Genomic DNA, 72,089 nt, shown 5'->3' on the forward strand with positions numbered 1-72,089 from the left:
TCCAATTTTAAACCCTGTACCCTCTACCCGGTGTTCCTGCTTCCCGTACCTATCCAACCAATGTTTCCTAACCCTCTTTCCCCGCTGGGTTTGCGGATGCCTGTGTAAGCCCCAAGATTGCAGGCGCCGAAACCCTAGAGGGGGTGGTTGGTTCATGCCACTCCTAAGCCTGGACTCCGGAAGGCCCTGACAATGATATACAAGTTTGTTAGGATTGTGTATGTGTTCATGCAGATAGTGCATTTTCGTGCATTCCCTACTTTCACGTGTCATTCCTCCTCCCCTCTCCTGCCACTCATTCCAGTTATCCAGTGTGCCAACGCCTGTCCCGACTGCATATCCCTGACCCTCCTTCCCCACCAGGGTCTCAGAGGCCTGTGTGAGTTTGACCTTGCAGGCACCCGGGCCACAGTGGGGTGGTTGGTTCATGCCACTCATGCGCCTGTACACGGGAGCTGTGACAGTACACATCCGTTCGTGGTGCATCATTCTATGTTATGTACCACAAATGGTTCACATCCTGTTGTGACATTGTTTTACTGTGCTACCTTGGTTGTTACATCATTGTGGTAGTACTTGGCCTTTGTGAGATACTGCTACTTCAAGTCATCTACTGGAGGCTGTTCTGGTTCTTTTTTCTGCCTTGGGTTTTGTGTTTTTGCAAATCAAGGTGGACTCTGAGGGTGCAGGCAACTTTTTACACACAAGGTGGGAGATGGTGACGAAGGGGAAGGGTGATCCTGTGGCCAGGTGAAATTGAGGGTTGAAGGCTCCATGACCCAGGTGCAGTTGTTCAGTGGGTCATGATGGTGATTTGTGAGGGAGGGAGGGTGTTTTGTTGTTGATAGTTGCCTTGCCCTGCAGTGTGATGGGAACCCTGACATTGTAATTGTGGTATCCTATGTACATGATGTGTTCTGCTGATCAATGCCTGTTCATGTCTTGTGTTTACCTTTCAGGTGTGAGGGGATAGTTGTGGTTTGACATGCTAGGGTGTACACATGGTGAATGTTCACATGTGATGTGTAGAGGACACTGATGGTCACTTGATTGCACATGCATATGTTGAGTGCATGTCCTTACTGACCCACACACTCGCACTATGATGCACTACATGTACAACCACCCTTGGATATCCACGTGTACACTCCGTTTGCCTTCTGATGCCCACTGTGTCCCTGCATCACATGTTCTGTGACCAATTATGGATCCTGTACATACCTAATTTGCTTTTTGATGTGGTTTGTCGCTTAGATGTGATGCTCAGGGTGTGCATCACACACAATAGCTGTTCACTGTGCTGTGCGCTGAGCAGTGTGTTGCAGGAGTTGGACACAGGACACAGAAGCTGCAGTGTTGATTTTGCAATGCACAATGTGCATGTAGACAGGCATTCATTGTTATGTTACGGCTACAACTTTTGTAATGCATTTGGGAATGACTTATTTTGGGAGGGAGGTTGTTGGTCAGTCATTTCATCTGATTCCGTGTACATTTTTAACATGGCAATGTGTACCTTATTGGTACTGTGTTGGTGTATGGCTATTGCTTGCCATGTCATGTTGTGCTTTGGGAGGGTTTGAGTGACATAACAGTGATGGTCATGGCCTGTTTCGCAGGTGTGTGTGATTCACACCTTGGATGTCAGGGTCAGCCGCTTCTCGAAGCAACGAGCTGGGGGTAGATCTCTCTCCGCCGCAGGGGCCTCCCTCTGGAACAACCTTCCTGCCTCCCTGGAACTTGAGGAGAACCATCTCCGGTTCCGGAAGCACCTCAAAACCTTCCTCTTTGCTTCTGCTTTCTCTCTCCCTCTCCCTTGCTAAATTCTTCACTGAAACTGCACTGAATCTGCAACTGGGCCACTCTCACCAACCTCGGTCCCTGGCCCAGCCACTCTCCACTTGCACTGCCTCCCTGGCAACCCCTGCACTGCGGGACTGTCTCTCTATCCCTACAGCCCCCCCTTCCCAGCACTTGTCTGCACTTACCTTTGCACTTGCCACCAGCTGGCCTATTTATTTGTTTTTTATTCTACTTACCCTGTACTGCACTCCCCCCTCCCCTTCCCCTTGCACTTTTCCCTTCCCCCTACCCCTGCACTTGCGCAATCTAAATGACACCTGGCCTAGTAGGATCGTTGTCTGTCTTCCCTTGTTCCCCCCTCCCAGCCTTGTTGCACCTTGAAACACTTGTGTATAGGCACGTTACAAATGCCATATCATTTCATATCATATGTCATATGTGTGCCTTTTGGTCACACAGGATAGCTTCTGTTTAAGTAGATAGGGATGCAGACGATGTGGCACTTCCATGGCAACAATCTCAGGGTGGTAAGGTTGTGACAGTTGACTGTCTCTTTGTCATCATCGATTGTCACCTGGTATGTGCCAGGCCTGTGTGCACTCCGCAGGGGTGGGAGTTTAGGTGAAAAATGTGGCCACAAGCTGGGTCCGGGCTTCCTCGCCACGTGCCCTGTCCCCTCCCATGGGCAGCGCCTGTTTCTGTGGTTGGGGATGTGGGGGCACCACCATGTCCACCGGTACGCCCTGCCGTGTTGCAACATTGTGCAGGACACATGCTGCCACAATGATCCTGCACACTACTGGGGGTGCATAGAGTAGCTGCCCGCCAGAGCGGTCAAGGGAGCGGAAACGTGACTTGAGCACTTCGAATGTGCGCTCCACTATGGCCCTGGTTGCAATATGGGCGGCGTTGAATCTTACCTGGGGTGGTGTGGTGGGGTTCTGGATTGGCGTCATCATGTGGTTGCTCAGAGGGTAGGCACTGTCCCCTGGGGAGGTGTAAATGGTTGTGATTATTGGGGTTTGTGTATTTGTGTGTGTGTGTGCGTGTGTGACATGCATGCATGTGTAAGGGCATTTGTACTCACCTAGGAGCCATGTGTCGCCATGCTGCCCAGCTTCCAGATCCCGGCTCAGGGCAGACATTCTGTATATGGAACTGTCATGGGTGGAGCCAGGGTAGTTTGCATAGACAGAGGTGATGATTCCCTTTGCATCGCATACCACCTGTACATTGATGGAATGCCAGTGATTGCGGTTGATGTGCTCAGTGGCCCTAGGTGGACGTAGGGCCACATGGGTGCAATCTATGGCACCGAGCACTTTGGGGAAGTGTGCCACCCTGTAAAAATCCAGGACAACGGCCTGCCTTTCTGCGGGTGTTCTGGGCATGTATATGTGCCTGCGGACTGAGGGGCGCGCTGTCATGATTGCCAAGACCTGGTGTAGGCAGCGTGACTGCGTGGCCTGTGAGACCCCCCCCACTATGGCAGTAGTCCGCTGAAATGACCCAGTGGCCAAGAAATGCAGGAGCAAAGGGTGGGGATGTAAGGTCATCTTCCCACTCCCTGACCAGGTCTAGGATGATTTGGGGTGGAAACCTATACCTGCCGTAGACCTGGTCATCAGGCATCCCAAAAAGGCTTGTCCCTGGTGCGAAAATGCGTGCCCTGGCTATTCTCCTCCTCCTGCGGTGTCCCACGATCAGTGCTGCGACAAATGGGGCATTCATCGTAGCTGTATATACGTGTTTGTTGTTTGCGTGCACTTTTATACTGTGCACGGGGACGCTTCCGCCTGCCTTCATGTGGCAGACGCGTTGACGCCTGTGTGCGTCTTTTGCCGTGCACGGGTTTCCCGTATTCGAATCCATGAATACGGGTTGTTCGTGTGCGTGTGGGCGTTCCGTGTAGTTCCCTGCAGTACTTCCCCAGTTACGCCTTCTTTTTCACGCGTTATTCCCCATTCAGCTTGTTACGCCCACTGTTCCGCCCACTTTGGTTGTGTGCACCGCGCTATGTGCGCTTTTGCTGTGCGCGTAGCGCACGCCATTTGGTGGAGTGTGCGGCCGCGTGCACCATGCAAGGATTTGGCGCACGGACAGTGGGAAACACGCGCAGCGTCATCCTTGAATCGCACGCGTGCGCGTGCGCTGGGTTTCTCACGCTTGCGTCACCTTGCGCCTGCTTGCGCTGGGATTTTCGGTGCACGTTTGTTCCATGAATCGACCCCTGAATCTCTATTGGAAATCAGTCACCATGTCTGACGAAGCCTTTATAGATTCAGTCTTCTCAGCAATAGACCAAGCTGCTGTGAAATACACCCTCATAGATTTCATAGTGTGGTGATTTAAATCTCTGTCTGTTTGACGCAAACTGACTCAATCTTGAAGAAAATATGCTATCACCACGCGCTAGGCGATGGATTGAAGAAACAGCACACAGAAATGTGTTCCGCTCAGATAGCCTTGATATGAGAACAGGCCGACCGGCCCCTAATTGGGCCTGGGGTTCCACAACCACAGTACGTCATTACATATGGTAATCGAAGAGGCTACATGACAAAATCAATAAGAGCAACAACTTCAAATCTATAAACAGTGACCATCACACCATAACAAGCTCTTGGGCATCATGTAATCCAAACAATGAAAAAACATTTTACCACATTTGGAAATCAACACAGGAATGAGTAGGCTCAGAATAAATCAAAGGGCACTAGAAAAAACTACTAGACACCTTTCTAGCCTCCAAACCTGAAGGTTTCCAGAAAATGAATTATGAATGGCTACTCTCTCCATTTAGATAAACTATACAACTCTAAAAAACGAACTCTCAAAAGCATAGCCATGCCTATAACCCACAGGTGGTGGAGAAAAAGAAAGAACTACAGAGGAATGTAAAACAAATACATTTACAGAATCACTCTGACAAATACAAAATAATTGGACTGGCCAAACAACGGCACAGAAATTGGATGTAAAATACCAAGATGATGCTCCAAAAATATGATGCCGAAAAGATGCTGCAATCGTTAAAAAGTCCAAACACGAGACAGCTATGGTCCCTCTTACACCCACAATTTTCGACACAAGATCTAATGGTCTCGGGTGTACCAGAGGCAAGTTGGACAGCTTTTTTCACAGACCTTTATAAACCTAGGCTCCCACAATTTGAAAAAACAAGATCCAGATCCTGAACAAAAATGGGTGCTATCATGGGACACTGCAGATATTCATAATGCAATACAGAGGTTAAACCCGTCAAGGGTCCCTGGACCCGACGGAATTTCCAACGAGGTTATCAAACGAATCCCTGAGATATCAGCCGACATATATGGTAAAATCTTCGAACTAATCGTCCAGACAAACAACATCCCGAGATCTTGGCAACTAGCAATCTTGATCCCTATATTCAAACAAGGACCAATCAAAGATCCACGGAACTACTGGCCAAAAGCGCTACTGGATCCCCTTGGGAACATTTTTGCCAACACGCTTCTCGACAATCTAAACACCTGGGCAGCGAATGAAAAAAAATATGCAGTAAGACAAACTGGATTCATCAAACAGATTGGAACAAATATCAAACTTTTCATGCTCAATATATTAAAACAGGAAGCTATCAAGAACAAAATATGGATACATACTGCTTTTGTGGACCTACAACTCGCGTTCAACATGGTAAATAGAAACATCTTATGGAACAAGCTGGCTTTGTGGGGGTGACATCATGAAATATTGGAACCTATTAAGCTGTTATATTCAAACACCACCATTTGAATTAGAATGTCCAAGAAGGTGCATTAACGGATGACATAAAAACATGGAATGGTCTCAAACAGAGCTGCCCCTTGGCGGCCACCCTATTTAACTTGTTTAAGGCAGATGTCGAAGAAAACATCTACACTCCCTCGATCAATCCACCAAAACTGAACACTATATCCCTACCATGCATCATGTATGCCGACGTCATTGTCTTATTAGCAAAGATGCCAAGAGGGCTCCAAATTGCGCTTGCTAAAATGGAAGAATATATGACAACAAATCAGCTGAAAATAAATGCCCAAAAATCTAAAGTCAGGTCCTTGTCGCAAACAACCAAGTGAAAGGCGATTAATCTATCATTTCTCCTCGGAAAACAAAAAGTAAAAAGTAAGAAAGATTGGAACCAGCATTTAAAATCAAAGGCACTATCGCTTGTTCATCAAGGCCGAATACTCCATCATAAATTTGCAAAATTCTCATTGATTCCGCTAATACATGTCTATACACAGAAAGTCTCAGCAATCCTAACCCATGGTGGCAAAACAATGATCAATATTGAAAACAAGATATTGAAACAATTGGAGGGAATATTTTGGAGGAAAGCCTTATCTCTACAATCATCCTTTCCGATGCCTCACATTCGTATTGAGCTTGCACTCCAATCCTTAGACTCTCTCATACCATGGAAACAACTTGAACTATACCGGAAAATAAACAGCGACCTAAATGTTCCAGTGCTTGACATCCTCTGCTCTAAAAATACTGCTAAGAATGAACAGACACTAGTCATATGGAAAAAATGTTTTGATGCTAAAAGAGAAGCAGCTGACATCTCGATGGATATGCTTCTGCATCGTCCACTAAAAGCGAAAAAGAAAATAGCTCTCAACGACTGGATTGCCACGATTGAATTAAAATCTCAATATCAACTTGATCTACCATGCCAATTTGAGAGGAGACCACAATACAACCTTCCGATCTATCTAATGATATTCCCAGTACAGCGTATACATGCTACTTTCATGCGATTTCGACTAAACATCCTTCCGACACGTGAAATCCTGGCTACAAGAAAATTTAACCCGCTCGACCAACGATACTGACGTTTTTATAACCACAAAGACAAGATAGAAAGTCTACAACATATTATAATGAGCTGTCCAGCATTGACTGAAAAGAGAAATCGATATAGAGACATGTTTGTCAAATCCCAACCTCAGTTACCTCCAGCAGACCAATAGGCACACATTTTACTGGGAGAAAACAAAAGATTTTCACAGTCATCCAATTCTGGAACAACATCATGAAAGATTCAGAAAACTGTGGGAGGCGAAATTAAAAACTATCTCGTCTCAATGGAGATCCATCATAATCCTCTCTGATTTATTCTGCTGCCTTAGAAGGAAAATACTGGCAGAAAAAAGAATACTAAGTGACACAACTAAAGGACAATTTTTTTTAAAGATTATGCTATAGCAATGCAGAGATGAGAAGTTTATGAAATAAAAAAAAATATATATATATATATTCAGTAAAAAACTTTGTTAAAGGGACGTTATGGTTAAGTTGCGCTACTAAAAACCTATGAAATTCAGTAAAAAAAACTTTGTTAAAGGGACGTTATGGTTCCAAGTAAAACCGAAAAACCCCTGAAATTCGCCAGTTATGGTAAGCTATGCATCTGTAACTCATGCCACCACTGTGTATTCCTAAGACTAATACCCAGGACATCAACGATGACATCACAAATGTCATTGATGAGATTACTGATGACATCAATATCTAACTCGCTGTTTTTTCTTTTAGTGATATATCTTAGACAGTAATAGTTAGGAACAAATAAATCAAAAAGTACTATATGTATAGACTTATATTTCAAATGGCCCTTACAATAATTCACTTAGGGTCCACTCACAGCATATAAAATATATACATAAGAAAAATACACATTTAAAAGATATGCTTATAGACATATAAGAATGCTTTCTGTGTATGAAGAGAATACGTAAGGTTATCAACACTTTCTTATTGTCCTGTTGTTTTTTTATTACTGTATTTTTTCTGGATATGTTCATATTTTTCTTTGTCCTACTTTTTTAGGGTGCAGTCACATCATGTGATATTTGTACATAGGGAAGTACTAGGTTTGAAGCAGAGCAATCTTTTCTGTGCATAAAGATAATCAGTTAGATTGTGAACACTTTCTGCTTCTACTGCTGTTTTTTTGCATACTTTACTTTCTCTATACATATTTATATTTGTATGTGTTGTTGTGTCATTCTGTTTTGGATGTAGTAATGAAATTATGTAGTTAGGGGTTCTATTAGCTACTTATTACATGTTGCACAGTACAAGAAACTCTAATAAGAAAGCATTTATTATTTCACTATTCAACACGGGAAAATTATGAATATTGCACTTCCATCATGTACGCTGCACACAATCCTTATATTACATGAGGAGCTTAGTATATTCTTAAGAACTTCATAATAGAATGCTATTTATATCAATGCATTGTCTAATGCACTACATAGCTCAAGATATCTATTGCAATGATCGTTAACACTTTTTCTGTCAACATTATAATAAAAATCCCTTGTACAGAGTTTTTATAAAAAGTAAATACACATGTGATGTCATCAGTGATGTCATCAATGACATTTGTGATGTCATCTTTGATGACCTGGGTGTTAGTCTTAGCAATACACGGTGGTGGCACGAGTTATGGTTGCTTAGCTTACCATAACTGGCGAATTTCAGGTTTTTTTTTTGGTTTTACTTGAAACCATAATGTCCCTTTAACAAAGTTTTTTTACTGAATTTCTGTCATGACCCTTGCCCCTGGCCCTCACTGGCAAGTCAGCCTTCCATTTAGGGCCTGGTCAAAGGCCTTAAAACCTCATCCAAGACTCTCTTGGAGTCAGTCCTGGCACGGCGCCAGGCTCATAACCATCATGAAGACCAACATTAGAATGGGACTATTTACTTGGGACTATTTAACTTGCGGGGGTTCAGCCATCATGGAGGCACACCCATAGCTCAGTTACAAGGAACTGAGCTATGCGGTCTATTGTTTTGGGTGTGGCAGGCCCGGGACTACCTTACCTGGACTACTTTGGGAGTGGCAGGCCTGAGACTATTTTACCTGGACTACTTTACCTGAGACTATTTAAACCGCAACGAAACAGCAGAACATGCTTTGCGTTATTCTGCTGTGGGCAGGGTAACGCTCACCGTGTCCAGTTCTTTGATGCCAGCTTACCTGAAACCAAGGACTTGCAGAGAAAGAAAGAACACAACAAAACTTACCTGGCACAGTATCCTGTCTTCAATCCATCGCTGACTTCAGTTCCACTCACCTGAAGGTACGAACTCCATCATCCGGCACCACATGCATCCTAGAATACAATAACCTGGAAAGAGGAGAAAGAAAGACAGCATTAGTAAGCGTTTACTCATGTTTCCTCCTGAATGAAGAAAGCCACACAATTCTTACCTGGGTAGTCATCTCCTGGTCAGTATCATTGCTGGAACATTACGGCTCTAGGCAAGGAACATTGCAACCTGCAAGGAGAGAAAAGACATAGGTTAGCAGTATAAAAGGCGAAACAGCACCGCGCATAGTGCATTACTCACCAGACAGCATCGCGCACACCGCGCTTTCGCGTACCGGCCCATGCTCATCTTCAAACTGCATGACAACACCAAAATACCTTACCTAAAGGAAAGAAACAAGACATTATTATTCGAACTAAGAGGAACATAAGAACTGCATATAAAGATTTTAAAGCAGCAAACCTACGAGTCACAGCTGTCCTGGATTCCCTTGGGGGGCTTGTACCAGTGAAGTAACTTGGTCGCTGCTCACCCCCACATCTACGTGCCCCTGCCACAAGGAGCAGGACGGAGAATCCAACTTTTACAATATTAAGGTGAGGAGAAGGCCCAGGGGGGAGGAAGGAGTTGAGGCCAAGGGAGGTGGGAAAACATAAAGACAATCTGGTATTGAATCCAGCTATCCTATATTACAGACCCATAATGAACCAGAGGCCTTACCAAGGGACCGGGAGAGGGTTTGAGAGTCCAAATCATCCAACCAGGGCTGAGTGGCGTCCCAGTGGATACCAGGTTAGCGTAACAATTTGATAGGATTTTAGTAGTGCAACTTAACCATAACGTCCCTTTAACAAAGTTTTTTTACTGAATTTCATAGGTTTTTAGTAACGCAACTTAACCATAACGTCCCTTTATCAAAGTTTTTTTTTCGTGAATACACATATACATAGTGTGAATTTGATAGATGTTTACTAGGATTCCCTTACTTTATATACATATAACATGCTGAATCCCCTGCTAGTGATTTTGATGTCCGCTGACCGTACGAATGACCGCAGACGGACGCGGACAACATCAACACTATCCAAAAACTCAGGGGGTATCTTAGATTGTTCTATCATGCTCTATAAACACTAAAAACGTTAAAAAAAGCAGCACATAAACACATTTTAAGTAATAATAAATAAAAAATGGAACCTATATATTTAACACATCAACCATCTATTTAAATACCATATTTACTAAAATGGAATATACCACAAAAAAAAAGATATGCCTCCAACGTAATTACCTGACAGAAACTGCAAAGATAAGAGCAACAGCAGACCAACATAACTGTAAGAACACAATTTACCAGAAACTAGTAAGTAAACTTCATTTTTCTTATATATTTCTAAACTTTCTGTATTTGGTACAGTAAAAGTAATATATATATTTTTTTACACAGAAATGTGCAGTACTTTGGAATGGCTTGAGGAAAATGTCCCACGTGAGTAAATGTCTGAAGACAGTGATTCTAATGGTAGACACTTCTCTATGTAAGCAAATTAATAATGATTATTTTATGTGTACTTAACATATATATATTTCTTTTAACAGACCATGCAAACATTGAAAATAATACACCAAAAGAGACATTAGAAAATACTCTGCAGTGCATGGAACAAAAAATGGACATGCTTATGGAAAATTTCAATGTTTTGAAATATTTTGTGGAGACCTCAATAAAAGAACAAATTCACCTGATCCCCCTCTCCATGTCCCAGTCAACTATCCCCAAACCCTCAACACCAAGAAAAACGTTTTGATGAGACATCCATTCCTTCATCCCCTCCCATCCATCCTCTATAAACTCCTAATTCCCCTGTGTTTGTGTCAGTTTCTGCTTCCCCGTATCTTTCATAAATGTTATATCTGTATACAATAAAAAATAATATGTGTGTTTTAATTTAGTACTTTGTGTCTTATTCTTTTTTAAAGGGAGTTGGAGTGTCCGCGGACAGCGCGGGTGTCCAGAATGTCTGTAATTAGTCAAAATGGAGGTGTCCTCAGGACACTATACCTGTCCGTACTGTCCGCAGGCAAATTAGAGCTGTTCTTAGAACACATGAGGTGTTCGGAATGTCCACAATTAACCAAAATGTAGGTGCCCTAAGGACACTATACCTGTCTGCACTATCCGCTAGCCAGATAGAAATGTTCTTAGAACACATTTGGTATCCATAATGTCCACAAATAACCAAAATGGAGGTGTCCTAAGGGCACTATACCTGTCCGTACTGTCCACAAGCAAGATAGAACTGTTCTTGGAACACTTTCGGTGTCCGGAATGTCCGCAAGTAACCAAAATGGAAGTGTCCTAAGGACACTATACCTGTCTGTGCTGTCCGCAAGCAACATGGAACTGTTCTTAGGACACAATCAGTGTTCGAAATGTCCGTAAGTAACCAAAATTGAGGTGTCCTAAGGACACTATACCTGTCCGCAGTGTCTGCAAGCAACATGGAACTGTTCTTAGAACACAATTGGTGTCCGGAGTATCCGTAATAAACCAAAATGGAGGTGTCCTAAGGACACTATATCTGTCTGTACAGTTCGCAAGCAACATGGAACTGTTCTTAGAAAACATTGGGTGTCTGAAATGTTTGCAATTAAGCCAAAATGGAGGTGTCCTAAGGACACTATACCTGTCCGCAACTGTCCGCATTGCTTGTGTCACACTTTTAATTAGTTTGAGGACCCGGACACTGTCCGTAAAACATTCACACGCATGCGCACGACCATTCATGTGCATTTGGTGTCCTGCAGACACCGGTTCCCTTTGCGGACTTGTTTGCGATGTCATCATGTGACTGCACCCACGCAGAGCGTGTGTTCTAAATTGCGGACACTCTTCTGAACTGCGAACATTTTAAAAGTACTTTTTTGGGCAATCCAAAGTATTGTACAGTAAATATTCACCATTGCACATGTCCCAGACAATGAACCTGACTTTCTACATACTTTTTAGAACTTTTTAACCCTTTTTGGGGTGTTCAATCTGTCCGCGGACAGCGCGGCTGTCCACGGAGCGCGCACCAATACCCCTATAAAAGGCCATACCCCAGAGCTGATCTTTATTCTGTCTTCCTACTATTTAAGATGACCTGCTTTTGCTGTGCTGCCTTTGCTGAAACCTGATGGCATCCATGGCTGCTGTTGTTCCAGCTGGTGCTACATCGGCTCAGCACCACCCCGCCCCCTCCACCACCACCACCACCTTCCCAAGGGCCTGAAGAGGGGAACAGGCGTGAGGATGTAGAGGAGGATGAAGAGGATGAAGAGGATGAGGTAGTGGAAGTCCCTACTACAAGCACCCGCCATGAGTCTTGGGTGTGGCGGTTGTTACCTTTCATGGCAGAGTGCCAAAAGCACATGCGAACAAGGTCACCTGCAATCAGTGTCACATGGTGCTGAGTCGTGGGAGGCCTGGTTCGTACAGCTCTGGTACGACATCCATGAAGCGACACCTAAGGTCGTTCCACGGTGGGGCCGTTCACAAGGTTGTACCTTGTGATCAATGTAGTAGGTTGAATTCCTCTACCGCTTCCCCCGTTTATGCTCCTGTCACCACAAGAGACACTCCTGTGGGACAGCGCATCCCTCCAACTGCCTCACAGGCCGTTCGCGATGCTGTTGACCCTTACCTTTCAAGGGTCACAATATTGTGTATGTACTGCGACGCAGTACTCTGTAGGGGGTAGAGTCTTCAGAGTGCTTTCGAGACTACGGCCAAGGAGCATGAGAATGTCTGCCCACTACCTAAATAAGGCTGACCCTACATCTTCCTCTCTCCACCTCCGTGGTTGGTGTCCCTTCCTTACCCCCCTTACCCCTCCTCTCCGAGTGTGTTGTGCATAAAAAATAAAACATAAATATAAAACAACAAAAAAAAAAAAAAAATAAGGCTCTTTTCAGAGCTGCCTTTCACAGTCCAAAAATAGAAGTGACAAATAAATAGTGCAGGGCCCTGTGCATTTTTTAGAAGTCTGCAGACATTTCGCGGACATCTAAAATGTTGGGGTGCTGCCCTATCATAACCATTGCACCTTTCTCTGGGAGGAAGTGGTGGCTCTGAAAAGAGCCATTTGGTGGTGTTTGTGTTTGAAAAACTTCAAATGGTTAACACCTACTGCAAAATGGATGGCTGTTATTACAAAAAAGGTTGTAATGCATTTTGCACATTTCTCAGAAAAATCTGATTGCCAGCATATGTAATATGAAATCCATTTCTGCGAAAAATGTATGTGCTACGAAACATAATATTTTCATTGTGAAAAGAGGACATGCCAACATCTCTTAGAAAGGCAGAAACAGCCTTATTTACATTCCGCCTCGCTTTCTCCATTTGTGGACCAAATGAAGAAGAACACAGCCACATTTGTCTCTGCGCAACAGGAGAGAAAATTACTTGGGAATTCGGAAACATGTCCATGACCTTCCCAAGTCCTTCTTTCATTGCAAATTGCAAAGAAATTCTAGACACATATCCTAAACTGTTCCCTCCACAATGAATTATAATTATGTCTGGATGATGATCTGTCTCCAAATTAGCACAGAGAGGTACCAAGTCCAGCTACTTCATTCCACGCACACCATGTCAGTGCACTTCTGTATGAGGGAATCCAAGATTTGATGCTACTCCACAGCGTTCTGCACGCATCTCCAACCAATGTATCCATGAAACTCCCAAAATCCATATAATCAGTTTTCTGAAACACACAGCAATAGCTAACTGTTCTTCTCTCAGAAGAAAGACTTTCTGACAAACTCTCTCCTTACACAACACCCCCAGTAAACTTTACTGACCAATCCCTTGCTTTTATCATTCTCATTTGCATGCCTTTCCACCCCAAAATCCCTGTATGTAATATGCGATGTCCGCAGACTACCGTCATGCCCACAGGCATATCGAAAATCTGAGTGTGGTGAGTGTTCATTCAAATAGTGTGTCCCATTACCCCTTTGAGGTTGGCTCAGAATTGAGCCGTTTTGTGGGGGGGGGGTTTGTAGGTGCTTGACAGACACCTGTTATTTTGTTTTTTTTTTCATTTTTCTTTTCTTAGTTTACACCTAACCTGTCTTCACATAACCTTCTCCAAAGCAACCCTTACATTCCAGAACAGCATGGCATTTCCCATAAAAGATAAAGAAATGCCATTGTCTTTAAAATAAACAGAATTACTGGAATCAATATTCTCATTATTACAGAAGAACATACCAACACTAAGCATGAAAGCACACATGCCTAGGTTGATTGCACACCTAGTAATGTTTTGCTGAGAACAAAAAACAGAACTATTGTTCCATATTGCCCTAGGTACTAATCCAGAAAAAATAATTTTGCCATTTGGAAGGATGTTCATTACTGCTTGAACCAAGTGTTCCAAATCTGCCAACAAAGTAGGGGCACCGACATAGCCCAAATGGAAAGCACCACAGTGCAAAACTACCACATGGGGAATGTTCATCCTGCCGATATCTTCACAAACATGTACATTTCCCTGTACATTGTAATCAGGCACAGTGCTCCACACCACCTCCACTCCTTTAACATCAAAATTGTTTGCCACATGCCTACATTGAGCATACTGCTGTAAACCATGCACAAACATATCTCCAAGCAACACCAACCTGACTTTCTCCACCTCTGCCATCTTCACTATACACAGTCTCTTTCTACACAAATCCTCGACACCTGATTGGCTAATCCCTACAGTCCCCTTTCCAAGCTGGATTTGCTGGAAAACCCCTGATGTGGCACGCCCTGTCTGTGGACAGCCGCAGTGTCTGCGGACCACATAACTCTTGGACAGCCCTTCTACCCTTTCCACTTCACTCTCTGTGCCATTCCCTCATTGGATACAGCTAAGCAGTCACACAACCATCCACCAATCACATCCAAGACCTCTACATCTAACTCCATCATCAGAGTTCAGCACTTCAAATGTACTGTTGATCACTCTGAGTACAAGTTTCATATCATTGGAAAGTAGCTACTACAAAAAACTACTGTACAAGTCTCCAAGATTTCTACTTGCAGCTACAGGCATATCCACATGCAAGAATACAAACTACAGTTACACATATTTTCTGCACAGTACATGAACAACTCTTATGAATGCATATAAACAGAGTAACTGCCACTTAACCTGTATAACTGATAAAAAACATACTGTCAATTTTCCCATCTGCTATAAAAAACTTTCACTTCCAAACCTGTCTGCTATCTAATTTTTCTTTTACACACACAGCTATCTAAAAAATTATAATATTAAACGATGGGCGAAATAACAGTATAATTATAGAAAAAACATGTAGTAGTGTATTATAAAATTACACACAGTCAGGATAAGATTATGTATCTTCATACACTCACACAGATAGACAGTATCATTGAAAAGCTCCCAGGTGAAATAACACCACTGCCTATAAATCAAATTCTTCTACTTTATTACCCATACCTTCACAAATGCATACATTCCATGCTTCTCTATACAATTTCTACCACTTACCTTATAAAAACTGGAAAATAAGTAAATCATTAGTTCTTCTATAACCTAACATCCAATAATACAGCCCTAAAAAACCAAGTGAGTTTCACACACTTAGTATTCTACTCATTTGCAAAGCATATTGAAGTAACATATTGTAAGTAAAATATAAAGCCTGCACATAGTCAAAGGAAACTGCATTCACACACTATGTTCTCTTATCAAACAAGAATACTACTACAAAAACATACAAATACACGTCTAAATTAACGTCAATGCTATAAACACACAACATTACTAACTTCTTTCTTTTACAATTACAGTGAAGACCACTCTCCTGAAAAGCAGCAACATCTGAAGTACAAACAACAACTCAGAAGAAACCTGCTCATACCAAACAATAAAAGTAAGTACAATACTACCATAATAGTCTTACTGTTACTCAAACTCACTGTGCAGTTGATTCATTGAATTTGTATGCCAAAAAAACAGAGATTTGTACATAATTCTGCCTACAAGTCCCCATTTGTTAAACAGGGATTAACAGGCAGAATAGCACACAAATCCCAGTTTTTCAATACACAAATAACATAACTCAGCCCCTAGAATGTTAGTATTACAGAACAAAGAACTGTTTTAATTATATACCATTAGATTTCGTATTAGTACTTATGATCACCACTAGCTTACTTGGTACTGTCATCTGAACCCAAGTATAGTAACACACAAGTACAAGAATAGACTTCCCAACTAGTTTTAGCTTCCCAATGCACAATCACACACCACCACATACCTCTTTACCATCATACTCACACACTCATGCACACAGCACACATACATTGCACAACAGCCCAACCCATACCTTCTTTTTTTTCAACAGACCACAAAGAATGCCTACCAAGAACCAAGTCCGTAGAAAGCAACACAGAAGTAGAGCAAATGAAAATAAAAGTGTCCAAAATAAGCATCCATCTCTAGCAGAGTGTGTACAAAAAGTTAAAACAAAAGATCTAATAGAGTCATTATGCGAAACAAAACAAGCTTCCAGTACAAAACTTTCCCTCCTCTTTCAAAATGTAAAACAAAACAAAAAGTGATTTACAAAAATTCAGCTACCACCACTGCTAACACTGCTCCTATGAATCTTGATGTAGTGGCAAGTAACAATACCAAAAAAAGTATATTAGAAAATATGTTCTGCCACAGAGTTCTTCAAAATCTTATAAAAACAGGACAGAAATCATGCACAACCCTTAAAACCTACCGTAGAAAATTAATTTTTAGAAGCTTTGATAAACAGTGCAATCCTTCTCAAAAGAAAGTTATGTATTTTAGTGTTAAACAGAATGAAACCACTAACAAAACTAACAACTAAATTACAAAAAAGACTTCTAAATAAACGGAATGTCAACAAAAATAACTTCTTAAATATCTGTGTAGGTGAATGGAGTCACACCACCAGCACAGAACCATATTTCAATGAAGAAGCATACAAGCAAAAGCAAACAAACATAATTGCCATACATAGTGGTGGAAGAGGCTATGAAAAACTTAATAATACAAGTATGGAACAAGAAATACTGCTTACAAAAATTTCCCCAGAAAATTCAGTATCACCTCTCCATTCAACTGAACCAGAACGTCCAGTGTACAAATGGCCGTGCACATCAATGTGTAACATTGCCAAAAAATCTTTCAAATGTTTACACCAGTTCCTCAATCAGTATGTGAAAGGCAAAGACAAAATCAAAATGAAACTACTACAAAATATGGATACCTGTCCAGTGCACAAACACACAGGACTACAAGGACATTCATTAGCCTGCATTTCAGGACCTATTTGCAAAAGCACCTTCCATCATATCAAAATGATATCAACACATCATTCAACTATAAGAAATCTAGTCTATAAACTGTAATATGCTAAAAGTCCTGCTTTAGCACTAGCCAATTTAAATAACAATCTTCTACATAGTACAGCTAAATATCTACTTGAAGAAAGAGAGCATATCCAGAGATAATATTTTGGAAGTGAAAGGCACTTACACAATGCAATACCTTTACAACAAACTAGCAACAATTGTACAGATTGCAACCTTCTATTGCACACAAACAAAAAAGAAATACTAAAATTTAAAAGTACATCCTCTCAAATACCAAACCATGTGGGTGTGTGTTGCCGCATATCTATTCATAAAAGTAACACAAAAACTGTAGACGTAACATACAAAATAGAAGACAATGAAGCGCCCAAATGGATTGAATTAGCTCTGTACCTTATAGCAGAAAACAAATATGAGATAAATGACCCCTTAATACTTTGAACTTACTGCACTACAAAACTTGACAACAACCAAACTCCTTCACGTGCTATCACAAATAAATTGGAATTATTCCCACTACCAAAACCCCTGCAACAACTCAATATATATGAGAGCATTATAATTCAAACAGTGCACCCATTTCAAGCAATAATACGCCTTCAACCAAAACAGCGAAATTACCTCCCTCTGAATTAGTGAAATGCATTCGTGGCAACGTTGTCTATCTACCATAGATCTGAAAGAAAATGTGAACACTCTGGGACTACAACATCCAATAGAGCAATCTTTAATTGTCTTAGTAAATGGTGTACCTACAAAAGACAAATAAAATTGGCAAGAACTCGTAGACTTACATAAAGTTAGACAAGCCTTGCAATATCTAAAAGACAATAATGAATACTACAAAGAAATGAATATTGAAGAAAACCTGAAAGAAACCACTAAAATAAGAAAGTCACCAGAAAGTGCTCAAATTTAACTTCTAGATCCTGCTACAGTATCCAATATTTTAGATCATTGTACAATTCATCCATTACACTCTAGTGACACCATAGATGATGCACTAGAATTGTACCAAATGCGACAAACCAAAGGATCACCAATCAGCATATGGAAAAAGTATAGAAGCACATGCTTTTCCTCTAATCTTTCCTACTGGAAAAGGAGGAAGGTACAATGATAGACTACAGCATCAGAATACCGCTCATTACGATTGTATTCTGAAGATCCCAGATTTAGACAAAATGTGGAATACATATTCCATCTACTCTTTGAAAGTGAACTTAAAACTCTATGCTACGGAGTTGCACACACATTAAAATCAGGTACCCAATTTCATAATGTGTCAGCTACGCAATTACTACAAAAAGTACAAGAAAAAGATTAGGTTCTACAATCAAGCATAACAAATCTGTTAGCAAACATGCGTGGTACTAAAGAGTACTGGTTCAGATGTAACAGAGATGTACGTTGTATGATAAGAAACTTTGGCCCACCCACTTGGTTTGTTACATTAAGTTGTGCAGAATATGCAGTGGAAGTTTACATGATTTCCTACGCATAGCGAACAAAAACAAAACAAACATAGATATACTAACGCCTGGAGATCTTTGCTCTCTAGATCCTGTTAATGTTTTAAGATATTTCCATCATCGCTTCATTGTAATGCTACACTTTATATGTAATAAAACTGTTCCACCCCTCGGAGAAGTGCAACACTTCTTTTGGAGAAAAGAATACCAAGCCAGAGGAGCACCACATATCCATATGCTTTTATAGATTAAAGATGCTCCTAAACTTTGTCAAGAGAGTGATGCACTGTTTTACAGTTTATCAAAAAATATGTCACTTGTGAAATTCCATCAGAAGCAACAAATAGTGATCTACATGTACAAAATGTACAATTTCAAAGACACAAATGTGTGAAATATTGTTGTCGAAAATACAAAAACAAAGGAAAATACTACACCAAATGCCGCTTTGGTTTCCCTAGACCAGTTACAGAAATAGGGGAAGTGAACAACTTCATGTCTTCAGATAGACATAGTGTTAAAGGTAAATCACCTAAGAACACATATTACATAAAAAGAACAGAAGAGGCAAAATATATCAAGAATTACAATGCAATCATGCCCTGTTATGGAATGCAAACATAGATGTGCAGTACATTGCAGACAATTCCACTGCAGTTGCATGATATGTTACAGCCTACTTAACCAAAGCAGAAAAAACAGAGCTGCAAGACCTCTGGAATGACCTATCATCAGACAAAACACTGTCTCAGAAATTGTACAGCTTAGGCATAAAAATGCTCTCACATAGAGAATGTGGCTGTATGAAGCTGCAGATCATTTAACCAGTACTGCTTTGTATGGAAAATATGAAAACATAGTATGGCTAAACCGTGGTCCTGCTAAATCTAGAAAAAGCGTTCTCAAATCATATGAAGACAAAGAAACATTAGACAACAATGATCGCAACAGCCACATACTACCCAAACAGAAGTACCAATTTGGAAACCATGTGTCTATACAACATAGCCCAAAACTTCACATACAAAAATTATATAAAACACGATGAAAACAAAGGTAGATACAGAGTGACAAATTGTGAAGGCAGTTTAGTGAAACTTACCAAAAGAAATGTAATTAATCATATAAAATTGTCATTAAAAACTCCTCAACTTAAAGAACTATATTACATGTCCCTGCTACAACTTTTTAAACCATGGAGAAAAGATAAAGAGATACTAGGTATCTATGACTCTTATGAAGACACTTTCAAAGCAAATGAAAGCACTATGACCGATGTAAACTTTACACAGTACAAAAAAATGTTGCACAATGAACAGCAACACGAAGAAGAACTCCAGGCTCAACTAGATAAAGACACTCCCGACAGTAGTCAACCTTCTGAAACAGGAAGCCAAGAACCACTGGGACAGCCACTAATAGCAAATGAGGCAGAATTAGCTATGACAGAAGTAGAAAACACCAGGTGTCACTATGAAGAAGATACAGAAGACTTAACTGTACTACAATCAAAACTAAACAAAGAGCAGCATACCATTTTTCAAGAAGAAACAAAAGAAATTGCACACGGTGTACAACATGAAAATAAAGAATGTACATGCCAAAATTATAAACCTATACTAACATATGTCAGTGGTGAAGCTGGTTCAGAAAAAACATTCTTAATCAAAATCATCAGCAAGTTCCTTCAACAATTGACAAACAACAAACTGTCAGCTGTTGTAACTGCCCCCACAGATTTAGCTGCGTACAACATGGGCAGTGTCACTTTACACCGATTACTACTCCTTCCAGTTGAACACCAAAACAAATTAGAATATTACAAACTTTCTACAGAAGCTGCAATGGATCCGCACGGTGTTAAAACAATTGAAAATGCTGGTAATAGATGAGGTGAGCATGGTCTCCAATCGAATGTTAGCTTTGATTCACCTCAGATTACAAGAAGTACTCAAAACAAATTACGAAGAGCTCTTTGGAGGAAAATAGATTATTGTTTTCAGAGATATTCTTCAATTGACACCATTGAAAGGTGAACCTATTTTTAAAACCTTAGGACACAAACTATGCCGTAAAACTGTTGGCAGCATAGGAAATGTTAAACTCTGGCAACATTTTCAATACAGAGAATTAACAGAAAACATGTGCCAGTCTACAGACCTCACCTACGCCAACATTTTAAAAAGTATTAGAGTTGGAGTACTATCGCAAGAAGCCCAAGCAATATTAAAAACCTGGCACTTGTATGTCCTTGAAGCCAACTATTGCAAGCTGTTCCAAGTTCAATGAAACATTGTTGAAAAAATAAATGCAACCAATAATTGAAATTTGCTGCTCTACAGACAAACTGGATGTACATGGTCTGACACTACCCATGTGTCAACAAGCCACAACAAGATTAAATGCCTTAGAAAATTCTATCTCCAACACAGCTGGTTTGAAAACTGTAGAGTAATGCTGAAACGTAATGTTGACGTGGAGCAAGGACTAGTTAATGGAGCACTTGGTACAGTTGTGGCTTTCAAACATACCCACGTGACAACAACATTTAGTTTGTCAATATTCTCTTTGACAAACTATCAGAAGGAAAAAGAATAGGACGCTCAACAGCTTGATTTCTTCTTTTCGTATGTATGTAGAGAGCAATTTTCTCTAACCCTAGCATACGCAGTCACCATTCACAAATCACAAGGACTTATCCTAGATAAAGCATTGATAGATATTGGGAACAGTCTTTAAAGAAGGCATGAGCTACGTAGCACTATCACACTTACGGACACTTGACGGTCTGTTTCTAATGAACTTTGATGCAAGTAAAGTAAACGCTGATATTCCTTGCATTTTAGAGTACAATAGACTACGTTCACTGTCCACCCTCATCTAAACACCTATCCTGTTCCACAAAAAGCAAAACGTTGTAAAAGAAAACTACTTCAAACAGAAATGCAACAGGATCTCACTGCAAATCCTCCAAAGAGAGTAAAATAACCTAATACTTCATCAATTACAACAACCAAAAAACAATCTACCACTCAAAGTAACTCAGATACTTCTTCAAAGAAGCAACACGCACTCCGAAGAAATGACTTGGACACAGAACTATCTGGTCCATTCAAATTTTCAAATGTAACTGGTGTAAATTGCTATGCAAATGTAGCAATAAATATTCTGTTTCAATTGCCACCAATTATTAACAACATTTACTTACACAATACTGACCAATTGTGTTTGCAAATGTTAGTCCTTCATAGAAATGCAACCAACAATCCTGACAACACTTACAGAGTTCATGGAATAAGACAGGAATTGGACTACTGTGCTGGAATGGTGAAATTCACTATAAACTCACAAGAAGCTCCACAAGAATGTCTAATGTACTTACTACAAGTACTGGAAAACAAAAATATACCTATAAATGAAATCTTCCAGATTTCATACATGTGGAAACATACATGCACTCTCTGCAACAGTGTGGCACAGGAACAAATCCCTAATGAACGCTTTGTGTATGTATGCATACCTGACTGTGAATCCGTTCCATTTCAGCAACTTGCACAAATTGCAAACCATGGCAGATTATGTACTACCTGTATTTCAGATAATCGCTCCACCTTACAAATACAAACACATAGTAAATACTTAATACTAATGCTTCTACGTTACAATGCAGATGGTACCAAAAACAACTGCAAGCTGACTGGATTCACACATGGTCAAGTATAACTTGGTTAGAAAACCTTCCCAACAGTAGGAATAATCTACCATGCAGGAGCCACAACCAATGCAGGTCACTACACTTCATATAAAAAAAAGAATTCTGGATGGTTTGAATGTAATGATTATGCCATTACTCTAAAGCAAAGATTGCCAGCAAATCTTATAAACGCTTATTTAATATTCTTAAAACGAAAATTTAATAACTAATCCGTGCATGAACATTAATAAAAATTCAGTTAGAAAACTATAAACAGTTACAATACGCCAACAGGAATCTAACTGCCTCAAAATTGTGCAACAATCAAACAGATAAATCAACACCACTAAATTATCAAAAGAAATACACAGTTAGAATACGCCAACAGGTATCTAACTGGCCTATGATTTTGCAACAAACAAACAGATAAATCAATACCAGTACAATATACCAAAAAATAAACAGTTAGAATATGACAACAGGTATCTAACTGCCCCAAGATTTTTCAACATCCTAACAAATAAATCAACATCACTAAAATATAACAAAAAAATAAACAGTTAGAATATGCCAGCAGGTATCTAACTGCCCCAAAATTCTGCAACAACCAAACAGATAAATCAACGCCACTAAATTATAAGAAGAAATGAACAGTCACAATATGCCAACAGGTATCTAACTGCCCCAAGAATCTGCAACAACCCAACAGGTATATTAGCAAAGTTAATAATATAAATAAAAAGGCTATAATCAGTTACAATTCAACATCACGTATCTAACAATCTGCAACAACCACTAGATTGAACATTACCCAGAAACAACAAGTAAACACTAATCCATAACACAACCATTGAAGCAAACATCTAACCATACAGCACAATACAAAATGTTTACTTCCATGGATATTTTATACTGCAGTGCTTGTTACCAAACTCTACAATATTAATGACATGACGTAGCCAAAGCATCACATACAAACTATACAAATCAAACACAACACAAACGGTATATTTGCAAATATTTGATAGATGTCTGTTTCTATGGGTGTGATCTATGGGTGTGATAAATCAAACATTGTAACTCTGCTATATGGGCTACTTATATAGAATCAAACATTTGAACTGAGCTATATGCGCTACTTGTGCAAAATCAAACATTTTAACTGAGCTACATGGGCTACTTATACAGGATTTTAATTACAATCAACACTGTACTAACAACCCAAAACCAATATCATACTAAAGTAAAATATCCAGAAGCACATATTTTATGTCCATGGACAGCCGCGGTGTCCGCAGACATGGCGAACACACCAAGGGTGCCGGCCACCTAAAAAAATACAACATTTCACCCATCTCTTACTCCCCCACCCTCCCCAAGCACTCCTGTACACCAACACACTTGCCAAAGGTGTATTTCTCCCAGGTTCATCGCTGCGTTGTATGCGGATGTCCGCGGATCCAAGATGGCGGACGCATCAAAACAATACGATGCACCTCACGCTTCAATCCAACCAATCAGCGAACATGTTGCACGCGGACATGACGCAAGCCGATTAGCCAATCAGTGTCCTGTCCGCAGAGCGAACAGGGAAATGTGACCGCTGAGCGGTCATAAATATCACTAATTTTTGGTACCTAATTTTTGGTCTTTTTTTAAAAAACTACTTGACGGATTTTCACCAAATTTACAAAAGCACACTTTCAGAATCAAGCCGCCACTCCTGCCGCAGATTTGGTGAAATTCCGTCCAGCAGTTTGGGCTGTATGCGTGAGCAAACTTTTTTCCCTATTCAGTCTATGGGAAAAAAAAAATGTTCGGACCCCCATTATAACTTTGCCCCCCCTGGACCAAACCTCACCAAGCTTTGCAATAAAATCCAGAATGGGCCATATACATATTTTGCAAAGTTTGGTGAGAATCCGTCCAGGGGGAACAAAGTTATAAGCCGGCCAAAAAGTTCTCTTCATATGGGATTAGCAACTTAACCATAACCACACAGCCACTACCGTGGCTGTGTAATAGTTAATGAAGTCACCTCAGGGTGTAGGAAGTGTGTATGGAGCATCTCTACAGAGAATCTACTTGCTTTGCCTTGATTTTGAGAAAGTATTTTGAAGTGTATTTTTATTGTTGAACATTGCCCTTTTTAAGGAAAATATTGGATACAGGTATGATCTTTGTAGAAATGCTCTTGAAGGTCTCTAAAAAGTTAGTTTTAATGGCAAGATGCGTAGTCCTGTCCCAAGATCCACTTGTAGGGACCTGAAAACTTGTGAGTGCTAAGGTATGGTTGGGTCTGGAATAACTGCGCTCTGCCTTTTGAAAATTAAGGAATGACTGCTATAAACATTAGAGATCAAATCCAAATACAACATTAATTGGCAAGAAACATTGGTGAAATGTTTCTTTAGTGGTTACTTGATATGGTGTTCAGCCTTATCAAGGAACCAACATTTTCTGGCATTTTCCCAAATCAGCTTACTCTGGGTTTGCTGGTGTGGCACCTGGGTTAGACAGGTGCCCTACCGGCAAAAAATGCCCTCATTACTGGCATTAGCATTGCTTATGCTGGTAATTACAGCAAATCCCCTCAGTGACCCCTAAGGACTCCATGAATGCGGATGTACACTTTCACTCCGGCATCTGTAATCCAGCAGCAATGCTGTCGGACCAGGTGCCTGAAATGGCATCTGCATTTGCCTGTATCATGGCAGCTCTACAACCAGCGTACCAGAAAACTTAGAATGAGGCCCCCTTAATGCTAATGCAGTAAGAAAAACAAGTGATACATGCCCAAAGTCTAGCTGCCACATTCTGGCAAGTGCATAAATATTTTATCATCAAATCTGAAACATTTGTTCTTCTCAAAGTCCAGGATGGTTTGAGCAAAAGACTTCACAGCTAACATAATGGGATGACAATACAGAAAATGAAACAATGGTAGATACAACCACTACTGAACACTGGGTTTCAAGGCATGTGTGTATCTCTGATAACACACAGGCCTCAAAAGTCTGATACTGACACAGGGGGAGAGGAAAAGCACTCCAGTGAGAGATTTCAACAATTTTGCAGAGACATGATTGAACAGCATCACTCTATTGTCTCTGGATTAGTCTTAAGCAATGAGCCATCCTAACTTCGAACAAAGAGAGACATTACCTGAGTCTTGTGGAAGTAAGGTGCCCATTGTTAGAAACATTTGCAAAAATCTACACAAAGTAGTGCAGAAACAAAAACCTGTAGAGCAAAATATTTTTCCCAGTGACTAATTTATACAGATTCAAATGAATGGTGACAGAGTCGAACCTTTTGGAATGCCACAAGCAGAGATTCGAAAGAGTACAATCAGGGCTTTGACCCAACCACCATACAATTCATCCCGTATTGTATTGAAAATAGCTGTTATCGGCTTGGTGCCCTTATCGGGTCTGATTGTGCTAGATCTAGCAAGCTATTTTTGTCAACAAAGTTCTGAAACTGGTGCATGACCAAGCATTTCAGTGCCTTTAAGAGGAGTTGAACATTTGGTTTAACATTTCCGGGATCCTCCTGAGCAAGGAGAGTTTGTTGGAAGGGGTCTTACAACCGCTCTTTTACATGAATCGTTTATAATATTGGAACTATCACTAAGGTATGCATTGGAAAGATGATGGATAGCATTTGGAAGAACTATTTAGTCACTCAAGGTAGTTTTAAGAGAGTTCTCTGAGGGGAAAACAGGGATTGGAGACACCAATGCATAATTAGGGTATCTCTTGGAACTTATTCTTGCTATTTGGTCATAAAAGTAGCTTGATTTTTTTTTAGAAAGCCATGCAAGGAAATTATTGTAGAGGGTAATGCCTAAAAAAAGACCATAATATTTCTAATGGAGAATGACTCATGATTCTTGTTGGGAGCAGATGATACCTGTGGAGGTTGCAATCATCAGTGTCTTATGACTGTTTCCATTCCTTCTCTAACTTGCAGATTTTCTCTTTCAGATGACAATCCAAACCCAATTGCTAACCTCTACAGTGTGTAGATTGCTCCGCATCTCTGCCTGGGCAACTTTACACAGGCTGTGGTGTCCACTATATTTACAGAACATATTGACATAATGCCCTTTGGATCTAGAGAATTATCAGTGATATGTAACTAACTAACTAATATGTAACTAATATTTTCGACAAAAACACATGCCTACAGCCCGTAGATGATGTTAGTTTTGGACAAATCCCTGGTTGCTTATGTTGGATGACTATCTGCATCATCAACGGGAATCCTAAATTTCCCTGGATAGACAAAGTTTCTCGAAACATCTGATTAAGTCTGTGGTCCAGTGTGTGGCCTTCCTGAATTGACCAAAGGTGTAATTCTAAGCTCCCTTAAAAAGCTAAACACATTTAATGAATAAGGTCACACCATGAAGTTAGATCAGTCATACACAACAGAAAGGTTATGTGACAGGGTTCCCAGCATCTCCAAAGTGGCACAAAGGACACACCAAGTAGATGTTAGTAATACAAGGAGCAACATATTCTTCAAGTGCCCAAGCCAATGGAACTGCCAGGTGGAAAAGTGACACATAAATATATCTACCATTCATCTTCCAAGCATGGGCATAGAAAAGTAGAGAAAATACATATGAGGGAAATAACCAGACTATCATAAAGAAATTTAAAACCAAAAATGATGTCAAACTTAACCAAGCAAAATATGATGTGATATGATATGTCATTTATAACGTGTCTGTACAAAAGTGTATCTAGGCGTGACAAGACAAGGGAGGGAAGACAGAGGTAGGACAAGCCAACGATCCTACTAGGCTTTTTGACATTCAGATAGAGCAAGTGAGACAGTGCAAAGTGCAGGGGGAAGGGTGAGTGCCAGGGAAAGGGAAGGGGGAAGTGGAATCAGGGCAGAATTCCTCTGAGTATATTCAGTCTGGGCAGCGTGGCTTTGGGTAAGTGCAAGGAAGCAGGGGACTGTACAGGTTACAGTTAAAAACCCTAAGTGCACGATAAGGCCGGCGGCAGTGCGATTGAGATTAGCCAATCAACCAGTTGGTGGAGCAGACAGGTAGGTCCGCAGGGGAGGGTGAGAGAGAAAGTAGACAAGAAAAAAAAGGCTGCGTGCTGCTTCCAGAACTTCAGGTGGTCTGGCTCAAGTTTGAGAGGGCCAGGAAAGCCATTCTAGAGGGAGGCACCCGCAGAGGAGAGAGATCTACCCCCCACTCTCTGCCTGGAGAAGCATCTGGCCCTTGGAGAGTTGTAGGTAGCTGAGCGAAGAGCTCAAGAAGGAACATATTTTGGAAAAGAGTTGGATGTAGTAAAGGCCGCAGCCCCAGAAAGCCTTGTGGATGATGCAGAGGGTCTTAAACTTGATCCTTACATCCACTAGAAGCCAGTGGAGGGACAGGTCTGGAGAGATACGGTCCCTAGGCTTGAGGGACTTATTCTGAGGCCAAGAATAAGTCTTGCAGTCCTGCTCTGGATTAGTTGCAGAGTGTGGAGCATAGAGGAAGGCAGATTGAGAAAGAGGCTGTTGCAGAAGTCCAGCCTAGAGAGATCCAGGGCTCTGGAGACATTGAGCTTCTGGGGGAAAGTGAGAAAATGAAGAATACCTCTGAGGAGGTGCATCTGATAGTGGGTCTTCTTGGCAAGGTCTGTGATATGGGGAGAAAACGAGAGAGTGCAGTCAAATATGACAATAAGGATTTTTGCATCACAGGAATGTGAAGGAAGAGGGCCCAAGGAGGGTGGCTGGAGTGAGAGATGGAAAGCGGGAACAGGGGTCCCAATGAGAAGGATCTCTGTCTTACTGGCATTAAGGCAGAGACTGTTGGAGGTGCACCAATCTTGAATCATGGATAGACAGTCAGGAATGAGTGAGTGAAGAGAGGAGGCTGAGGGGAGCCTGAAAGAGATCTGAGTGTTATCTGCATAACACTGAAAGTTAACGGAGAAGGTAGAGATCAGGTGGGCTAGAGGTGCCGAGTAGACATTGAAGAGCCAGGAAGAGGGGATATGGCGCTGGGGAACACCCCATGTGCAGAGAGAGGTGGTGGACAGAAAGGACCGAGTTGGACCTGGGAGGGTTGGCCCAGGAAGAAGGAGGTCCTGATCCGTGATGTGCAGATTCTCACGGAGTAAATTGATCAGGATGGCGTGATTGGCTGTGTCAAAAGCTGAGGAAGGGTCAAGACGGATGAGGACTGAGGAAGGCAGGAGTCAAGATTTGAGAGCAGATCTTCACTGGTGTTCAGGAGAGCAGTTTCCTTGCCTCTGGCTGCTCTGAAGCCAGATTAATGGTCATAGAAACAACCATCAGATTCAGTGTGGAGAGTAAACTGGGAGTTGGGCAGCTTTATGATATGATAGGTTATTTATAACACGCTTAATACCCAGAGGTTTCTAAGAGCGGACCCGGGGATCGAACCTGTGTTGCTCCATGTCGTCTTGCTTCCAAGGCAAGCACATTGCCGCTGAGCTATCCTTCCAGGAGTTTGCCCAGGATAGGAGTAACAGAGATCGGTTGATAGTTTGCTGGACAGGTAGGATCGGCAGTAGGCTTTTTAAGGAGGAGGTGCACACAGGAGTGCTTGAGGAGAGAGGTAATAGATTCCGTGGTGAAATATTGATTGCAGAAATCGGCCAAGGCTGAAGGGAGGGTGTCAATGTCATCCTTGATGATTCTGGAGGAGCAGGCGAGCACCTGTTTGACTGTTCAGTTTGGATTTCCTTCTGGGTGTAACATATGGAGTTTGCATGTCTCGTCACCAAGGTACTGTGATGTTATTTCCTTGGGAAAATGCTAGTATTTTGTGATCTGTATTATCCAAGGTTATGGATTTAAAAATGTAGTTATACCCCAGACAACTAATCACGGTTTGCTAACTTGCATGTAATTTTAATACTACTTTGACCAGCTGAATTTGATTTCAATTTACTAATATGCATCCACATTTTTCTAAAGAATTGATAAATTACCATCCTCTATATTCCATGAAATCTCCTAAATTCCCTCTCTCTGACCAATTGGTTCCAAGTCCCCATTCTCAGTGAAACAAGAGGCGTTGTCATCATTGTCTTTTTTATAATGGGATCTTGTAATGCTTTTCTATCATTTATTCATCTCACAACAGATGGCTAATATCTCATGGTGACTGACTCTTCTACTTTTCTACTTGAATGAGTTGTTCCCCGCAACCCTGAATCAAAAGTTACTTCTACCTTTCTAACAGTGATGTGTACTCCAAGTTACAATGATTTAATGGCCCTCATTACGATACTGGCACTAAACCATGGAGCTATTAGCACCATGGTTGGTGCCGGTATCGTAACGAGTCCGCCAATGTTCAATGGGGAATTACCACCCCATTCCAAGGTTGGCGGGGCGGTAATTCCCCATTGAACATTGGCCATTCCCCATTCCCATTTTTGCCCCATAGGGCTCAATGGGACTGGGGAAGGCGCTAAGTACGGTACCGCAAATTGCGGTACCGTACTTAGCACCAAGGTCCCTTTGCGGGTCCCTACTTTAATGGCTGGTCTAGACCAGCCATTCAGGTCAGGTCCCGCAAAGGGACCTCGTAGTAAGGCGCTAATGGGTTAACGGCGCCGCAGCCTTTTACGGCGCCGTTAACCCATTAGCGCCAGGGTCGTAATGAGGCCCAATGTTTTTCACAGACATATTTAAATCCTAATGTTACTTTTGCGCTAGGAGTGTCAAACAAAACAGCATTTTGTCCTGGAATTTCTTTCATTTTTCTGTGTGTTTGAACTGCATACCTTTTTTCTCCAGAATCAATATTTAGGGGGTAATTCATGGAATATTTGCGTCGAAAAAAACGGGATTTGCGGGCAGAATGGCGCACACATCCCGTTTTTTTCGGCGCAAATCCATGAATTACCCCCTTAGTATTTTCATGTAGATCTTTCGGTATCAACACCTGTGTGTTGATCACTTATACTACATGTAATAAAAATAGTATTTGCTATTTAATTGGTGAGTTTTTTTGAAACCATCATTCACAAGTAGGTATCTTTGCAATAGAAAAGAGAATGATTTAAGGAAGGAATAAACATAAGAACAACTACAGTTCCCTAATACAAAATGTAATAATACATTGTTTTCATATATCACGTTTCATGCCGGACTCCAACCTCTTAGCACAGGACTGGAAATCAAACCTGTGCTGCTCATGGTGTCTTGTTTCCTAGACAAACGCATTGCCCCATAGCTATCTTCCTGCACAAATAACACCGTCCTTAGAAACCTCTGGAAAATAAGAAGACATTTTGAGAGAGAGTTCCAAAATCTTGCTGCCAACAATGTGTCAGATTATCCACCTAAAGTTGTCATTTTAAATTTCTGTACAGTTACAAGACCTTCTGACAAGCAACGTAAAGATCTTTTTGTGTGGCATCTTCAGAGTTGGTGAATGACAAAAGAAGAGTGATATGTTGAAACATGCTGTCATGTATTTCAACTTTAAAAACAGTTCTTTAATGCTGAAGAAACCTGTGGATGAATTAAGTGTGAGGCATCAAACCAAGGTTTCTTACAACTAATATAATTGACAGCTCAAAATAGTTTTTTTTTTATTATACGAGTATATAATCACCGTAGTGATTTTTACAAGAAGATGAATAGACATGTAACAGCATATTTGTCCAATCAAAAAATGAAACAAAAAGTCGTGAAGAAATTATAAGGTTTCAAAAGTAAAATGAAGATGAAGATGGAGGTAAAGGTGAAGACGCGAATAGTAAGGGTGAAAGCGGAGGCAAAAGCACAAAGTGAGAACACTCCCCACCATCTGTTTGTATCGGCTCACTCTTGCACAGAGGTGCGTGTGCAAAGATCTGGTCCAAAATTTTAGTGGCTGCTATAGTCCAATATGGTCTCAAGCCTCCTATTAAACGCTCCCACCAAAGTTCTTCTTCCATCAGGTAGGCATTCTTTAGGTGATGGAGAATGTATGGTGATCTGAATTTGTCTGTACCTGGACCCAGTAATAAGAGGTGCCGTAGTGTTTCGCTTTTTTCGGTATTGTTGCAAAAGCGGCAACTGTTAGTTGGAGAAAGACCCCTTGTGTGCAGGATTTCATTCGTGGGTAACAGATTTAACCTCGCACGCAGAAGAGTGTTCCGAGTTTTTCTGTTTGGATGTTTTATCAGAAAGGATTGAATTACATTCAATTTTTTGCATGTTGGAGGTAAGTGACTAGTAAGCTTGTACTCAGATGCCTTGTCCAATGTACTTATCCTATCCATTTCTTTGATTCGTAATTTAGTTTTGTTGGATTGCCCAAGAGTTCTTCCATGGAGCTGCCGCTGATTTCAAGTTGATGTAGGCACATTAGCTCCCATTTGGACAATAGCATGGATTTACTTGAGTTCATCTCCGCCTGAACCATCAAAATAATTGCCGAGGAAGAGGGATCTTTGATCTTCTGTTATAGCATGACTGACGCTCTTTTAACTATTGACTCTAGAGAGGAGTGGGAGAGTTCACGTCTTATCAAGGCGATCGGAGTAGAAGATGGTAGATTCAGTACTGAGCGCCAAAAGAGACTCTCCAGTTTAGCCCATAAAAAATTGGGTAAAGATGGCATAGCATCAGCTCTGTAGGTAAAAGCTGGGATAACTTTGCCCCTGTAGAATTTAAGTAGGGGCAACAACTTTAGCCGTGGAGTCCATGAGGACGCCAAGATATTTGAATTCTGTCACTTGTTCGATTTTGTTTCCAGACAGGAACCACAAGTTCTTTTTCTTTTTGTGATTTTTTTCAAACACCATGATCTTCGTTTTTTGCTTGTTTACCTCTAGGTCATTAGCAGCTGTATGTGTAGTCAGTGCAGACAGCTGGCGTTGTAAGCCAATTGGGGTCTGATCCAATTGAATAAGATCATCTGCATACAAGAGTCTTGGGATCTTCTCTTTACCCAATTCTGGGGGAAATGCTCGTGACCTGATTGAAGTTTCTTTATAGTCCCCAAAATATGACAGGAAGAGGGCTGGAGCTAGTGGGCAGCCTTGCTTAACCCCTCTGTCAGTTGTTATAGATGACGAGAGTAGGCCACTGGTGTTCAATCGTACCTGCATTGATGTAGAAGCATGTAGAGCCTTGATAGGATTCAGAATCTCCTGAGGACAGTCCCAACTGGTAAGTTTTTCCCAGAGTTTCCTACGGTTGACCAAGTCAAAGGCCTGGGAGAGGTCTATAAATGCCAGGTATAGGTTCCGATTGGTTTCACGAGCTTTTGCTTTTAAGAGACTGAGGATAAAGATGTTTATGCTAGTTCCTACTCCCTTTTTAAACCCCGATTGGAGAGGGTCATTACAGGGTGCACTTCTTGCTCTTTGATTGCTGAAAATTGATTATTCCAATCGTATAGGTGCTGCTGACCATTATCAATTTTGTTTTACAATGACTTATTTGCACATAATTGTCCATCAAGGTTTTAATCGAGAAAGAAACAACCTCTGAATTTTAGGAATACAAGGCTCCTATCTCCAGATGGTTTTCTGGAGTGTGAGTGTCATCAGTGTAGCCTAAAGAACATAGTTTGCTTGAACCTATTGGAGATGCCAAAGGCTGAATATACATGTGAAACAGAAGTGGAGAGATTGCCAATCGCTGGGGTACACTAAAAAATAAGGCTGTGTTGCTAGTATAGATTTGTTGTATGGTAGTCAAATTCAAATCTCTGCTGTCTGTTGGAGAGGAAGGATGAAACCTAGCGTATCACCTTGCCTTCAATACATGCCGATCTCAGACTATTCAAAAGAATACAATGATCAATGTATCATATGCCGCTAACGGATCTAGCAGGACCAGTGCTCTGGCATGCCCACCATCTACCGCCTCTCTTAGCTGGCCCGTTATGTTAAATTGTTTAGCGAGAATGGTAATCTGAGAAATTGATCTATAATTTCTCAGGGCCTTTGGATTTAAGGATGGATGTTTTAGCAATGAGCAAACTACAGCACTTTTTTAGGAATTTGATACAATGTTAGAATGCAATGACATGTTGAACAGATATAAGGGCTGTTTCCGAGTCTGGCGGTAGTCGTGCCAGACAAACCGGCAGGCTGCAGCCGGGCCCAGAATGAATTACCGCCTCCAGACTTGCCAGACTTACTGGGGCATTACACCCCCGCTGGTCTGTTAATTCCAGAGGCGGAATAATGTTACTCCCCATTCCCATGGAGTCCCTTCAGACTCCATGGGGATGGGGACCATGGAAACACTGGCAGCGTAATTAACCGTGCCGGTGTTTCCATTTCCGTCTGCAGGCGGGTGGCGTTACTCTCACCAAGTCAGACCTGGCGTGAGTAAAACCACCCGCCTGCAGAACTCGTAGTGTTTCGGTCCAGAAACGGTGGTGTACGGTTTTACCGGCACCGTTAAATCCGGACGGGCTAACTTGTAATGAGGCCTAAAGAGTTCCTTTTTTAAATTGAATAGATTTATTTAGCAGTTTTGAGGGTAGAATGGCAATGGACAAGGGAAAAAAAGTTATCAATTCCAGAGGAAGTTAGTATCTCAATGGAATCAACAGGTATTGTTCTACTTTGGAGAACATTGGTATGTTGCTATTATCAAACGGTTTTTTGAAAATATTCATCTAAATATTGAATTCCACGAACCAAAGAACTAGATTGCCCACCAGTAACTATGACTGATGAGTTTATTTTGATGGTTAATGCCATTAGATTAGAAATGCCCTCAATGAAAACAAAAAGTTACTTTGTTATATTAGTTGCAGTGTTCATTTTTATTTTAAAATAGACCTGTTTTGATTTACATTTACATTTGAATTTTGTATGTATACATTTGTCATTCAAATAATTTTTATGGTAGCATCCAAATCTGTCTGCCGTTTTCTTTCAAGATTTCGACAGGTAAACTATTGGAGATTGATATTTGGGGTGAACCATTTACGACAACATTTTGAGCTTCAGCCTTTAGATATCACTGGGGCGGCTGTACTTAGTACTATATCTTATCAGTTATCTTAGATAATATCTCTTCAGAATGTATTAAGGTATTGATGTCAATCTGTGCCACGAAAGGATTTACTTGCTTCAAATAAACTTCAGTATTCTCTTCCCGGAGTCGCACACTATTTATTTTACTGATGGATAATCAGCCCGTCCAGGAGCTGTCTGATAACAGGATTTGGATATATTTAACTAAATGGCACTGTGACATGGATGCAAACATGTGATCTTGATTATGAACGCCAGCGTGCATGGGTTCATATACTTTAGGGACACACCCTTTGTCTGTCCTACATTCAATTAAATGTTTTGTGGGGATGTGTACCATTTTCACACCAAAAGTTAAAATCACTGAAAATCAACAATTGTGATTAATGCAAGGTTCTGCTGCAATTTTCGGGAATGCTTTGCACAAATGGGGTTGTTACCCAAGAGGATCTATATATCATCAGCCAATAAGTGCAATCTGATGAGAGGTTAATTTTAACCAGGAGCTACTTGGAATAAGGAAGGCTGGTGGATCTGGGAGTGTAACTATGAATTCCTGTTTAAAAGGTATAGTTATGCCACCACAATAGTGTGCAGCCTATGGCATGATGTAATATTGGAACCAAGTGACAGCATATCAGACATGTAAGTAGCATTAATGTCTGAGAGTGATATGTCAGACATGTAATGCCAGGAGTTTCATGATTTAGATTATGATCATTGAGTGAGTCTGTAACACAGACCATGCATTAATAAGACTGCAGTTAAAATGTTGGCTCTACAATGTCAAAAGTGCAATTGAGACTTATCAACAATATATCAGAGGCTAAATTGCATAAAGAGACATCCCAAGTCAATGGGATCGAGTAATATAAATTCGAAAATATAAGAGCATAATTAGTAGTGACAGAATGTAATAATAAGGGAAGTATTCAATAATATATGTAGTGTGAAATATCTAGGGTAGAGAACATGGTAGCATTACTGGCACTAGGTGGTGCAGACCAGGGGCAGACGGCCTCAGACAGGTTGGCCTTGGGCGGGTGTTTTTGTTTGGTCCTAAATACCTCCCCCTGGCACTGAAGGGATGTAAACCAAGAGAGTGGGCATCTCAGGACATTGTGTGCAAATAATACAAATCTATCCCACATCACAAATGATGGGACAGTCTAGCCATATGTAAACAAAACTATCAAACTATCAATGTAACAACGAGCAGTCTAAAAATGAAAGAAATAAACAGATTAAACGGATTAAAATCATAGAAGAGTGAAAGTCCAAACTTGTCAAACTTTTGCAAACCTATAATCTCTGCAGTTGCTGGTGTATCATCTATTTTCCAGTTCTCAGGTACTTCTGTTTGGTCATAAATATCTCCAGCTGTACCTGGAGTGGTGAACCTGTGTGTCCAAATAGGCAATACAATTCCCTCACTGCAAACAACAGGTCATTATAGCCCTAAGCCAACAAAACAATCAATGTAACAATGAGCATCTTAAAATAAATGAAAGACAGAATAAAATCATTTAACAGTGAAAGTCAAAACTTGTCAAAAGGTAGAGTACCTGTAATCTCTGCAACACCTCGCTTAGTAGGCCTCTTTAAAATCTTTTTGAAAAAAACAGATGTTGCAGCCAATGTCGGCTTGAGTTCCTATCTAGAGCAAAGCCTTTGTGCCTCTCTGGTTCCTTTCTCAGATGGCCAAGGGTCTGCACCAGGGGTGCCTGTATTGTGGCTGCAGCAATATATGTACAATTCCGAGAAATAAAGTTGGTACCCTTTAGTGCGCTCCTTTCTCTCGGTACGATTGCCTCTGTGCATCTGTGGTTCCCGGATGCACAGAGGCAATCGTACCGAGAGAAAGGAACATCTTTGAATCCACAAGAATCTACACACAAGGGAAAAAAAGGAAAAAAAAGGAAAAAAGAAAAAAAGGGGAAAAAAAAGGGAAAAAAAGGGAAAAAGAACAAAAGGAAGACAAATAGAGAGCCGATGAGAGAGAAAATTGAATACCAATCAATACTGAATCAGAATTATGAGAAACATGACAAGGAATCTCCCCTGAGGAACCGTGGCTAAAGTCATGGGGAAACACGTGTTGGGAGACAATTTGGGAGACAAAGTTTGTTTATTGAAACTTTAAGTGTATGGAGTATCCAGAACCTATACTGAATAAACAAATTGGAATTAACATACCCAAGTGATTGAGTAATTCTTCCCAAGGAGCGCACTAAAGGGTACCAACTTTATTTCTCTTTAAAATCTTATTCAGTTACTCAGGCATTATAAACTTTAAAGAAACTATACTTTTTGTGTTTAAATTCCGCTTGAAAATAGGTGTCCCTCCCTTATGATCAAAGATATTGAAATGAGGTTAAAATAACTTCTGGACAAATGTATCACATTGAAGAATAAAGCATGTTCATATGAGAAGATTTCAAAATGGCAGGTTTAAATGTAAAACTAATCTTCACATAAGTTTAGGGGTAAGCTAATTTTTTCTGGGGTTTTAATTATGAGATGTACTTCACAACTACACAAAGTTACGCATTTTCGCTCTACTTTATTTTTACCACAATCCTGACAATGTCGATTTTTGTCTTCGATATTTTTTATCTGATCAAATTTCACCCAATTTCTCGTTGAGGCTAAGAATCATTGTAAACATACATATTTGGATGTTCATGTGCATGAAGTTGATCAAAATACAGTTTTGTGGAGAAGCCTACCCGTTGACAGAGTTTATTACTAGGTAAAGTGCAGTTGGTGATAAACACACTCATGGGGTAATTCATAGATTTCAGCGCAGAGGCAGCGCACGCGAGCAGCGCAGAGAGGGGTCGTGCGCCAGCGTGCGCCAGCCGTGTGCGCTAAACAGCATTCTGGCGCACCGCGTATTCATGGAATTCCCAAGGCAAAAAGAACCCTGGCGCAGAGATCTTCCCGCAGCGCCAGTTACGCCCCCAAGAATGCCCCTTGCGCAAGGAAAAGCCATCAAAATCCCCAATCAAGTGCAAAGGGCTGCGCTAACCCTGGACCAGCTAACAGGGCAGCTACACAGTAAACGGCAAGCGGGGAACGTGTATTCCTGGGGTGCCTGGAATTATCACACGTGGTAGGCCCTGTGCGAGCGGGGTATGTGTATTTGTAGTGTACGTGGGGACTATCACACGCGATAGGCCTTGGCCAAGCGGGGCACGTGTATTACTAGGGTTCGCGGGGAGTTTCACACGCGGTAGGCCCTGTGCGAGCAGGCTACATGTATTTGGGGGGTTCGCGGGGACTATCACACGTGATAGTCCTTGGCTGAGGGGGGCACGTGTATTACTGGGGTACGCAGGAAGTTTCACATGCAGTTGGCCCTGTGCGAGCGGGGTACGTGGATTTCGGGGGTGCGTGGGAAGTTTCACACGCGATTGGTCCTGTGCGAGTAGGATACGTGGATTTCGGGGGTGCTCGGGATGTTTCACACGTGATTGGCCCTGTGCGAGTGGGGTACGTGGATTTTGGGGGTGCGCGGGAAGTTTCACACACGATTGGCCCTGTGCGAGCGGGGTACGTGTATTACTGGGGTACGCGGGAAGTTTCACATGAGATTGGCCCTGTGCGAGCGGGGTACGTGGATTTTGGGGGTGCGCGGGAAGTTTCACACACGATTGGCCCTGTGCAAGCGGGGCACATGTATTACTGGGGGCGCGGGAAGTTTCACACGCAATTGGCCCTGTGCGAGTGGGGTACGTGGATTTCTTCAATATTGTCTTCGATATTTTTTATCTGATCAAATTTCACACAATTTCTCGTTGAGGCTAACAATCATTGTAAACATACATATTTGGATGTTCATGTGCATGAAGTTGATCAAAATACAGTTTTGTGGAGAAGCCTACCCGTTGACATAGTTTATTACTAGGTAAAGTGCAGTTGGTGATAAACACACTCATGGGGTAATTCATAGATTTCAGCGCAGAGGCAGCGCATGCGAGCAGTGCAGAGAGGGATCGTGCGCCAGCGTGCGCCAGCCGTGTGCGCTAAACAGCATTCTGGCGCACCGCGTATTCATGGAAATACCAAGGCAAAAAGAGCCCTGGCGCAGAGAACATCCCGCAGCGCCAGTTACGCCCCCAAGAACGCCTCTCGCGCAAGGAAAAGCCATCAAAATCCCCAATCCAGCGCAAAGGGCTGCGCTAACCCTGGACCAGCTAACAGGGCCGCTACACAGCAAACGCTGAGCGGGGAACGTGTATTCCGGGGTGCCTGGAATTATCACACGCGGTAAGCCCTGTGCGAGCGCGGTAAGTGTATTTGTGGTGTACGCAGGGACTATCACACGCGATAGGCCATGGTCGAGCGGGGCACGTGTATTACAAGGGTTCGCGGGGAGTATCACACGCGGTAGGCCCTGTGCGAGCCGGCTACATGTATTTGGGGGGTTTGCAGGGACTATCACACGTGATAGGCCTTGGCCGAGCAGGGCACATGTATTACTGGGATACGCGGGAAGTTTCACATGCGGTTGGCCCTGTGCGAGCGAGGTACGTGGATTTCGGGGGTGCGTGGGAAGTTTCACACGCGATTGGTCCTGTGCGAGCGGGGTATGTGGATTTCAGGGGTGCACGGGAAGTTTCACACGCGATTGGCCCTGAGCGAGTGGGGTACGTGGATTTCGGGGGTGCGCAGGAAGTTTCACACACGATTGGCCCTGTGCAAGCGGGGTACGTGTATTACTGGGGTACGCAGGAAGTTTCACATGCGATTGGCCGTGTGCGAGCGGGGTACGTGGATTTCGGGGGTGCGCGGGAAGTTTCACACTCGATTGGCCCTGTGCAAGCGGGGCCCGTGTATTACTGGGTGCGCGGGAAGTTTCACACGCGTTTGGCCCTGTGCGAGTGGGGTACATGGATTTCGGGGGTGCACGGGAAGTCTCACACGCGATTTCGCTGTCAGAGCGGGGTACGTGTACCCAGTGGTGTGCGTGGGGAGTCCCACAAGTGAATTAGCAGTGTGGGTCCTCCCAGGTGTGCCCTCTACCCCCTCCACGGCCCCTGCAAGAAACGGCCCACACCACAGGGGACTACCCTGCACCCCAAGTCATGTACCACAGGCAGCCCATCCACCATGGCCATGCCCCCCCCAGCCAGGCCACGTGTCACCTTGCACTAGTGATCACCAACTCATGTCCCATTGTACCTGCCAGAATGCCCCCACTCATGTCCCCCTACAGCCCCACCCCCCAGCAGTGAGGGGCACCTGCCAGCAGGCCCCCACTCATGTCCCCCTGCACCCCCACCCCCCAGCAGTGAGTGGCACCTGCCAGCAGGCCCCCACTCATGTCCCACTCATGTCCCCCTGCACCCCCACCTCCCAGCAGTGAGGGGCACCGCCAGCATGCCCCCAATCATGTCAACCCTGCACCCCCACCCCCCAGCAGTGAGGGACACCTGCCAGCATGCCCCACTCATGTCCCCCTGCACCCCCTCCCCCTAGCAGTGAGGGGCACCTGCCAGCATGCCCCCACTCATGTCCCCCTGCACCCCCACCCCCAAGCAGTGAGGGGCACCTGTCAGCAGGCCCCCACTCATGTGCCCCTGCACCCCCACCCCCCAACAGTGTGGGGCACCTGCAGCAGGCCCCCACTCATGTCCCCCTGCACCCCCACCCCCCAGCAGTGAGGGGCACCTGCCAGCATGCCCCCACTCATGTCCCCCTGCACCCCCACCCCCCAGCAGTGAGGGGCACCTGCCAGCATGCCCCCTCTCATGTACCCCTGCACCCCCAACCCCCAGCAGTGAGGGGCACCTGCCAGCATGCCCCCACTCTTGTCCCCCTGCACCTCCACCCCCCAGCAGTGAGGGGCACCTGCCAGCATGCCCCCACTCATGTCCCCCTGCACCCCCACCCCACAGCAGTGAAGGGCACCTGCCAGCATGCCCCCACTCATATTCCCCTGCACCCCCACCCCCCAGCAGTGAGGGGCATCTGCCAGCAGGCCCCCACTCATGTCCCCCCAACATATCAACATGACCCACAATCATGGCCCTCATGGCCACCCAAATCCCACGGCACGCCACCCCTGCCCAAATAACCAACCAAGCATAACATACACCCCACATTGAAATGCCCATTACATGAAACAACCCAAATGGCATGTATGTACATCAACACATGTCCGTCACACACACACAATGGGTGCCAGTGAATGTGAAAACCCACATCGTGACATGCATGAAACCAATGAGAGAATACCACACACTGATGTACGGGAAAAAATGTATTGAACAAAAATGTGGTGAAACAAATTCAAAGACCAAACAATGGACATAAGGAAAACAATGCAGAATGTCACATAATGATAAAAAAAGGAAATCAGAATCCAAAATATGTGAAATCAAAAATGCCTCCAAAGTCTCTTTCCAACAAAGCAAATCCAAACAGAAATGAAAAAGTAAAATCCATTGCTCCATGGAAAAATCAAAAAAGAAAATGCCGACAAATCCACACTCCAACTATGACATCCTGGGTCCATGAGCCCAACTGTCCAAATGAAACCTACAAAAATACACTAACTAATGAAGAACTATCTACACAAATGTGGGGTATTGTCCAAGCGCCCCAAAAAAAAAAAAGAAAACAAAAATGAAACCTAACACTAACTAACTAACTAACTATTTACAATGGCAGCGGGCTAGTCCGACGGCTCACTTTTTGATGTCCCGGGACAAGGCATCATCGAACTCCCGCTCAATGTCCTGGAGGCGGTCCTCTTCCAAGGCCCTGAGGGTTTGCAGGGACGATGACATGTTGACCTCCAACTCCCTGCGACTTGCCTCAAGGCACTCGGCCCGCCTCAGTGCCCTCCGCATGCAGTTCTCCACCCTGACCATTGTGAGCCGTGCCTCTTCCGCCCGCTGCCGCTCCGCATCTATGGCGTGGCCCAACTGCTGCCACACGGAAGACACTTGCAATCCTGGGTCCTCCTGCCCTCTGGCCGATGCCTGCCCCTCCGATGTTGAAGGCCCCAAGCCATCATTGCTCCCACCATGTTGCTGCTGCTGCTGTGCCTGTGCCTGTGCCCTGGCTCTTGCTGCCTGCACGTCCTCCTCTGGCTGGGGTGCATTTGTTGTGGTGGCCACCCCTGCTGAATGTCCGACTCCCGACTGTGGCAGGGATGTGTCCTCCACCAGCCTGGCCGCTGGGTCAGAGGCAGCTCCACAGGGTACCCAGGTGATACATGGGTGGGAAGATGGCATGGACGACGACTGGTGCGTAGGGGGTTCAGGTGAGGAGGGGGTTGCAAGAAGGTCCAGCACACGGAGGAATCCAGCACTGGTGACCCTTCCCAGTAGGTCAACGCGGTCAAGAGGCATCCGAGATGACGTGCAGTGTCTTCACGAAAACACCGCTTGTCACCTCGCATGCCCTGTTGACGCAACGCTATCCCAGCCAGGTCAGGCTCAACCCGGTCCCGGATAGCCATGTCCGCAGCGAGAGGAAGGCCAGTTGTTGTGTGCCCATCCCCTCCCTGAAAATGGGTCTGGACTAGGCATCCCTGCTGGTGCCGGATGATACAGTCATAGGATCAGGGACAGGATTACATACAGGCACCTCCGCGGCGGACTGTGCTGCCTCCTGTCCCTGCCCCTGCACAGCACCACTGGCACCAGTGGAATCCCCACCTCCAGACCCCGTGTGTGTCCCTTCCACAGCCTCCTCCTCCTCCAAACCCCCCAACAACCTGGATGACTCCATGCCATCTTCCTCCGTCGGACCCTCTGGGGTCTCAGCTGCCCCTTCTGCTGCCGAGGAGTCCATCTCCAACCTCCACCTCTTGGACCTACCCTTGGCAGCTGTGGCCTGGGACGCGGCACCAGACTCCTCACTCCCCGAAGAGATGAAAATCTGGGAGGGGAGCCGGGCCTTGCGTTTCCGGCTGGTGGTGCGATCCCTGCCGATTTGCTCCACTGCACCCTCTCCGCCCTCTTCATCAGTTGACGCTGCAGACAGGGAGAGATAGAACACAGGCATCAGGGCCCTGTACAATGGACTGATACACACATGACAGTTGTACATGAGTGGCAGTGTCAAACTTCAGACATGGAATCACACTCCATAACACACATGTCATTTCTACTCACACACATGAGCAATTCCACAGAAATATTGCACCAGGCAGCACCATCCATACACATACAACAGCATCAGCATCCGAAGGTGAGCCTGACATCACATGAAACACGGGGAGAACACAACACATGCACACACACCAACACACTTACATGCATGTGTACATGTCCACCAACTGTCAGAGTGATGAGATCGCCATCCATGTCACATCTGGCATTCAGCCTTCTACATGTCAGTGCCACATGCATCCATGTTGCATCACAGTTGCACACTTGTCAAATACACACACATGCACATGTACACAGTGCAGATACATGCAGCTGGACCCAACATCCATGTGTGACACCACAACCATGCCAACGTACATACACAGTAACTCAAACATGTGTGCTCCCACATCTGCATTTGGCCTGCATGCTTACCCACACATACACCATCCATGTGTCTCACACATGAGAGGACTCGCATGTGTCAGCCTCACGCCCCTGTACATACACATCCATACATGTCCCTACAAAAACACATGTCCAACCTGCATACTACTGGCACACCACGACACGCACAGCATCCAATCAGTATGCATGTTCACTTACCGCTCGACTCCAGGCGGGTCTGCCTCTCAAGGACCTGGACGTGGAGAGCTGGGCATATGCATTCCCCGGACCCTCATTTGGTGGTCAGACAGGTGGCCCTGGCGCCCCTTGGCATCCGCTGCCTTCAAGAGGCGCCGGGCCTTGTCAAGGGTCTTGGACCTGAAGTCCTCCCAGCGCTTCTTGACATGTTTGATTTTGCGGACTGCCACCGCCTCCTCGTTGATGGCAGTCACAATGTCCATCCAGATCCTGGTCCGTCCTTCATAGGCGGCGCGCAAACTTCCAAAGAGGGCATCATACTGCCCCAGGACTTGCTCCACCAGGACACCAACTTCCCTGGCCTGAAGCTGGTGGCCCTCTTCCTCTCTGGCTGGGGATTGCGAGTGGTGCCAGATGGTGGTGTGCCCGACATGGCAACCCCAGAGGCAGGTGTGGGTGGGCAACTGAGTCCTGGGACTGGGCTGTGGAGCGATGGTCTCCCAGTCGAGAGTCTTCAGTTCCAGCAGGGGTGGTCACAGCAACTGCTCCCTGGCTGACATGCAGGCAGCTAATAGCAGGGCACGTGGGCAGCAGGCAGGCAGGCAGCAGCAGATGGCAGGTGGGAGCGTGCTCGGGGCTCTTGGGGGCAGTAATTTGGCCTTCTGGGCAGGAACGTGGTCTTCCGTGTGTTGTTGCATGGCCAGCTTGATACGGAGTGATTTGGCATGTGAAAAAATTGCACGTCAGCGTGTAATTCGAGGAAAGGCCCTTAGCACGTAAGCGCATCTGTGACGTTACGTGCGCGGGTGTTTCCCTCATGACGGGTGCATAGTGAATCAACATGTGAAGACACAGCACGTACGCGAATTCATTGGACCAAAGGCCATTTAGCGCATAAGCGTGTCTGTGACGTGACGCGCAAGGGCGTTTCCCTCAACACGGGTGCATGTTCATTGTACACGTGCAAAAACTGCACGTCCGAGTGTCAGCTTATGTAATTGGAGGAAAGGGCCTTAGCGCGTACACGCGTAACTGACGTTGTACGTGTGGGCCGGTTGAAAAGGTATGTGTAGGACACCATTTTCTTGTACGTGCTTTTCGTGGAGAGCGAGTGGGTGAATTTTGTACTTCTAGTCGGTTCACACGTGATTACTTCACAACGGTTCAAGTTCAAACCCCCTGTTACCTCTGACAGCGTTCAATTCTAATCTTGGCCTGTTTCCTCAAACAGCGTTCACTTCTTCTTTTGTCCTGTTTCCTCAGACAGCATACAATTCTTCTTTTGGTGGGGGTGTTGCCAACGCCCACACGCACGTCTTTTTCACGTTCTTTTTCCAGGCATACAGTGAGTCGTGCACGTATTTACCAACTGTGCTTGCCCCGTGTGTCGCGTACCCCTTCAGATGTCAGTGTAGGCTGCATGTATTATGCGTACGCTTATTTTTTTGTTTCTGGGTGCCACAGCGTAGTGCAGGTTCATTTTTCCACGCACGTGGTCTACGAGGGGTTGCGTGCACGTTCATTTTTGTTTTCGGGGTGCCTGTGCATTGTGTGACCCGTCATCTTCCCCCAGGGGTCACAGACAGCCTTGCTAGAGCACTAGGGTACGAATTCCATCTAGTACCCTACCCCTTTCATCCCCAATTGCCCAGGACAATTGTTTACTGCTACTCCCATACACACAACAACATTAGTGCCATGGTTGGGGGGCGACCAAGCGGTAAGGGAGGCAAAGGTGGCCGACATCCAAAAGGTGGGTGTGGTGGGCGCGGTAGGGGATGTGGCCAGGATTTGCAGCGTGCTCCTAGACCCCCATGTGTGGAGGACCAATCAGGGACACCCATGCCCCCCCCCATGGTTGTGGGAAACGTAGCTGACACCATCCCAGCTCAGCCCTTGTTGGACCAGCCCCTTTTGGCACCTGAACCGGCACAGGATGACTCCCAGGCTGACTTCCAGGTCAGCAAGTCTAAGCCACGTGTGGCGGTGCGAGTTGCTGTCACCAGGCCACGTGGATCTGGGGCAGCAATGTCATCTGTTGCCCCAAGTAGGCAGGGTGGGGAGGCTGCAGGGGCAGCTGCAGCTCTATCCACCCCAGCTCTGAGTCTCCCAGCCGGGACATTGTCGGTCCAGGTCCATCAAACCGATATTGGCCCTGCCAACATCACCTTGCAGCCAATGCCTGCACCAAGACCTATGGTCATTGTGCATTCGCACACTCCTAGTAAACAGTCCACCGGCGCTTCTGCCCCTACTGACCAGAGCGGCGTAAGCCACTCAGGATCCGCACCACCTTTGAAGAAGACGGCAGGGCAGGCTGAGACCCCAGACACAGCTACACACTCCGGCACATCAAGGAAGCCTAGCTTTAATGATGCTGAACTTGATGCACTTGTGGCCTATGTGTCAGCAAATATCCGTGAAATGGTGGTGACTGCAGGGTGCAGGACCACACCTGGTCAACGTAAGGCACACTGGCAGACTATCGCGGACATCATTAGTGCCCTTGGATTTGTGAGGCACACAGCTGATGATTGCTACAAGCGGTGGAATGACCTGAAACGCAGAGCAAAGAACAAGCTGGCCTCAAATCATGCCTCTACTCTGGTGACTGGCGGTGGGTCTCCACCAGAGGACAACCAACTCACTGAACATGAGTCTGTTGCTGGAACCTTCGTCACAGAGGAACAGCTCCAAGGCATGGGAGACCTACCAGATTACGACGCATTGTCCGGTGAGTGCCCATGCATGTGTGTGTAATCCATGTGTATGTTGTTTGGGTGACGGGTTCTGATTGAGTGCCTGGTGAGGGTGTGTACTCCTGAGTGGTATGGGTCACCCATGTGCTTCCTCCAAAACATTCACGAGCCTTTAATTTGGGTATGACAATATCCCTTCTACCCACAGTAGCCAATTAGTGCAACATTACTGCAGTTGCCCTTGAACTGTCATCTTGCAACAACATTGTTCAGATTTTTTCAGGGTTCATTCAGGCTGATTGTTTCAATTCTCCAATTTTTGCAACGCATTTATCAGTCCTAATGCCACATATGTGACATGCTTCTGTCATTGATTACACCCCTCATTGGCCCACATTTGTTACCTTGTCATGTGAATGATTAGACCATTCAGGCTGATTGAGTATTGGCCTGCTCACATGAATTTTTGGTGCCTGTTTGAATGTGGTACATGATAGTTGTTTCCTGTCATGCTGAAGTGACCAACCATTGATCTGTACATCTGCCTGCCATCACTGTATTATTGTACACTGGATGTGATGCAGTGTGTGGCACATGCATATTTTGTCACACTATGTAGCATTTTTCATCTCATCATGTCCATCTCACATGGATGGGTGACAGTACTCATTCACTGACATATGGCTGTACTTGTCAAATGTACCATGGCTATGCTACATGCCATCTGTGTGCTGGCATGTGTCATGTATGTGTATTGGACATGCCACTCACAGGCTAATGTGTGATGCCAGTGCTACCCAGCATGCAGCAAATGTGTTGCTTTTCCATCTTGGTGTCATCAGTGTCTGCTTTTTGCCTCCCCTTCCAACTCATTGACAGTGCATGCATGCCAGGGTTATAGTCATGTGGGACATGTGTAAATCATGTACTGGATCTCTGGCTTGTCAGGCCTATGTGTGTGCTATGGTGCTAATGCCTGTTTCCATTTTTTATCTTTCATGTTTTTGCAGGTGATGACGCACTTGATGCTGTTGAGGTTGAGGAGATGGTGCAGACCCAGGAGGAATCTCAGGCACGACCGGGCACCAGTGGGGGACGTGGTGTGGTGGTGGGTGAAAACCCAATCTTACTGCAGACCATACTGTCCAGGGGTGTCTCTGTGTGCACCTCCCCAGACCTCTATTCAGGTGCTGAATCGGATGATGAGATTTATGTGCCGTCGCAGGTCAGTGTTTCTGGCAGGGATTCTGTTCTGTCCAACCCACCTGCACCAGGGGTAGAACCCTCTATGGGGATGTCAGTGTTGGTAAGTCCGCCTTTGGCGGTTACGGATGCAGGGTCACACTCCACAACATCTGATCCTGTTCCTGGGCTAGCAGATCAGAGGGGGAATGCAGTCCTGCAGCCTCAGGCAGTGCCAGCACAGCAAGGTGCAGATCGCCTTGCCCCGAACAGGTGTGGTGCCCGCCGACGCGGTGGCCGTACGCCACCAGGCAATACTGTATGGGAAAACTCCATTTACAGTATAGCAGCCCAACAGGGAGCATTGGTTGAAATGATGGCTCAGGCAATGAAGAGGGTGGCCACTTCCATTCTCCCCCCTGAAAGGCAGATGGAGCAACAACAGCGGGCAACAGACTCCATTTGCCAATCACACAGGGAAGACATGTTGGCGTCCAACAGGGACCGACGGGCGGCACTGGAGACTCTGCGTAAAGCCATATCTATAGAGTCACAGGGCCACAGGGAAGCCCTGAGGGTAGAACTCCATAACCTCAGGGAGACTCTGGGTGAACTTGAGGCTTCCCGAAATTTAAGGTCAGAACAGCAGCTGAAGCCGCTCACACGTTCACTCTCAGCTGAGCTGCAGGCCACTGTTACGCTCACCTGGCTCCCATAGGGGCGTCGATCAGAACTGGACAGCTGTGGTTTCCACCCACGTGACACGTAGTGCAGAGATGACAAACTGGACTGACCCACCTAATCTCGTCTGCTTGACCCGAAGAAGTATTCTCCTGAAAGTGGAGAAAGGGAATTAGCCACCCGTGGATTTGGGTGATAACCCCCCCACTGTTCTCCCCTCTAATCACCTCCGATGTCTCTCTTTATATTCTCACCATAGGTTTTTAAAGGATGAGCTCTCCATCCTGCGTAGAATGCAGGGGCGCGTAAATAACCAGTTACTTCACTGGTCCGAAGGAATTGGAGAGTTCCAGAACAATATTGACTCTGAGGTTCGTAAGAATTCAAAATGTCTGACTTTCACTCTTGTCCGATTCCTTGCAGCTTGCAGCTTGACCCTAGAGAAGATTGCCTCGTGCGGCTGGTAAAGTTCAGGTAAGAGTCTGTATTATCCAACACTGCCCAGTAAATGACAACTCTATGTAATCTGTTGCTTTCTCCCTTATTACAAGTGCAGAGTGAGAAATTATGGCGTTTTGAGGTATAATACCTCTGGCGGTAAAATCAGGTAAGTCTATTATGGTGAAAGAGATTCCCTTGGTTTGTTCTTTCAGCTCACCTGGCTGTCCTTTTGTTCCCCTTAGGTGCCGGAGGTCGGCGAAGATGAATGGAGGCTGTGCCGGCCCGTGGAGATGAAGAATGCCACCGGCGGTAAAATCAGGTAAGTCTATTGTGGTGACTAATATTGCCTTATTATTCTCTCGGCTCACCTTGCTGTTCTTTATTCCCCTTAGGTGCCGGAGTTTGGCAAAGAAAGGATGAAGACAGAGGTGGATCGTGGAGGTGCTGCGAAGACTGGTGAGTATAGCGCGGCGCTGCAGCAGGCGATGCGACGCGCATCAAATAACGTCTTTCTTCCTATTCGAAGGCGCGATGGATCCAGAATCAGGTGAGGAAATAAATATTGTTCTTGTTCTAACCTTTTTCCTTCTTTCTCCCTTTTTTCTAGGAGCTCCAGACTCGAGGTGGGCGTGGCAGAAGACTGGATGCTGGCGTGCAGGAACGGTGAGCGTTACGCTGCAGGATGCAGAATATTGTGAAGCGTGAGCTGCTCTTCGGGCGTGGTTTAAATAGCCTTCAAAGTAGTCCCAGGTAAGAAGTTCCCAAGACCACACCCGAGTAAGAAAAAAGTCCCTGAATTAAAGTAGTCCCCCTTCAGACTTCACATTGGTTTGAATGTTGAGCAGCATGGTCTGCATGAGGTAAGTGAAAGCAAATGAGCCTGGTGCCTATGGCGCCAGGACTGACCCCTTCTATGAGCCTGGCGCCTACCGTGCCAGGACTGTACCCAGATAGCCCCTAGCCGGGGCTGCTGGGTTTTTCCGAAGTATCTGGATGCCTGCTCCCGGTCAGATGGACCTGGTCCGGATGCCCGGGGGTAGGAATCATGACAGCAACTTGGGAGGGGATCCGGGCATCACGGGAGGCCATGCATGCAGAAATGCAGGCAACCCATCAGGTGCTGCATGGGGATCTCTGTACTATAATCCTCCAGAACAAGACCTTCCACACCCGCATGCTTGCTGCAATGGAGGACCATATGAGGGCTTTGCGTGGGCTGCCTCCCATAGCACCACCACCTCCTGATGCAGCAGCAGAGGGTGATGAGAGCGACAGCAGCACTCCTCCCACACTAGCGTAGCCGTGCAGGCCATGAGCCCATGGAGGTATTTTTTTTTCCTGCAACTTCCACGCAGGTGGCTGTTGGTGTGCACCCTGTCCTCGAACCTCCTGGGTGGCCTCTCCCCCCCTGCCCCCCACATGGCCTTTTTTGATATTTTTTTGTTTTCGTTTTTACAGTGTGTTGCCTTGTGTGGCTCCCGTGGGCATCCACTGTGTATTCCAGCTGGGCACATGCAGGCTTGTCCTGTGTTTGGGTTAGAGGCTTGGCACACACACCCCTCCTGCTTCCCTTTCCATGGGCTTGCAAAGGGTGTGACCAAGTGACAGTGACTTACACAGTGACATTGGGCTCCCATGAGCTGTGTGGGCAGTCTGTAGTCAAAACGGTGTGTACATCCCTAGTGGGGATTGTTGTTGTATTCAACACTGCATGGTGTATTGATATGTGCTTGTGCATCCATGTCTTCCTCCTTATTCACAGGTACCTTCTTCATGTCTTCACAAGGCCGTCTCCTTTGCGGATGCAGTTCATGTTGTATGCAGTACACTGACACATTTGCCTGACGTCAACACTCTGCAGTTGCAAGGGGTGGTTGTGCTGGCTTATTCAGGTTGTAAAACTTGCACTACTTTTATTTGGTACTGTCATATTTTGGCAATGTTTCATCCTGTGTTGCTGTCTTGTGTTGCTGGTAAGTATTTGGTCATGTGTGCTGTTTGTTATTGATTACTGGAAGCATATTGTCTGTGGCCTGTTTCCATTTTGGACAGTGCCCTTGTTGCGACTTGTGTCATGTGTTGTGCATTCCTTTGTTTGCTTTCACATTGCATGGCATGCCATGGTGTGTTGGGTAGCGGAGATGGAGAGGGGTTGGGTGACATGGTGCTGTTTTCATGTTGTATTTTGCAAGGGGGTAGTCATTCATGCAGCATAAATGTGTGTCTTTTTGTGACACAGCATTGGTTGTCTTTCGGTAGGTAGGGATGCACACAATGTAACACTTCCAGGTGACCAATCTCAGGCTGGTATGGTTGTGACAGCTGACTGTCCCTTATGTCATCATAATTGATTGTCAGCTGGTATGTACCAGGGCTGTGTGCACTCCACAGGGGTGTGATTTTAGGTGAAGTAATTAGCCACCAGCTGCGTACGAGCTGCCTCACCACGTGCCCATTCCCCTCCCATGCGCAGTGGTCGTGCATGTGGTTGGGGATGTGGGGCCACCACCATGTCCACCGGCAGGCCCCAGCGCGCTGCAACGTTGTGCAGGACACATGCTACCACTATGATCCTGCACACTACCGGGGGCGCGTATAGCAGCTACCCACCAGAGTGGTCAAGGGAGCAAAAGCGTGACTTGAGCACTCCGAATGTGCGCTCCACTATGCCCCGGGTTGCAATATGGGCTGTGCTGTATCTTACCTCGGGTGGTGTGGTGGGGTTCCGAATTGGCGTCATCAGGTGGGTGCTCAGAGGGTAGGCACTGTTCCCTGGGGAGGTGATGATGGGTATCATTAGTGGGGTTGTGACATTACTCAGTATCTGACATGCATGCATGTGCAGAGGCATTTATACTCACCAAGCAGCCATGTATCACCATGCCGCCCAGCGTCTAGGTCCCAGTTTAGGGTTGACATTCTGTAAATGAAACTGTCATGGGTGGACCCTGGATAGTTGGCATATACTGAGGTGATGATTCCTTTGGCATCACATACCACCTGCACGTTGATGGAATGCCAGTGCTTGCGGTTTCTATATATGTGCTCAGTTGCCCTGGGAGGACGTAGAGCCACATGGGTGCAATCAATGGCACCTAGAACTTTGGGGAAGTGTGCCACCGCATAAAAATCCTGGATGGCAGCCTGCCTTTCTGCAGGTGTTCTGTGCAGGTATATGTGCCCGCGGATTGATGGGCGTGCAGTCATGATGGCCAACACCTGGTGTAGGCAGCGTGACTGCGTGGCCTGTGACACCCCCCCCACTATGGCACTTGTCCGCTGAAATGAACCAGTGGCCAAGAAGTGCAGTACATTGAGCACCTTTTCCAAGGGGCTCAGTGCTTGGAAGCACAGGGTGGGTGATGTGAGTGTTAGGGAGAATTCTCTGTTTAGGCTGAATTTCCTAACCTAGTGAGTCCCCCAGCAGCTTTGCTGGATTTTTGGGGTTTATTTTTTTCTCACTCTTGGACATGATTTGAGTGTGTTCCTTTGACTGTAGATGTGTTTAATGGGCTATGGGGTCTTTTACTCCATAGGGCTTTATGTGTTTTTGTGATGTGTGTTACACAGCACCCTCAGTGCAGTAACACAGGGGTGTCATAGTGACCCCCCAGTATAGACTCCATACCCTGGGACTGACTACTGTCTCCCAGGGCATGTAAAGTCACCATTGACTTTACTAGTCTTGAATTCTGAACAGAACCAGTACAAACCATCATATTGTGGACGTACTGGCCGGGGCAATTCGATTGCCCCGGGGTCTGTTAGTCGAGGGGGCACGTCTCCGTCCCCCCTGATCGAGTTTTGGCTGGTGGCAGTGGATACTACTTTTTATATTCAACCGCAAATATTTCTCTATGGGATTTTCCCATTGTTCGAGGCTACTATCTTTATTTATTTAATTACGATAGCCTCGAACATACCGCCGGGTTTATTTATTTATTATTAATTCTCCGGTTGGTATTTTTTTTGCCAAAACTCGGTTCTAAAATGGCGTTTGTGTTCTCTTCTGTGACTCCAACCCAAGTCGAGCCCTTTGTTCCACTTTTTTTGGTGGGCTTCTCCAAAGTGGTGCCACTCTGTTTTGGGGTACTTAGGAGGGGTGGAGGGGGATTTAGGCACCGTGGACTGAGTTGCCTAGGCAACTCAAGTCGCACTCCGTCCTGATTGGCCCAAGTGGTGAGCCGGCATGTTTGAGTAACAGCTAGGCTGAGTGAATGGGGTTTTTTTGCATAAAAGCAGGGCTTTGGGGACTGGAACTTCAGAAGTCACCACAGGACCTAAGAATCCGACGAGGGAGATGCTGAGCCGACCTGCTACGACGACACCACCGGTGGAGCCCTGCTGAACCGTCTCACCACTTTTCCCAACGACAGAGGAGATCTCCCGCCGGAGAGTCTTCTTCCTTTGACTGGTGGGGATAACCAGTTTCACCGTCTTTTCGCCTTCCCGACGCATCTCGTGGCCGCCTTGCCTTGCCAAGCACCCTGGCAACTGGAATACCACGTTTTACCACGACCGCGAAATAAAGGGTAATACGTTTAACCGGAAAACTCTGCGGCTGGTTTCTTCCCTGGCAGTGCAACGACCTTCATCTTTCCTCCAAGTCGAGATCTTCTCTTCCTCTGGACGACGCCGAGACTTGCACCTGCTGCCAGGAACAACTGCCACCGCTGGAGGATCCTTCCCACTTAAGGTACCATGTTCCGCCTGGCTTCCCTTACCACCGACTGTACGGGGTAGATTTAGCCCCCGGCTTTCGAACCTGGGTTAGCCTGGGACACCCTGGCTAAACTTTTCTGAGCCTCACTAATCTCTTTTTGAACTCACTGCAAGACTTTCAAAGCCTAGTGTAACTGTGTGATCTTGGGCGCATTTGTGCTCTGCTCTCTCTAAGAGTGGGCCCAGCCTATGAACTTTGGCTCACAAGTGACTTTTGCTCTTCTGCCTTGCTAAAAGTGTTCCTAAATCTTAGAGTGGTGTATCTTCACATATTCTGCCTTTTTCCCTCCATTTTTCATGAATTTATTGGAGTGCCATCTATAGTTAAGCGCTCACCTCTGGCTGGAAATAAGTGGTGTTAACTAAGACTCGTCTGATAAGGAATAAGGGTTGTATATATCATAATAGTAACTGTGTTTAGAGTGTTTTACAAATAAGAGTGCTGGAGTGTTTCAAACAGTGTGTTTTTAAATAAATAATTATATACTTTGATACCAAAGCTCTGGTCAGTGTTTGCTTGTGCTGTTGTATCTGAGTGCCTATTGTGTATACTTTGCATACTGCCTAACTCTTCTTGAGGGAAGTCTGACAGCTCAGCCACAGCTACCAGGTAAATCTGAGTGTCACAGACTGCTACCAAGTGGGTTTACTGCTAACACATGTACTCCTAAATCTTTTGCAGTATTCCCAAAGGGAACCACACAGGTTTCTGCCTAACAGTGAGGTCATCATCCCACTCACTCACCAGGTCGAGTATTATGTGAGGTGGAAACCTGTACCTCCCATACACCTGGTCATCAGGCATCCCAAAAAGGCTGGTCCTGGGTGTAAAAATTCTGGCCCCGACTATCCTCCTCCTCCTGCAGTGTCCCACGACCACTGCTGCGAGGAACGGTATATTCATCGTAGCGTCTGAGCTTGTTTGTTGCTTGCGCGCACTTTTATGCTGCGTGGGTCCGCGTACGCCTGCTTCCTGCTGGCGTACGAGTTTCCGGATTAGCGCGTCTTTTTTTTGGCGCACGTGTTTGACCTGTTCGATTCCATGAATACGTGTTGTAGGCGTGTGGGCTTTCCGCGCATTTGCCTCCTGTACTTCCCCCGTAATGCCCACATTTTCACGCGCTGTTCCCATTCCGCGTGTTACGCCCCGTGTTCCGCCTACTTTTGTTGTGTGTGCCACGCTATGTGCGCTTTCGCTGTGCGTGTAGCGCATGCCGTTTGATGACGTGTGCGCCCGTGTGCGCCACAAAGAATTTTAGAGCACATCCCAGATTTTACACGCGCACGGCCTTCCATGAATCGATGTGCGTGGATTTTGCATGCTTGCACTGCGATTTTCGCACTTGCGCTGCGAATCGCACGCTTGCGCAGATATTTTCGGCACACATTAATTCCATGAATTGGCCTGATAACCTCATTTGTTGAAATGTGTTACAGCTACAGTACATTTAGAAAAATGAAACCATGCATAACTATATTTGCAGTCCATTTCATATCTCCATCCCTCACATCAACTAATAAATGTATTGGCTATTTCCCAGTATTTTAGTATGTAAAATGACATGATAAAACAGCCAATTAAAGATTTCAGACAGATTTTCCTAGCCATCAAGATATAGTCAAACGTCACTCACAGGGAAGTCATTAAAAACAGAAAGTGGATGTACTATCATTTGTAGCCTTTTGCCTGTGATGCATGGAAGGCTTATCTCCGTCATAACTTTTTGGCCTGGAAGTTATTGGTTTGAGTGAAATAATTATATTAAAATGTGTCTTGCAGGAATATTTCTCTGTAATCCACTTGTTTGGTTCAATGGATCAAATCCAATTTGATGTTATGCTATAGTTGTTTGCAGAGGTAATAATGAACATATGTATCGCTCTAATAACCAATATGTAATTAAATGCCTCCAAAACATATTGGCCCTCATTCCGAGCTAGGAGGTAAGTACCGGTACTTTCCGGCATGGCGGAAAGTACGACACCGCCCTCGCGTCAGACCGCTATTTGCGGCCCATTCCGACCTCGTGGACACGTGCTTTTCGGCATGCTGGAAAAGTACCGAGCGGCATGCCGCTAAATGACCCGCAAAACCCCCTACCGGCATGCTGCGACACGTAAATAACAACACCGCCTTGGAAGCAGCAGCATCTGTAAATAACGGTGGCCGTAATTTACGTATCCCGTAAATTACGGTCACCGCAAAAAAAACGTAACCGGAAATTTCGTCATCGCACAGGAACGGGAAGGAGCACAACGGCCATCTTTAAAAACACAATCCATAGCCATCCTCTTTTTTTTATTTATTTATTTATTTATTTATTTTTTTATTTGTTTTGGCTTAAGCCTTTACAAAAAGAAAAACATTACAAAACAATTTGCATTAGGTATAAAAAGGACCAAACTTGTGTTAAAATTTCTTATAGTCCACCAAACCCTGCCAAATTTTCTAGTCCTATGAATACCATGTTTAGGTACATTTATCCTTTTGGATCGTTGTGTTAGATTGTCACACCACTTTCTATTAGCACCTGGATTGCTGCAAACGTAAGTGCAGCATTCTTTCCTGAGATAATTCTGTCCCAGAGGAAGTCTGTTACTATGTCTTCCTCCCTCCGTACCAGATCTCTAAAGAATCTTAATCGCTGTGGCCAGGTGCCTTCGCAATCCATTAGAATATGCGTTAACGTTTGTTTGGCAGGGTTTGAGCAGATTGAGCATAATTTTATTGCCATGTGACCTTGATTACGTTTTACCAGAACAGCCCCACAGTGGACGAGATTCAGTCTCATTCTAAGGAAGACTGAACGCAACTTTCTATTTGGAGATTTCAGTAGATAGCATGAGAGAGATCCTAGTTTCTTATCTACCCTCAAAAATGTGTTTTGATTTGGGTCCTCTCTTACTTTCTCCACTGTTTCAATCCAGTCCCATTCTTCTAGTCTGCATTTTACTTTAAGTGGATTTAGAGCCAGAGTCTCTTCATTTAAATCCAGTTTCTTTAGCATTTCCAACGTTTTCCTTTCCAGTGAAATGAGAATAGCAGATTTTTTCAATAATGCTTCGTGTTTAAGGTCTCCATACAACGTCGAGTCCTTGCTTAATGTTATTTCCCTAAACAGTGAAATGAGCTTCCAGTCGGCCATACAATTTAGAGATTTTAGGCCTAGTTCGAATCTTAGGCTTTTTAAGGTTGCACAATTTGGGAGACCCAGAACTCTTTTCCAGAGGCGACCCTCATAGTTGTCCCAGTTTATGAACCAAAGATCCGGTTTTGCTTCAAGTCCATATAGAACAACTGGAACCACTTTGGCGAGATAGAACTTTACCAAGGGCAAAATGGAGAACTTACAAAATTTATAATTTAACTTAATCATCTGTGATGTAAATTGTGTTATTTTAGCTGACACTTCATTTTCTACTTTGTATGTTGCTGGATGGGCATAGATGTTATATCCCAGATATTTTATGGTTTCTACTGTTTTAATCCGTTCTCCTCCCATATTCCAGTTTATATATTTTGCTTTTGACAATGGGTGTTTGAAAATCAAAATGTTCGATTTAGATGGATTAACTGTCAATTTATTTAATCCTACGTATTCATCCAGTTTGTCAAGTAGGTGTTGTAGCCCAATTGGTGTTCTGTCGAGGAGAACTATGTCATCTGCATACGCCAACCAGCAGATTTCCCTCCGATTTAGTATTGGGCTTATCAAAGCAGACGTTTCTAAAAAATGGCCCATATCCGCCAGGAACAAGTTGAAGAACAGAGGCGCCCCCAAACACCCTTGTCTTACACCTCTATTAACTTCAACTAGTCTGGACAGATGACCCATCGCGTCGAGCCGTATTCTTAGATTGGTGTTTTTATGAAGTTCCACTAAAATTGATAGAAGAGATTCTGGCATTCCCCAGTTCCGGAGTTTGTCCCACAGTAGGACTCGTTCAACCTGATCGAAAGCTTTAGATAGATCTATCCAGGCTCCGTACAGCATTTGTTTTTTCCCCCCTCTTTTTGGCTCATTCAAGATGTTTAAAATCAGGCCATTAATAGATGTTGAGTGGCCTTTGCGGAATCCTGTTTGAAAGCGTGATAGAATGTTACAGTCTTCGACCCATTTCGAGACATGAGTTAGTAATAGTCTCATGAAGACTTTGCTTTCAATGTCCAGCAATGCTATCGGTCTGTAGTTCATTGGAATACGACGATCCCCAGATTTAAAGAAGGGTATTATAAGGGCCGTTTTCCAGGAAACTGGAAAGGTTCGTTGCTTTAGCATTTCTTTAAAGAGAGCGGATAGTAATTTTGACCACAATGTTGGTTCACTTTTCAGTGCCTGATAGGTCAAGCCGTTTAGACCCGAGGCTTTTGATGTTGAGGAGTTGGCTATAATTTCCCGTATGTCTTCTTCACAGAAATTGAGTTGCCAATGGGTATCTGGTTTGGGTATAAATTCACGGGTCTCGTCACTCTTAAATGTCTCTGTCAGGTAGCTCACCCAGCCATCTTCTGAAACTAAGTTACATAATGATTGTACATGATCCCCTTCAAACTGGTTCATTACTTCCCAGAAGTTCTTGCTATTTTTTTCTCTGAGTGTTTTAAGTATGTGCTCGCCATCTGTTTGCATCCGAAGAGCATTATGAGAGATTGACCATGATTTGTAGTTGGCTTTTTGGGTTCTTATTTCAGTTTTCATACCCTCCGCTGAAAGTCCTGCCTTTTTGATGACTCTTAACGTTTTCCTGTGCTCTCTTTTTCTTCTTTGTATGGATTCGTCAAAGGCATGCAGATGTTTCTGTTTGGCTTCTCCCGCTAAATATTTGGGTGCTAGGGTTGCCCATAGGAAGTTGGTAAATCGGTGTGGATCACAATGTGATTTCCATATGTGATCAGGGATCGTTTTGAGTTTTCCATTTAGATTGGTTCCCCCATCTTTATATTTTACGACTCTAAGTTTTCCTTTCTTCCCCTCAAGCAACTGTAGTTCTCGTTCAGCTTCTGTCATTAAAATATTTTCGAGTGACAACTCCAATCTACTGTGGTCACTGCCAGGCTCCTGTTTTATTTTTAATGTGTATGGCAAGGCATGCAGAGTTTTTGAAACAAGGATATAGTCTAAAGCTGAAGATGAGTTCCCTCTTCTCCAGGTTATGTATGGTTCTTTTACACCCTCCTGTGAGCCCACTACCATGTGGAGATCCCATTGTTCCATAAAATCCTGCCATTGTTTTCCCAGAGTAGTTTTCCTATGGGTTCCTCGATCTAGGTCTCCTTTTAGGGGATATAGGCAATTCGTGTTGAAGTCTCCAGCTACCACGATCTTACTAGAAACTAGGGTTGTTTTTAATAGTTCGAATAGAGATGCTAAATTCTCTAGAAAACAGTCTAGTTTCGATGTTGCAGGGTTCCAGTAAATGTTTACAAGACCCAAGTTGTCGTAGTTTCTTGTGTAGATACTTCGGCTCTGCATGCCTGAATGCCCTGTGGATTTTTCCATAATTCCTTTACATTTTTAAAGACTTGGTTTTTTAGTGCTATTAGTAAGCCTCCTGAGGGCCGGCCCAACGGTTTTTGTACGGCTGACAGACAGTGAACTATATACCCTTCGATGCTTAGCGGATTGACCAACCAGGTTTCTTGTAAAAGAATCGCATCCCCCTGATTGAATAAGTGTGACCTTGTTTCTTTATCACTGATGACACTAGAGCCTCTTGTGTTCCAACTAAAGACGTTGACATGGTTCTTTCTAAAGTCGTTGTGTGCCCAGGCCCGACTTCTTCAGAACTTCTGAAAATATGTCTGATAGGAACATGAGGGTGTTTTCTTTTGTTTTGAGGTCTTTTTCTAAATTTCCTTGCTTTGTAAGGATTGCATCATTTTGATATATTGTTTCTTTGTTTGGGCGTGGGAGAAAGCAGTGTTTGCCCATAGTGTTGTGTTTCTTATCATTGCATGAAACTTCCAGTCCATAGGATTCCAACTCAATTGAGTTTCGCAAGACATCCTCTTTTGCGTTTGCTGAGGTCATAAGGAGTTCAACCAGGAATGGATCACTTGATAGCGGGAATTTCACGCTTTCGATGTCATTGGATTTAAAAGAGTGGAGGTCTCCTATTTTTTGTATTATCTTCAGAATCACTCCCCGATTTAAGGATTTATAGTGGCCGTGGTTTGAGCGCAGTCTCAACCAAATCCTTTCATTGGCATTGGCATTTCCCACTGATGTATTTTCTGTTGGTTTGTCGCATATTTCGGAGAGTAAATGGATACCTACAGCATTCTCCTCACAATGCATCTGGGTATCAAGTTTGACGAATTTCCCTTCTCCGTTTTTGGTTTGGTTGTCATTTATTTCAGGTGTGTTTTTCCCCAGCATGTTTGCTGGAACAGTTACACCTGGAAGGGTTGTGCTTGGGTCCTTGGAAGCCAACGGCTTCTTTGTTAGAAAAATGGGGGCAATTTTCCAATTTTCCTGTTGGTTTATGGCAGTGACATTCCCATAAGGTCTTTTTGCTGCTGACTGCCTTCTTTTCTGTGTAAAAATTGGGGCCCATTTGACTACTTTGGCTATATTCTCTTTTTGAGGTTGAGCGACTAGTTTTTTTATTCTTGGTGTTTCCTCTAGATTTATCTGTTTTTTCAGATCCTTTACGATCTCTATGCTTTTCTTTTTTAGATTGTTTTTTTGTCCTATCAACTCCTCTGTTTGTAAGCCAATGCTTGCTTTTGTTATTGGAACTATATCGTCCAATTGTTTGTCTTTAGTAAAATTGGCCTTTGTCGGGATGTCAATTTTGACCTTCTGGATTCCTTTTCCTATTTTGGATTTATTTTCTTTTATGCCAATACGAGGGTTTTTAGAGTCGCCCACAATAGTGTCCTGCTCCTCACTAATCCCAACGGATTGTTTTTTTTCTTGGATCTTACCTTTTTCTTTTTCAATTTTGTTTTGCTTCAACCCTTTGTTATGTTTACTTTTGTTTTTAGACTGTAAAGATTTAGAACTCTTTCTCTTTGCCAAACGATTTCTCCTTTTTCTTCTGCCTCTTGATGTTTGTTCCCCTTGTTCTTGCCATTCCTGAGGTTTTTCCGCCTGACTGGCTTTTGGGTTATCAGATTTAGTATCTTTTATATTTTTTCCGGTATCTGCCTCTTCCTCTAGTACTGTAGCTAGTCTTAAGAATTCTTCCATTATTGAATCTGAAAGTGGGGTGTCCTCCAGTGAGTATTCCTGAATTTTTTCTGGGGTTTCTTCTGTTTGAGCTGGGGGCAGTTGTCCCTTTAAGGCTGAAAAAATCTCTTTCAAAAGTGTGTTGTTTTGGTTTTCAGTTTGATTTTTTTCTTTCAGTGATTGCTGAATCGAGGAGATGTCGAGTCCTTGTTTTACAATCTCAATATTCAGTGCCTGAATTGGGGTGCTCAGTTTTGTATTCATGGCATTTGCCAGGCCCACTAGAGTAGAGTCACAAAGAGAAATTTCTTTAGTCATTTCTAGCAATGTCCCGTTTTGCGATTGGACCTCTCCTTTTAGCATCTCAAAAACTGAAACCAATGAACTAAGAACAAAGTTCAGTGCTTTCAATGTGTCTGTATTTGGATTCGTTGTTGTTTCTTCGTCATCTTTTCTTTCTAAGTCCCTTTGTTCCAGCATTAGCTGTGCAACAGTTGATGAGGATTGTAGATTTTGTGGGGTTGTGATGAAAACATTATCTTCCTCAGGTGAGGTACATATTTCTTTTTCCAGATGTGCTGCAACAATATGTATTTCTGTACTAGAAGTCGGGGATTGGGAGTGTCTTGGGTCTTCCCAGAGAATAAAAGATTCGCCTTCGATGTCACTGTGGCTTTTATGTCGTTTATTCCCGAAGTGGTTTTCTATTTTACTTTGTATTTTTCTTGTTGAAATAGTGTATTCTAACCCTTTTTTCCAGTTGTTCATTATAGCGATATTTGGATTTTTCTTTGTCTGACTTTTTGTTGGAGTACTATGTTTTTCACCAGCATGTACCAGAGCTTGAGTTTTTTGTCCATTCATCAGATTAGCATTCTCCTGAGCGAGTTGAGCAGTTGGTATGATCATTTCACTGCTTTGGTTTAAATACGATCCATTCCCTGCCCCTTCCATGTCTTTAGTGCTACGAAGTTTCATCAAGTTTGGTTTAATCAACAATCTGTGATGTCTACACCGTTTGTTGGTAGAAAGTGATAAGCGATGTGTCTACAACTTAAAATAAGTCTGGGGGTAGTTAGTCACTTTGCCTCAGAAGTGCTTACTACCGAGGATGAAGATGTGGTGCTAGGTAGTCGCTTTAGATATTTCAGGTCTGAGGGAAAAAGGCTTTTATCAAGTCGTACTTAGAGAAAACAGCGTGATCAAAGGATATAATTTCCCGCAGTCTCACGTTGCGTGAACAAGTATTGTAACGATGTAGACCTTACCTCAGGTTCACCTCGGCTATTAATGGCTGCTGTTGATTCTCATGCAGGTCACATGTAGTTTTTTGCGCCAACTGCGCCAAACAGCCGCACAACAGCCAGAGGGCTTGTCTCCTACGGGCTTAACGCCGCGAGGGTGGATGGCTCGGCGTTTTGTTGGTAACAAGGTCACGTGATACGTCACGTGACTCGCAGAAGCCCGCCTCCTCCAGGAAGCACAGGCACCGGCAAGAGCCTCCTCACGGCTCGCAGTGCTGGGTTCTCAAAAAGCAAAAACGTTTGTCCTGCAAAGCACAACTGAGTTCACCAAGTGCTGCAGTATTCGCCCCTCGGGCGGATGGCTCGGCGTTTTGTTGGTAACAAGGTCACGTGATACGTCACGTGACTCGCAGAAGCCCGCCTCCTCCAGGAAGCACAGGCACCGGCAAGAGCCTCCTCACGGCTCGCAGTGCTGGGTTCTCAAAAAGCAAAAACGTTTGTCCTGCAAAGCACAACTGAGTTCACCAAGTGCTGCAGTATTCGCCCCTCGGGCGGATGGCTCGGCGTTTTGTTGGTAACAAGGTCACGTGATACGTCACGTGACTCGCAGAAGCCCGCCTCCTCCAGGAAGCACAGGCACCGGCAAGAGCCTCCTCACGGCTCGCAGTGCTGGGTTCTCAAAAAGCAAAAACGTTTGTCCTGCAAAGCACAACTGAGTTCACCAAGTGCTGCAGTATTCGCCCCTCGGGCGGATGGCTCCGCGTTTTGTTGGTAACAAGGTCACGTGATACGTCACGTGACTCGCAGAAGCCCGCCTCCTCCAGGAAGCACAGGCACCGGCAAGAGCCTCCTCACGGCTCGCAGTGCTGGGTTCTCAAAAAGCAAAAACGTTTGTCCTGCAAAGCACAACTGAGTTCACCAAGTGCTGCAGTATTTGCAGTATACATAGCCATCCTCTTCAGAACACCCTTGGGAGCAAACTGAAGTGGGGAAAAGGACCACACAACAAGTAGAGGAATGCCAAAAGCCCCAAAGAAGACTGCGGACCGCCTCCGCAAGCAGAAATTCAGCCCTGAAGAACTGCAGGCCATGGTGGACTACCTGGCAGAGCATGCTGATGTTGTTTTCAGCCCCAACATGCGGAGAGAGTCCATCATCCGCAAACAAAACATCTGGACACAAAAATCGGCCATAGGGTGAGCGCTGTAGGCACCACCCCCCGCACCTCCAGGGACTGCCGCAAGTGGTGGGATGACTTGCGGGTGCGGGTGCATGGCCTCCTCTCCGCCAACCGGAGTCAGGCTAGGCAGACTGGAGGGGGCCCAAGTTCCCCTGTCAGACTTGAGCCATGGGAGGAGACATGTGCTGCATTGATTGGTACCGAATCAATTGAGGGCGTCGGCGACATGGAGTGTGGGGCAACGTCGTCTGCCGAAGGAGGTGAGTGTCCAAAGTCTACACTGCCAATGGCCATTGCATGATTTAAACTCCCCCAACGGCCATGAAAGGCACCTTCTCATGTTGCATTCCCCCCATCCAACTAATGCAGAGCCAACTGCCACGCAATCAAGGGCCAAGTGCAAGTACATAACGCACATCAACCATAGTGCATTAACTTGCACATCCCATCATGCACACTGTGCGGCCGGTTTGGCAGTGTGCCAGCCAGACTGCACATTACCAGGCCAGGATGAGTCACTCCGAAACCTGCGTACATGTCATACTCATGCACATGTACCATTGCTGTTGCTACACCCAAAAGGCCACAGACCCCAATTGACTGAAATGTGAATGCAGCCATGTATGCAATTAGGGCATCATACAATCACTCATGTTGGCCCTCTCTTCTACCCCCACAGGCACTGATCATGACAGCGGTGAGCCACAGTCAAGCCGGCCAACCACCTCCATGGGCAGTGGCAGGGTCCGGCGCATTCCTGCACCGAAAAGAACACCCACCCCGGCTCCGGAAAGGCCAGTGGAGGCTGCACCACCCCAATCCCTCCCAGCATCGGCGCCTGCCACAATGCCCACCCCAACGTCGGCACAGTCCAGCATTTCTGGGGAGGTTGCAGCTACAGGCCCGAGGAGAATGTGGACAGCCCTTCTTCCATCTGTGGGGCGTCCGAGGAGGAGTCCCATCCCACAGTGCACCCCCCCGGAGCCCTGCAATGTCCCCCTGGCCTCATGCAGTGACTCTGGAGATCCACAAACACCTGCCCGTAGTCCTCCTACAGACACGCAGAGGTACGAAGATCGTGGGCCAAGTCCACCAGTACAGTCCTCGCCAGAGGATGTAGAGCCAAGTCGCCTCAGTGATGGATTCCCATCAGTTGGCACACGTCGTGCAGATCAGCTCGCTGATCTAATCAATGAGTTCATGGAGGACAACCACCAGGCCAGGGTGGGATGGCACAATGAACTCAGGGAAATGCACCAGATACTCACTGACAGCACCAACAGGTTGTGTGAGACAGTCACCGACAGCACAAACCGTTTGTGTCACGTCCTAGGACGCATAGCCAATGCCCTTGAGGCTGCCCAATCAAATCTGCAGCATCAGGAGGAGGAAACACCCTCATCCAGTGGGGCCACACCAGCAAGTCCACCAAGACGCACTCTGCGTTCCATGCGGTGCAGGGACATGCCTCCCCCGGGCCCCAGGAGCATGAATTAATAGTCAATGCTGCCACATGTGGCCTTAATGTACTACATGGGACTACTGTTGTTGAGTTGGGGGGGAGGGGGGGAGGGGGGGTTTGTTGTGGAGTTGGGGGGCAGGGGGGTGGGGGGTGAGGGTTTGTTGTGGAGTTGGGGGGGAGGGGGGTGGGGGTGAGGGTTTGTTGTGGTTTTGGGGGGGAGGGGGTTGGCTGGAGGGAATGTTCACACTCATCCATTTTTTTCAATACACTATTGGTGTTGCAAAGTTTAACTGTTGTGGACATTCATCATTGAGCATTTGTATTATGACATCTGACAGTGCATGGTCTACAAGTATACACACACCCAGTACCCTGTGTGCCCATGTAATGCCTCCCTCTGCTGACTTCTGTTCTGGTTATTATGTACAATCATTGTTTGACACACGACATGTCCCGCAAGTGCACCGCCTCCATGATGCTTTCTTGCCACTTCCTCCTCCTCCTTCACTCCATCTTCATGTGCTGCTAGCAGTCCCATGTCAGGGGACAGAGACGCAATCCAAGGGATGCACATTTTGTTCAGCTTTACACATGACATGGGGATCTTGGACACCACATAGCAGTAGATGGGTCCCCCACCAGTCCAGCTTCGCCAACTCATATATGCCTTACGCAAGCCAGGTGACTGCTTCATCTCCACGCATGCACGGGTATGGCCATTGTTTTAGTGCCCCCTGGGCCTGTTCTGTGGGTTACTGACAGGGGTCATGTACCATGGTGTCAAGGGACAGCCAACAACGCCTGCATGTCTAGCCAATTAAGGTAAGTGATTGAACTGTCACGGTGGAGAGAAGAACTTGGCTGACATGGCAGCGTGTTACGGATGGCCATACGCACATGTCCATGGATGCATTTCGCCCATTCATGGCCACATTATGTGTCCAGTTCAATGGAATGCTGTAGGGGGGTGCGTCTACAAGATGGTCCATGGACAATGGCACGGACATCTCGTGGTACATGCTTCGTTGATGCATGCAGCAGCCCTGATGTTATATCCATGTAGTGCTGTGTACTGTGTGAATCCGCAGTTGGTTGTGTTGGATGTAGTCAGTGGCTCGTAATCTTCATACTGCTCTGATCCATATTATGGTGAATTCCAACACTCCAATGGTTGTGCCAAACCGGTGACGTGGTGTGGTATCCCTACTGCCCTCAGTTCAATCCACTCCCAGGGATGAGTCTCTGGTGTGGTGCCATGCTGGGGGCAGCCACATTGTGCATATGCAGTGTCTTCCTATATGCCCTTACGGTTGTGGTGGCCGCCAATGAGTGGTGCATGTGTTGTGGGATTTGGCCTTGTCAGATGTTGGAAATGTTGTGTTTTGTGTGTGCCTTACTCCATCGATGTGGGAATCTGTACTCATGTGCCGTTGCACTGGTTCTGTGGCAGGGTGGTTGGTGGGGTGAACATTGTGCACTGGCTTCATCATTTCGGCCCAGTTTGTTCATGCAGGCACCCACCTCATGGCACCAATGCACTTTCATGACACAGTCAGACGACTCACCAGGCAGCCAGGCAGGTCATCCTGCATGTCGCCCCATGCAGCACGGTAGCGTGGTGATCAGCTGGCCCTTTGAGTCATGAGTTGTTCCTTGATGTCGGGCCCACCCATGTGTGATGTTCTTGGTTGCGTTGCATTCCATCTGCACGTAGGGGGAGTGGTATTGCTTGCAGTTGCTATCCACCACCTGCGTGGCATGCTGGTCCACCTACGACACATGGGTGCTGTCAGGGGCACCAATGTCATTTGGCATGGCTGCCAATACATGGGGGCCAACTTTAGTGTTGTTTATCTCCTGGGTAGTTCATGTTAGGGATTTGTAGGCCCTTGTGTGCTTGGGGAGGTGAACCAGCACTTGTTTATGTGTCCGTGTAATGGACGGTTGTGACATGCCATGCATGGGCCCCACTGTGTGCTGGTAGGTGCCTGTGGCATGGGTGTGGGGCACAGGCAACACCTTCAGTTGTGCCAGGATAGCAGTGTGTATGTGTATGCTGCTCGCTTATCTCGTTATTTCTCGGGCCAAATATGGTGGTGATGGTGTCACAGTCAAGCTGGTAGGGGGTGTGTATCTGCTCAGGGGTTTCCTTGAGGGACCGGACATGCTGCGTGGGAATGGGGGCTGCTGGGGTGGTGATGGAGGCTCCACTGGTGCTGCATGCTGGGTCTGTTTCCCCCTGCTTCTCCCCTTGTGTCTCCTCAATGGGGGGGGGCTGGTGTTGTTGGTGTAGTTATTGTGGTTGTGCCCTTGCTGGCACTATTGGTCTCATCTTGGTGTGGGAGGGGGTGTGGTGTGTGGGTGTGTTCCTTTTCTGCTGTGGCAGACTCCATTGCCTCCACCTGTGCTGATAGTGTGCACCTGTGGCTCTGGGAACCACTGCTCAGGGTTCTTTACTCCTTCTCTGAGATGCCTGTATGTACTCCATGCCGGTAAGGTACTTTACGGGTTTAGGGAGGCCGTAATTTACGTGTGCTCCTTACTTGTGATCAGCTCCGGTTTACGCCATGCCGCTAATTTCGGCATGGTGAGGCGCGTGCGCGACCCAAGACCGATAATTAAGGCATCGTAGTTTACGGTGCCGTAAATAGCGGTCTGAGAGGTCAGAATAGCCTTTAGCGGTAAACGATGCCGGTAAATCATTACCGGCATGGTTTTTCCCTTACCTCCAAGCTCGAAATGACCGCCATTGTCTGCCCACCTAAACATAGCTCTCCTAATCTTGATTATTGGTAGAGAATTTATAAGATAAAGAATGTGTGCAGTAGGTGCATTCACATTTTACGGTTAGATTCACTTAGGCCATGGAAGTGCCAGCATAGCCGCAGGTGTATTAATATACTTGGGTTTCAAAAACTCAAGTAAAATCAAATGTGAACAACAGTGCCTTGTGAAGAAAAAGATTCATAGCGGGCCGAGTTTGTAGCAGAAGTGAGATTGGCCTTGAAAGACACCAATTATTGTTTGTGCATGTTAGACCAGGAGGGAAGGAAAGGGAAGGAAAGGGATGCAAGAGTATCATTATTCAATAAGCAGAATCTTGTTCAAAAGGTCGCCATGGGTCAAGGTAAGAGCTGTAAAATTACACTAGCTGGCTCATGATATGGTGACAAGTAACATCATATGAAGAAGGTGGGTATATGTAAAGAAAATGTACAGAGGGGCGTAGATAAATGGAATTGTAGCAGAGGAAAGAAAGAGGAGTTACGGACTTGGTGTTTGAAGTCAGACCTGGCTGGCGGCTGTTCTGGGAGTTGAGTTTGCTGAAGGCTGTGGGTAGGTAGTATTTGAGATTGGTCTGACAAGGACAAGCTGAGGCCAGTCTAGCTGCAGATGAATAGGGTCAAGAAATACATGCATACACTTCTACTAATGTTACACAATGAAATGGATTGTTTTCCTGTTTGTCAATGGTTTAATACACAACATAAATTGTATTTGCATTAGGACATATTTACAGGACATTCATCAATTTATAAACAGTACCTATGTATGGTACACTGGTGTTCACCCAAGATAATTAACTTGGATCATAGTGCAGGCCATATAAACAACCTTCAATCCGTGAAGGATAACATAAGGACAAATGTACAGATTCAATGAAGTGCAGTTAGTTATACAGCTTTACAGTGTTTGTGTTGGAGACTTTCGGCCTCATTACGAGGTGGCCAGTAAGGGATTACCACCCTACTTCGAGTTCCCTTTGCAAGTCCTTCCTTAATGCCTGTTTTTTTCAGGCGTTAAGGACGGGACCTGCAAAGGGACTCTAGACCTAATAACGGTACCGCAATTTGCGGTACCGTTATTAGCGCCTTCCCCATTCCCATTGAGCCCTATGGTGGCTCAAATGGGAATGGGGAATGGCCCTGGTGAATGGGGAATTACCAGTCCCGCCAACCTTGGAATGGAACGGTAATTGCTCCATTCACCAGGGCGGAGTCGGAACTAGTTTGGAGGCATCCATGGTGCTAATAGCGCCATGGCTACCTCCAACCTCGTAATGAGGCCCAAAGAGTTGACACAACTGCGTTTTTGCCCTTTCTAGCTATGTAGTATAGCTGGTGTTTTGTAGGCCTTCATCAGGACCAAAAATAGTGGTGGGGGATCATGTTTGCTCTGTCAATAAATGGACAAAGATATATGTGTTAAAAGTGTATGCTGGGTTACCGGAATATTACTGTACATGTTATCAAAAGGCAATTAATGCGTTTCTAAATTTATAAAAACAAAGATCTTGCTAATGGTAGGAGGAGATCAAAAACCAGGTCTTACCGTGTTTCGAGGGGGGGCCACGGCATTGCTCTATGGTATATGAACTGAAGAGTAGTCCACAACTGGTAGCTGGCAAATTATCAATTTTTGTTGTGTACCACATGTATCTGTTAATGTGAACAGATAAATATATTACATTGTTATTGAATGTTATCATTACAGGGGTAAACTCTTAAACCCCTTTGGGTCAAGAGTGTAAGATCTTACCCTCTGTTTTGAACTTCTCCGGGGGTGGATCCTAATTATCTTCACCTCCAAGGAATAAATGAGGCGCTGTCGGGTTGATATCATCAGGCTTGTTGGCAAAAAAATAAAGCCCGTTATTGCCAGGGGTTACTCTGAGTGCAAGAATCTACTATAGGGTAAATTGCTGGTTATAGAACGAGTGACATGGCGAGAACGCGGGTGCTGATGCTCCATCATGTCTAAATACATGTATTTTTCCCCCAGTGATTAAATGAATGCAGGGGCTTCTGCCTGACGAAGTGCAATTCTGGACGTATCATTCTCTAACAAGTGTGGGTTACTCTAAGTGCCAGAATGTTCTATAGGGTCAAATTGCTGATTGTAGCACCAGTGACATGGCAAGAACGTGGGCGCTGATGCCCGATCATGTCTTAATACATTTATTTTTCCCCCAGTGATTAAATGAATGTGGGAGCATCTGCCCGATCGTGTGCAATTCCGGACGTATCATTATCTTACAAATGTGGCTTCTTACCTTAATGGAATGAATCCTCATAAGGTACGAGTGTGTCAGGTGAAGCTGCAGTGCCTCTGGCTAACTGCTTCAGAAGGCCGCATTATAGTTACCATGGCTACTTCTTCTATTGATGGCAGCTGCCATCTTGCGTCTGTCAACAAGGCAGTGGGGGTCATTAAGAGGTTGTAGGTAATGGAAAAACAATGCCGGTAAATGATTACTGGCATTGCATACTGCTCCGGGCTATTCTGACCTAAGAACCCGGTATTAGAGGCACAGCTAATAACGGTGCTGCTAATAACGGCAAGGGCCCGACCACACGGCCCTTCAGTCTGGTAATACCGGGATGCCGCTAACAGGAGAAAATCACAAGTCAGGCAGACATGCAAATACTGGCATCATGAAGGCGCTAATAACAGATACTGGCATGCCGGTAATACCGGCATCGCAAAGCACCCGTAAACTGCTATATGCAGTGTTCCCAACTGCCACAGGTGCACAGAGTCAGCACAGGTAGAGGCAATGGAGTCTGGGCCAGCACAAAAGGAGCACACCCACATACCACACCCCTTCCCACAACAAAATGATTCCACTAGTAGTAGCAATACTTGGGCTGGAGGACATGCTTGCATTGCTACACCAGCAACAATAACAACAGCGGGCACCACAGAGGAGACGCAGGAGGAGAAGGAGGGTGAGACAGGCCCAGCATTCCTCACCAGTACAGCCAGTGGCACCACGCAGGCAGCCCCCAATCCCTCGCATCAGAGCCAGTCCATTCAACCTAACCCCTGAGCAGATCCACACCCTGTACCATCTGGACCGGGACACCATCACCACCATTGTGGACATGATACACAACGACATAGTCAACCTCATTGAAATACGCACCGCCATCCCCCCTCTACTGAAGGTAGTGTCGGTGCTCGACTTCCTTGCCACAGGCACCTACCAGCACACAGTGGGACACATGCATGGCATATCACAAGCCTTATTTTCTCACATACTGAACCAAGTGCTGGATGCCCTCCTGAAGCACACAAGTGACTACATATCCCTACCACGGACTCCCCAGGAGATTTTTGATAAAAAGCTTGCCTCCATGCACTGGCAAGCATGCCAAATTGTATTGGTGCCCTCGACTGCACCCACGTGTAGTTGGTGGTCCCGCATGCCATGGAAGTGGTGTACCGCAATCGCAAGCAATACCACTCCATCAATCTACAGATGGTATGTGACGCCAGCAAGATCATCACATATTATTGTGCCCGATTTCCCGGATCAACTCATGAATCAATGGTCCTGCGGAACTCCACACTAACACGCTACATGGAGCGACATGCAGGACGACATGCCTGGCTGCTTGGTAAATTGCATGACAGGCACATGGCAGTGTAATGGGGGGGATGCACACACCGCCATGGTGTCATTGTTGTTGTGACAGCACGATGTGCACATTCCAGAACATTGTGCCCAAAGAATCCCAAACTGAACATGACAGCCAAATCCCATAGCAATGAAGTAAGCTGCAGACCTATCACAGCATGCACAACTGAAAACCACCCCACATCCCACAACACGTGCACCACCCATCATCGTACCTCACCCTCTGTAACACAATCCAGCAACATGCTGTGAATATTCACCATGTAAATGTCTGCAGCAAATCACCACACAGGACAAGGATCCATGGGAGTGCACTGAACAAAAACACCAAGGGAATCCACTGCTTGTCACAGGGCCGCCACCACCACAGAAGTGCAGCATGTCACCATGGGAATCATCAGCCCTGAATGGCAAATAATGCAGAGACTACTGCCAACGCTGCCAGTTAGAAAATCATACCGAACACTACACATCACATATTTAACACAAACACAGCGGTATGCGTCCACAATGCATGAGCAACATCAAGGCATTGTACACGTGTATCATCTTGAAGATGCAACCCACACCATGAGTCCATGGCACAGAACACATTCAGGGCATGAAAAATGTGTGCATACAACCAGGGACATGTGCATGTGACCAACAATTATCTGCAGGCATGTGTGACAAATACAGCTGTCCATCATGAATCGACTAACATATACCTTTTATTTCCTCTCATGTGATAATGGCTATCCCTTGAAGCCGTGGCTCCTCACCCCTGTCTGAAAGCCGCAGAACCGGCACAAGGAGGACTACAATCGTTCCCATACCCGTATCCGTGTGGTCATTGAGCAGACCTTTGGCCTGTTGAAGGCACGGTTTTGCTCTCTTAGCCGTTCGAGTGGGGCACTCATCTACAGGCATGAGAAGGTGGCCAAGTTCATCATGGCATGTGTCATGCTGCACAAAATGTGTATCCGACGGAGTGTGTCCCTGCCCCCTGACATTGAACTGCAACCACCTGGTGATGATGAAGGGGATGTAGAAGATGTAGGCACACATCATCGTGGTGCTGATGCACAGGAGGGATGTGCTGTGCGTCAGTCAGTGATTGCACAATATTTCTGATACACAACAAGTGTATTAAAATGTCAAATAGAATCAATTGCTCAAACCCTCCACCCCACACACCCTCTCCTCCTCCTCCTCCCCCACAACTCCCACACACACCCTCTCCCCTTTCCCGCTCCCCCCATAACTCCCCCACACACCCTTCCCCCTCCTCCTCCCCCCACAACTCCCCCACACACCCTCTCCCCCTCCCCCACAACTCCCCTACACATGTTGTCCAAGGAAATGCTTCATGTGTCTGCATCCATAGCCTCCATCAGGCTGCCCCTTCTACATCCTTCCACTGCCTGCACCTGGTGGCGGCCTGCCTGATCGGAGCAAGGTGCGCGCTGACCTGCGTAGGGGGCTGGTTTGGGTGGCACTTGATGAAGAAGGGGTGGCCGCTTGCTCCAGTGTGGGGGCTGGATGCTCAGTCTCCATGCAATCCACAATGTGGGCAAGGACCTGCCTCAGTGCATGCACCTCATCATAGATGCTTGTGGTGCTTGCCTCAATGGCCTGCCTCAGGAAAGCAGTGTTGTTGCGCCCCTCCTGCCTTGCCTGGGCACTGTCTGAGACAAACTGCCTCACTAGGGCTGTGAACTCCTCCTGGTGCTGTGC

This window comes from Ambystoma mexicanum, chromosome 6q, assembly GCF_040938575.1.
Source record: "Ambystoma mexicanum isolate Mex_15411 chromosome 6q, UKY_AmexF1_1, whole genome shotgun sequence".
NCBI classification, from domain to species: Eukaryota; Metazoa; Chordata; class Amphibia; order Caudata; family Ambystomatidae; genus Ambystoma; species Ambystoma mexicanum.